Here is a 72089-nt window from a genome sequence, read left to right as displayed (position 1 = left end):
AGGAGGTCTGTTGTCCAAAAATATACATTTTAAAAAAATATACTGAGTTCTAAAAAAGCCTACAGTGCCTTGGCTTAACAGCCACAAAATATAACACATAATCCTACTATAATAGTAAAGATAGAAAACATAAATTTTCATGAGGAGACTAGGAGGTGGAAACCTCCACATCTATGGGTGCTTGATCACCTGGACTGTCTAGATGAGTTGGGCCTTTGCCATGCAGTAAGACTGCTTTTATCCTTGTCAAATGCTTGTCCATGGCTTTAAATTCCAACTGCATCATGTTCATCATCATCAGAATTTGGTTTTTAGTGTCATTTTTGGAAAGGAGTACCCTTCCCTACAGCTGTCTAGTTGTAATGGGACTGGTACATCTACTCTTGATAGATGACCTTTCAGCAATGAAGCAGTGATACCTCTCAAATTTCCATTGCCATTTTCCCACCCTCAAATGCTAGTTCCAACTCACACGGCAATTGATGAGCTTTCGGGGTTATGTATGCCCTGAGGAGGCCCTGATGCAGATAGAATCCACCTCAGAAGTGCGTGCCCCGGCCAACTGAGGAGTAAGGACTTGACGAGAGGAAGAAAATAAAGAGACCTGAGTAGGAGCTGATCCCAAGAGGAGGGTAGCCCAAGATGGTCTGGTCCCTCTCTCACACCACACCTCGACAAAGCCTCACACCACCATAAACAAAACCAAAAAAACCATAAAGCAGCAAGGAATAACAGAGGATGCCCTGGATTCAGCATAATCAGATAGAAATTGCCATTCATGAATAACATTTACCATCATGAAACAACACAATGTGCCTTTGCAAAGCTTCCCAAATCTAAACTGAGACCTTGCAAAGATTGCTTTTCTCATGCGAGGAGTTTGGTGGAGAGTAAAAGCATCATCTGAGATAATGAAGGGAGGTACAACTGTGTACACATTCTCATGAAGTGGTGTGGTGGGCACATCTACCTTGCTAGGGTTAGATGAAGTTAATTTGATGTAAAGCATCAAAGAGGAAACATGACATCAATGACTAGTTAAATGTGTTGTTTAGAAATTAGACAAGGTTAAAGAAGGTTATATTGAAATTTCACATTGGGTTGGCCTATACTTCTACCCCTTTTTTGGTTTCTTCTCTTTTTTCAACTTTTATTTGTTTACGCAGAGGAGAATTTGCATGTTTGCAAAATGATGCTTTCATAAACATCTTCATCCATCTGACAAATCTATAATTTCTCCATAAGTATACAAAAATGGTGAGGAGTGCAGAGTTCCTAAACTACTGGTCTGTCTGATCTTCTGCTGTTAAAACTTAAAGTTAGCTCTAAGAGTCTAAACAAAAAAATTTGATAGTTAATTTTGTATGAATTGAAACTTCTGTGTCTACCTTAGATAAAATTTTACTTTGAAGCACATCGTTGTAGATTATACAACCTTTAGGCATACATATTTTCTTGATTATCTCTTCTATTTTTTTGCCTCACACCAGATACTTCTAATTGATTTATTCCAAAGTGTGTTTCCATCAATAGTATCAATAGATTTTCGTATGGGGGACCTTGCTAAAAAGATCTTGCATTCTGTCCCTCGTACCTTATTTAAGAAATGCCACCCATTTCCAATGGAGTAGAGGCCACTTGTTTTCATTTTTATCTCTCCAAAGGATGTTTCTAATGATGCTCTCTAGATATTGTATAATTGTAGCAGGGGCCATTAGAATGTTGCTTTGATAGAGGGATATCTGATAGGATTGGCCAGTGTCCAGTCTCTTGCTGTATGTTTCAAACTTGACAGGTAAATAGGATAGGCCAATGGGATTGCTAACTTCATCAGTGTTGATGAGGTAGGGATGTAAAGATTGCCCTATCTCTTCTATTTAAGAAAAGCCCCATCTCTTGTCCGTCATGCCCATGGGGGAAGTTCAATTTAGGTTTCAGCTTATTGTATAATACCAGTGTCCAGTCACTTGCCTTATGCTTCAAACTTGACAGATAAATAGGATGGGCCAATGGGATTGCTAACTTCGTCAGTGTTGATATAAGGTAGAGGCGTGAAGGTTGCCCCTGATAGAGGATATTACAAGTAGAGGAAGGTTCTCAACATGGCATTACTAAGTGATTGCATCCATCTAGAATTTGAAGAATTATATATTTTTGCTTGTCTCTACATTAGATATGTCTACTAAATGCTTCCAGTTAATGGCGCATTGATTTGAGCATTCAATATATTTTTATTCTTTATCAAAGTATTCTTTTGTTGTATTTGTATTTTTCAATTTATGCCTTACGGCGTTTCCTTTGCAACATCTGGTGCAAATGCTAGTATATCTTACCTCATTTTATGGTTAACATTGTATAACAAAAACATGCGTTGTGTTATGTAATTAATACTAACATGTAATATTGATTTTTTTTGTCAGAATGCTATAGGTAATGATTGCCAAGACGATGATCCAAATTATGTTCAACATATATCAGGAGATGATGAGGATGAGGATGAGGATGATGGTGGTGAAGGAGGAGATGATGATGATAGTTGCGGTGTTGGTGATGATGTGGATCAGAGTAATGAGGATGGTCAAGATGATCATGAGGATGATCTTGGTGGTGGTAGCTAGGCATGCACATGCATTGTTTTTTATGAAGAAATTATTGTGTAGAATGATATTGTTATGTTTAGATGGGTGTTGTGAATTTACCCTATATCAATGAGACATTTTGATTTTGTAATCATACGATGAGTTTGATTTATGTATGTTGTTAATTTATGGTAGAATAACGATATTCATGAAATATTTTGATTTGTTAATCATATTTGAATTTTACTTGTTTTGATTAAAAATAATACTGATTTTATAGTATTATGTTGCTATTTTATACATGTTTTGAAAATTGTTAATGACACATTGTTATTTTTTTGGATGGATGTTGTCAATTTCTCTTAAACTTCTTTACAAATGATTTTGAATTGTGATATCTGCTTTAATGATATTTAGAAACTATCATATATTTCACTATGAATCTATAAAGGGGGTCATATATGTAAAGAAAAATATACTCTATATAAGAAGTCAAATGTGGATGTAACCATGGATGCAAAATTGAAAGTAAAATTGGATGTTAAACTAGGAATTAATACAAAATGCAAACAATTGACATACAAAGTGTTTTAAATTAGAAGTGAAAAATTGTGCAATAGTTGACACAAAGAAGGGAACAAAACATGGCATACAAAAGGATATCAAATTGGGCAATAACAAGGACACATAAATGGGCACCAAATTAGATGCAAAAAAAGACAACAACTAGATGTAAAATAAGATGCAAAGTTGAGCGTTAAAAAGAAGAAAAAAACGTTACAAATTAATATGCCAAATGATGATGCAAATAATGGTGTAAATTTGGGATGCAAACTTGGGTGCAAAAAAGGAAAAAAAAAAAGATGTAAGAAAGACATAAAACAAGATGCAAAATGGGGCTGAAAAAAGGTGAAACCAAGGATGCCATATTGGATGTAAAAAATGATTCCTAATCACATGCAAATTTAGGCTCGAACTCAGACACAAAATTATATGCAAATGTGGACACAAAATGAGGCAAAAAAAGATGCAAATTTGGATGGTGAAAACGATGTAAAACTAGACACCAAAAAAATGCAAAATTGGATGAAAAGGTCGGTGTAAATAATGGTGCAACATTGGACACAAGTAGACACAAAAAATGGTGCAAAAAGGGGCATAAAATAGCTTAAAATTGGATGCAAAACTTGGTGCAAAAACAAATACAAAAGTAGACGTAAAAAATGGCTCTAAATTGAATGTACCATTAGACACAAAATAAGATGCAAAGGTGGACACAACACATGACTCGACATAAGATGCAAATATAAATGCAAATTTGGATGCTCAAAATGATGTAACATTAGATGCAAGAGATGGTGTTAAAAATGATGCAAAATTGGATGAAACAAATGACGCAAAATATGGTGCAAAATGAGATGGGAAAAATGGAGACAAATCAAACATAAATGTGGATGTAAAAAATGGTCCAAAAAAAGATGCAAAAATGGGCACAAAAATGGATGCAAAATTTGGTGCTAAATCAAATTCAACACATGGTGCAAAGATAGGCACCAAAGCTGGTGCAAAAATAGAAGCAAAAACTAGTGTAAGACTAGATACAAAACCTGGCGTAAGACTAGATGCAAAAACTGACACAAAATGGATGCATAAAAAGACGTTAAATTGGATTCAAAATACAGTGTAAACTTGATGCAAATGATGGTGCAAAAATGGAAGCAAAGAATGACACAAAATAGGAAGCAAAAGAGAATGAAAAATAGATGCAAAAAATGACACAAAACTAGAAGCAAAACCTGTCATAAAATAAGATGCAAATCTTGGTTCAAAATTTGACGCAAAAAATGATGCATAGTTTGGTGTAAAAAATGATGCAAAATCTAGCGTGAAAAAGGATGCAAAATCAGGTGCAAAAAAGGACGCTTTAAAAATTGTACAATAGAGCCAGATTTAGCGCCGGGTTGCTCATCACAATTACAAAAAAAATGCACTAAAATCTGGCGCTAAATTTGGCGCAAATCGCTGGTTTTGTTGTAGTGTCATATGTATGCATTGAATATCCATCTCACACACAGATCACACTTCCTCCACTTGAATTGCATGATCCCATTGCTCATGCATTGGAGGAGTCTTACATTGCAAGCACTCGTGCACGATGCAAGTTATCTCTGTTTCTTTCATTTTATTGCATGTCTCAGTTAAGAGTGTTCTTTTTCTTCAAAGTTGCACGTCATGTCACACAACACCATGACAAGTCCACAGACTGTCCATCATGCACATGCACTCACTTATGTCCTGTGGGCACTTTTAAACACAAAGTGTGGCTATCTTCACTATCATATATTTCTTGTATGCTGGTTTGCATAACTCAGTTACTCGCAGACCAAGCCTTCACTCACATGGGTCTACCAATGTGCCAGTGGCTACATTGGAAGTATCACTTCACGTGATCAGGCCCATCCATAGTTAGTGTAGGAGTAGGAGTAGAGTTTGCTTTCAGTTGTTTGCTTGCATGCTTGTTTTCTTACATGCTTTGTTTGCTTGTTTATTTGCTTGTTTGTTTGTTTGCTTGTTTTTTAGTTGTTTCACTTTCATTTTCATTTCTACTCTTGATTTCCTTTGTTGATTGTTAGTTCGTTCACATGTTTCGTTCATAGCTTAGTTCGCATGAAACCATGTATGACTCATGAAACGAGCTGGGTAAATTACAAGAGGGTTTGTATAGCTATCACTACTTGGTTATCTGTCGTCTTGCCTCTGTAAGACGAACTTTTTACTCTTAGTCCATGATACGTCTAAGGAAAATACATACTCTTCGAAGTGAACCTTGGCCTACACACAATGCTTGCACGCTAACTAGTGTTGGAAACTCAGTCAAGTAACTCTGAAACATATGAGGTGGTAACTCTAAAACATATGTTGGAAACACATACTAAAAATACTGCAAAACAATATATCTATTAAAAATTTTATCATTCTCAACATCCTTCCATTTGTTAACTATTTCATGGGATATTAGAAAAATATTTCTTCATTTGTTGGTTGTAATGAGCATCACATTCGCTGTAGACTATTCTGCAAGATGTTAGATGGACCCTTCTGGTTCATTTGTGTCTCTTCCTGGGTGGTACTATTACCTCTCAATTAGAGGCTCACTTTTCTCCCCTCTCCATAGTAGAAGAACCTTGACACAGTTGCAACTGAACACTCACCAAGCACAACCCCTTTCTTTTCAAGGACACCATTGCACTCCTCTCTCTTGTCGATAGCTAGAGGCAAGGAAAATCTTTAATAATTTGGAAACCGAGCCTTTATATCATATGAGACTCCTACACCAAATGGTGTGAGGTCTAATTGGGACTTCACATCGGGGAGATCCCATGAATATTGATGAGTCCAACACCATCAACAAAACCATATCCTTCCACCAAAGAGTTATCTGTGTGGCATTGTAAACTATTGCCATATTTTAAGAAGGAGACAATTATTAGCTATTCTATTTATACACTTGAGAACTACAATTATTTGTAAACTATTATCTTGTTCCCAAGTTTTCATAATGCTCGTAAGTGTCAAGTAGCATATCTCTTAGTCACTTGGAGATTATTCTTGATTTCTTAGAGTTTCCATGACTTTGCATATGCTTTAGTTAATGGATTATTCTCCCTACCAATTTATGCTTAAATATTGTTTCATGTAAAAAGTTTTTTTTGCTTCTTTATTTAGGATTCGGTGAGCTACATCTTACAACTTGCATTGATTTCATTTTAGTATTTTGCAATGATTCCAAATTCATTCATATTTCTTTTCTTACATTAAATTAGTTTGCATTAGTATAGGTAAAGAGAATTTGGAGGATAAGATGCTTAGATTATGGTAGTTGGGTCATTAGAAGAGGAATTTTCATTTCAATTAAGAAAGGCATCATTGGAACCTTTCATTGAGCTAGTCAATGAAGTTGAGAAAGCCCATTTCCCATGTAAATACCTCTATCAATTCCTAAATAATATATAAAAAAAAAATTACGAAAGAAATCACATTGAAGATTTTAGTTGACGCGTTTCAAACCTAAATGATATTTATAATTTTATTTTATTGTGCAAAATGATGACCATGGGTATCTACATTGGCGTTGAAGGCGCAACGTTCGCATTCATCCAAAATGGACTACATCATGGGAAAACAACAATAACATACACAATACACAAAGAAGAACATAGTTTTGAGAAGGACTTACAACCATGTTTCCATTAGTCTTCATACATACTTATGTTGGGAATCATGATTGTCGTTATACCAAAACCCACAAGTGTTAGTAAATGATCGTATTGCCAAAGATAAGGAACCATGAGAGGTGGTCAGTCCATTTCACAAAACACACAGGGAGTGTTAGTTTATCTAATTTCTAGCAATCTCCTCCCCAACACGAGCTAGGTATGTATTGAACTCGTGACCTATGCTTTGATACCATTTGTTGGGAATCACAGTTGTCATTAGACCAAAACTCGCAAGTCTTAGTCAATGATCGTATCGCTAGAGATAAAGATCCACCAGAGGTGGTTAGTCCATGTCATGAAACACACAGGGAGTGTTGGTTTATCCAATGCCCAACAACGTATACATAAGTGATGTGGCTGGAGTGGTTGTACCTACTTGAACTAATCCTTCATTTACTTTATTTTACATATTTAGCAAGTGTTACTCACATTTTCTTAATGTATTACGTATGGTGACACACATAGGCCTAAGAGCCCCCTACAACATCTCCCCACCCACAATTTCTTGCTCCTCTTTGAGAAATGATGTAACAATATCTTTGACCTCTACTTATGGTAGAAGTATCCTTATTGTACAACAACCATGCATACTGGTCATTATAGGTAACTCAACTGCAACAATTTCCAGTTGGATAGGGAGATGCACATGTACAAGGCTTATTATAACTTCTATTTGTTTGGTGGCCACTTATTGTATATCTCAACTCTCAATCATTCATTGTAGTCTCTCTACCATACAAACTGTTACTCCAACTAGGAATCGTGGAGAAGCTCCTCTCCAGCCTGAGGGTCCTCTCTTTCCTCTCTCTATGAATGATTCTAGTGTGTCACTATCATTCTTGGGATTTTTTCATTCATAGATAAAAATAGTAAAATTCATCATCTCAACCATCCTACTTTTTACCATTGTCATAATCCAAGAACCATTTTACAATATTCATACCATGGGGCTCATTCAATATAATCTAATGTTGTCATCATCTTATCCATTTAGCTCTTTGTATCTTTTTCTTGTCTGGTCTATTTCTTGACTGCATCATTTTTCTCCTCACCTATTGCAAGTATTTTTTCAAATATTTATTTCTACTCAGAGTTCTGCTCCAAAATTATGTATGCTTCTCATTAAATTTTCTTCCTAGCTATAATAGATGCTCTAATATCCTTGTCTTATGCTAGCTTTCTTTTTATGACTGCTAATTAATACTGATGTGTTTATGCATTAGCAAATGTGTTTTATAAATAATGGCTAAGATAGTTTCTTGTTGCTTACTACTAAGTCTACAATTAAATTCATGAAGGCAAACTTTAACATGACTAGACAAATTGATTTTTGTTAGTACTAAGTTTTTTTACAATAGTTGTTGATCTAGTATCAACAAATGTCAGCGAGAGGATGATCTCATTAGTGAGAGATTTGTTTTAGTTACAAAGGAAAATAAGATTGGGTGCCTTGATCAAGGCTCACGTTTCACCCTTCCTGACTTATGAATGCAATGAGTGACTGAAAGACTCAGTTTACAGCTCGACTGAACAATCCTTCATAAAATATTCTATATAGACTAATTACATAGTATTTTATTTATTAATTGCAAATTCAACAATTTGACTAGGATATAATACATCAACAGGATCATTGACTAAAATAAAAGCAGAAAACATCAATACGATCAAGTCTATTATGTTTTATACACAACCCTTGACAACACATTGCCTTGAATTTCTTTTCTAATTTGATGTTGCATGGTATTATTTTGGTATATATGCAACACACTCTGTCATTTCTAATTTAAAAACTTGCGAAATGAACAAAAGAATCATATGTGTACACTAAATGAACACCATAAACAAAGAACAACATGTAGACTCCAATCAATAAATATATTTCACCATTACTCAGGACGTTTGGCTAGCAATCAAAATACCATTAATTGATTAGTAGTTGGAACATTTTCTTAGTCGATTTAGCTCTTACAAGTTGTTATGGTCGGGGAAAATATAATGGAAATTGAAGAAGAATTCCATGAGAATCCATGCTAGCCATGCCATACAATGGATTTAAGTTTGGAGATGCCACAAGATTCGAGCATGACGTTAATTATGTTGTTAAATTATTATCAATGTGAGGCATGCATTAAAAATTAAGAGACAAGATAATTAGACTTCCTTTATATTGTCGATGTCAACTAATAGTCGGTTCACTTTCCATGCAAATATGAGTCAAGTCTTACAATTCGATCTGTCCCATGGATCAATTCAACTAACATGTTTGACTCTTATAACAATTGACTAATCAATTTCTCTACTAATTATTCAAGATCAACTCTTCCATGGTCGAAATCAACCTAACTACATTCCATTTAAATTAGTTATATTGGTTATCCAACAAGTTGGTCAAAATGACTAGGAAGACTTGTCCACAAAGTGTATTTTTTTGAGCATGCATCAATCCTCTGGCCGATCTTGCTACAAATCAATGTTCACTTCCCATCCATGTTATCATCGACTGGACCACCACTTCCCATACATGTTATCATCGACTAGACCACCAACATATGAAATAATCTTTGAGTACCTAGTTGAATGGTTTATTAAGTCCACTCATGCAATCATGAATGTCTCCCATGTCTTGAAATGATTTGATTAATGTCAAAACCTTAATTGGAATGGTGTTGTTCGCGTTGATAGCCATCCCTCCTAGTTTGTATGCCATTTGAATTTCCTCATCGACTGTCCTGCTTAGCATATCACGTGAAAAACACAATACAACATGTTGACCACCATCACGCCTAGGCAGAAAACACCCTACTGAATTTTCTCAAACTTTCTTGGAAGTGATTGGTAGTCTAATCGACTAAGTCAACTCGGTTCTTCGACTAGGTTGACCAGTGCTTCATAAATGCTATAGTCTATGCTCAAAGAAATAAATCATGTTCATCTAATCGACTAAGTCAACTCGGTTCTTCAACTAGGCTGACCAGTGCTTCATAAATGCTCTAGTCTATGCTCAAAGAAAGAAATCCTACTCCTCCACCTTTTATACCCTCAACCCTAAGAGAAGAAATTTAAAATTAAACATATATAACTTAACTAATTAATTAAGTACTAGTTATCTTTGCAGAAGGAATTTTAAAGGTTGATAACTACAATAACATTAATGATATTCCCATGTCTAAGGTTATCTTAATGAGATTGTCGGTTCCTCTGATAATCCAGAAAACAACATCATTTTCACCATTCCTCAAGCATTGTCCTAGTGATCAAATACAAAAGAATCAATATAACTCAATACTTATCTCATGCAAGCCACTTCAACATCAATCCTCTTCACTTGAAACTTTTCCTTAGGTAGAATTTGCAGATTTCTTGTTTCATAATTTTTCGCTTGATTTCTTTATGTAGATTTTATTATGAAAATTTAATATAACAACATCAACATACATGTAACATATATATTTATGCACAACATCCACAAACAATGATTAAAAAGTAATGATTCCAACTTACATATTTTCATTTCTCATATTTTGCAAGTTCGTAACATGCATGGTCGAAATTAAAATGGGCTCCAATACATAATTGGTGTTTTATGCACAACATCCATGTTCCATGAGCATGTTCTTAAAAAATTTGCACATTTTGATTACCTTCCATAACTCTTAATGTGCACAAGAAACATCTTATAAAACAGATCTTTACTTGCAGCCTAATAATCTTCATTTTTCTTTCTTCTTGTAATGTTCTCACCATCTTCATTTAATATTGATACAATCTTAGACTTAGTATCAATGGAAACAAAACTAGATGTTGAAGGCAAAGCCTTCACATGTAGCCATAATGGGCTACATCACGTGAATGTAGAAAAAAAATACACAGTACACAAACAAGATCAAAGTTTGAGGAAGGAATTCCAACAAAGTTTCCATTAGGATTCATGCATACTAATACATAGGTCATGTGGTTAGAGCAGTGGTACCCACTCCAATTAATCCTTCATTTATTTTACTTTACATATTTACCAGGTGTTAGTTACTTTACTTAGTGTATTATGAATGATGAACACATAGGACTAAGAGGCCCCTACAATAATTGGGTTGTTGACATCTTGAAATCAATGGTATGTTGTGATCACGACAATCATTTATGGGGGTAAGCTATGAGGTGTTTTAAGGATCTAACAATGCTTGTCCAAAACCAACTACAAATCAATATGAAATCTTTCTATGAAATTATCCATAACTTGGATGACATTTAACTGTGAAGTAATCCATGAGTGACCCTTCTTAATAATATTTTCCATATGGTGAGTGTTAAATATCTCAGGTGAGCTTGTTTGGATATATTTAAGTGTATGAATGTCCCTCCTTATTGGATTTCATGTGCAACTCCTTCAAATCCATGGTAACAATGCTCGATGTTCACAACCATTCTACTCCCAAAATGATGTCAAAGCCTCCCATTCCACTGGAAAACATATTAGATTTTAGGAAAATACTTCCATTTGAAGTTTCATTTTCTCATACTTACCACCACATTTCATTACCTCTATTGACTATCATGATTTGAAAACTATGCATATCATAGCATTCACATTGTGTTTCTTCTACTAATATATGATATAGAAGTGCAGGTCTACCACTTCATATCAAACAACCACCTTCTTATGCTTGTTATATTTACACCAACTTCAAGGTCTTGCGAGTTTTCTGTTAGGGTCCCACCCTAACCCCCTTATTTATGTCTTGGGATCACGTCATAGTCAAGAGTCAATAAAGCCCATATTAATATTTGTAAGTGGTTAACCCGCAATTAATAACGGGACCACAGCTAGTTGCAAATGGGCGGAAGTATTAGATAGATGGTAAATAGACGGTAGTATTAGATAGATGGTATTAATAAAACCCACGATATTGGCTCGTGGTATTGCATGTATGAGTCATATATAAAGGATAGAGACTCCCTGCGAGGAGCATTGTGTCTTGTTTTGTAATCGAGCTCTGCTCTATTGGAGGTTGCCCCCTCGAAGAGGCTTGTGAACATTTCTCTCTGAATAATAAAATCATTGCTCTGGGTATATTTTCTTCGCATATTTTGTGTTCTCGGTATCTTTTCTTCGCTTGGGTATTGATTTGCAGGTTAAGAGCATAACAAGTGGTATCAGAGCACTTTCCAGGGCTCGGTGGGATCTCCAAATTTTAGCAAAATTTTTTTAGGCTAGAGACGTGTTCCGACGTCTTTAAACCACGGGATCTGTCGTTAAGCGCATAAACCTGCGGATTTGGGGAGGCATGCACGCAGGAAATACAAGAGGTGGTCACGTCTGTTGGACTCCCTTGTAACCCCTGTGGGTACCCCTTCGAGTAGTAGTGCATTAGACAGAACCGCGCACAGACTGTATTCCACGTACCCTCTGGGTATATAGGAAGCCCCCTAGCTCCCTTGAAACCTCGCCATAGATAAACCTTCGGCCATCTTTTTGCTACAGTACACCGAGAATAGCACTCGGAGAGATTACTCGCCCATACGATAGGGTAGTTGGGTTGTACGGCTAAGGGTACAGTCGATCCTCCTTAGTTAGAGCCCTGAAACATTGGGCCGAGTACTACTGTCAGACCCTTATGTATATTGCGATCTGTAGCACCTGACACTCTCCAAGACCATAGTTCCCTTTCTATCGGGGGATCACACATCATCTATTCCAGATCAGCAGCAGTAGTTGTTCCACCAGTCTGAGATCTTCCGAAGTGCTTATTTGTGACCTAGCCCATCAACATCAGGACAACGAGCTGAGCACGGTGGTACCATTCAATTTCTTAGAAAAAAAAATTTGGCGGTCCCAAATTTTCATCAAGTTGGTGTATGGTAGAAACTAGAGCTCAAGCAATGGCCAATGAAAGACTAGACAAACTTGAAACAGATATGAACGAGCTCAAAGATTCGCTTAAAGACCTATCGAGCATGGTACGGCAAGCACTCGCTAAGGGCAAGGAGCCAGCTCTTGAGGTACCATATAATGACCATATACACCTTGAGGGTGAGTCTAGCCACTCTCCTCACATCTGGCACACCCATCCACCACCTCCTAAGTTGGATAGTCAGCGACCTCCCAAGTTGGATATACAGAAATTTGATGGTTCTAACCCGTCCGCATGGCTAGCACAAATGGAACAGTATTTCAAATTGAACCATCTCCAAGATGATTGGACAAAGATTGGAGTGGGGACCATGTACTTGGACAATGAACGATGGCAATGGGCAGAATGGCATCAACGTTGCAATGCACCTTTTTCGAGTTGGGCCCAATTTTCCAAAGCTCTTCAAGATCGCTTTGAACAGGGAGACTCCTTTTTGGGCCGTCTCACTAAGCTCCGACAGACGGGTACAGTGGATGAATATATCATCGCTTTTGAAGCCTTGGCCTTCCGCACTGACCATCTCTCAGATGAGTTCTACACGGAATGTTTTATCAGTGGTCTTAAAGAAGCCATCAAAGCTCAAGTTCTACTCCACCACCCTCCCACATGGACGGAGGCTTGCCAGGTAGCCCGTAAGGTGGAGCGTGCCATAATAGCCCAATACAGCCGCCCCAATTTCCCCCCTAAAGGTCGTCCCCCACAAGCTCATACCACGACTCAGACACTTAAGGTCCAAAAGGTGTCACCTCAGGAAATGGCCGAGAGAAGAAAGCAAGGACTATGTTACTACTGTGATGAAAAATATTCCCCTGGGCATAAATGCAAGGAGCCCAAGTTTTTTCAAATAGATGCCACTGACTACAGCTCCACCGAGGAAGATCCACCTCTTGAGGAACCGGAGGCGATCGAAGAAGAAAACCAAAAGGAGATTGTATCTGATGACCCAGTTATTTCGCTCAATGCGTTGGCAGGAATCTCTTCCCCTCAAACTCTCAAAATCAAGGGTTTTCTTAAACATCGCCCAGTAATAGTCTTGACTGATAGTGGAAGTACCCATAATTTCATCCATCAAAAAATCGCCGAAGCAGCGCATTGTTATGTATGGGCAGTCTCTAACTTCCAGGTCCAAATTGCAGATGGGGGCGCAATGAAATGTGAAGGCCGCTGTGAAAATGTCAAACTTCAAATGGGGGATTATCAGTTGAAAACCCACATGTTTGCCATACACATGGGGGGATGCGACATTGTCCTAGGTGCTGAATGGCTCCGCACCCTTGGGCCAATCACAATGGATTTCCAGGAGTTATATATGAGTTTTAAGCAGAAAAACTCCACACATACCCTCCGTGGACTTCAGGCAAGAGCCCCCTCTATCATCAGCTCGCATAGAATGGAAAAATTGTTAAAAAAGGGCCATCATGGAGTGGTAGCTCAATTTAATGCCATCCAGGTAGTAGACACCATATCTCCGCCAGTTCATCCTGAGATGCAACAGATTTTAAATAAACATCGGACGGTCTTTGACAAGCCTCATGAGCTTCCACCCTCGCGAGGGGAACATGATCATAGCATCACATTGGTTCCAGGGGCCCAACCCCCAAATGTGCGGCCATACAGATATCCGTTCACCCAAAAGAATGAAATAGAAAAAATCATCAAGGAATTGTTGGAAGCAGGTGTCATTCGTCCCAGCATTAGTCCTTATTCATCCCTAGTGGTCATGGTCCTCAAGAAAGATGGGGAGTGGCGGATGTGTCCCGACTTCAGGGCCCTCAATAAGTTAACAGTCAAAGATAAATTTCCCATCCCAGTGGTTGACGATTTGCTGGACGAACTCAATGGGGCTCAATTCTTCACTAAGTTGGATCTTCGCTCAGGCTATCACCAAATTCGCATGAAGGAAGTCGACATTCCCAAGACAGCTTTCAGAACTCATGAAGGCCATTACGAGTTCCTCGTCATGCCATTTGGTCTCTGTAATGCCCCCTCTACTTTTCAGAGCCTTATGAATCACCTCCTCAAACCATATCTCAGAAAATTTGTCCTTGTCTTCTTCGATGACATCCTCATCTATAGTGGCACTTGGGCGGCACATCTTCAGCATGTAGATCTACTCTTGCAACTGCTCCGAACACATAAATTATTTATCAAGATGTCTAAGTGTTCGTTTGGCATGGAAGAAGTTGAGTATTTGGGCCACATTGTGGGGTGCGAAGGTGTCAAGGTGGACCCCAAAAAGATCCAGGCCATGCAAGAATGGCCTCAACCTAAGACCTTAAAAAGCTTGAGAGGATTTTTGGGTCTCACAGGCTATTATCATAAATTTGTCCGCAACTATGGCCGCATAGCGAAGCCCCTAACGCAACTCCTAAAGAAAAATTCCTTCTTCTGGAATGAGGAAGCACAACAGGCATTTACCGCTCTAAAAACCGCCATGTGTTCCACTCCTGTCTTAGCACTACCGGACTTCACCAAATCATTTGTCATTGAATGTGATGCTTCAGGAACAGGTATTGGAGCGGTCTTAATGCAGGAAGGGCGACCATTGGCCTTCACCAACCAAAAACTAAGTGGGAAGAATCTGGGCCAATCTACCTACGAGAAGGAAATGATGGTCATATTACATGCAGTCGAGACCTGGAGACCTTACTTGTTGGGGCGACGTTTCCAAATCCGCACAGATCATCACAGTCTTAAATATTTTTTGGAGCAACGCCTATCTTCCCCTCAACAAAATAAATGGTTAGACAAAATGCTGGGATATGATTATGAGATCATTTACAAGAAAGGGAAAGACAACAGGGTAGCAGATGCAATGTCGCGCCAATTTGAGGAGGAAAGTACTCTGCTCGCAATTTCCCTCCCCATTCCAGACTGGATTGAAGAGACTCGCAAGGAATGGTTTTCACATCCAGGGCTCTCCCAACTCATTTCTCAATTGCAGGCAGATCCTAATTCCAGCAAGGGCTACTCGTGGCAGCATGATATTCTTCGCTACAAGGACAGAGTCGTAATATCACCAACATCAACCCTCAAAAGTCGCATTTTGGGAGAATTGCACTCATCTCCCATTGCAGGACATTCGAGCTTTCAGAAGACGTATGCTCACACCAGAAGATCATTTTTTTGGACCGGCATGAAACAGGACATCCTTACTTTCGTAGCAGAATGTGACGTCTGTCAATGCCACAAAGGGGAAACCGTCAACACACCAGGCACATTACAACCATTGCCCATTCCGGCGTCAATTTGGACAGAGGTTTCCATGGATTTCATTACAGGTCTTCCAAAGTCTGGGAACAAGTCAGTCATCATGGTGGTTGTGGACCGACTATCAAAGTATGCTCATTTCTGTGCCCTACCCCACCCATTTACACCAACCTTGGTTGCTCAAACTTTCATGGATCAGATCTTCAAATTGCATGGCATGCCCACTTCTATTGTATCCGACCGTGACCCAATCTTCACCAGTAATTTTTGGCAGGAGCTCTTCAGAATACAAGGCACTCAACTCAAACTCAGTACTTCATATCATCCGCAAACAGATGGTCAAACCGAAGCCATCAACAAATGTCTAGAAACCTACCTTAGGTGTTTCACTTCAGAAAAGCAACACCTTTGGGTACAGTGGCTACCTCTGGCGGAGTGGTGGTATAACACAAACTATCATGCCACCACCAAAATGACTCCCTATGAAGCAGTCTATGGAAAACTTCCGCCTTCCCCTACTTCTTATCTCACGGGGTGCTCCAAAGTACAAGCCGTGGATCAACTCCTACAACACCGTGCAACCATGCTTGTCCATCTGCGCGAGAATCTTCATCAAGCTCAGAACCGTATGAAGCAACAGGCTGACCAACATCGCTTAGAGCGCCAATTTCAAGAAGGGGATCAGGTCTTTTTGAGGCTGCAACCATATAAGCAAACATCACTCAAAGACAAGGGTTGTCAAAAGCTCTCCCCAAAATTCTATGGACCATACCAAGTACTTTAGCGCATTGGAGAAGTGGCTTACAAGTTGGCTTTGCCACCTACAGCAAAAATCCACCCAGTTTTCCATGTATCGTGCCTCAAGAAAGTGGTTGGGAACAATTGCCGAGTTCAAACCAGTCTACCTGAATTGGACGAAGAAGGGTCAATCTGGCTTCAACCTGAACAGGTTCTAGACACAAGAGACAAGCACCTGCGCGGCCGCATGATTAAGGAGGTCCTCGTCAAATGGAAAGACACCTCTCCGGAAGATGCAACTTGGGAACCAGCCACTATTCTTCAGCAGTTTCCACAGCTTCAGCCTTGAGGACAAGGCTAGTCTTAAGGGGGAGGGCATGTTAGGGTCCCACCCTAACCCCCTTATTTATGTCTTGGGATCACGTCATAGTCAAGAGTCAATAAAGCCCATATTAATATTTGTAAGTGGTTAACCCACAATTAATAACGGGACCACAGTTAGTTGTAAATGGGCGGAAGTATTAGATAGATGGTAAATAGGCGGTAGTATTAGATAGATGGTATTAATAAAACCCACGATATTGGCTCGTGGTATTGCATGTATGAGTCATATATAAAGGATAGAGACTCCCTGCGAGGAGCATTGTGTCTTGTTTTGTAATCGAGCTCTGCTCTATTGGAGGTTTCCCCGTCGAAGAGGCCTGTGAACATTTCTCTCTGAATAATAAAATCATTGCTCTGGGTATATTTTCTTTGCATATTTTGTGTTCTCGATATCTTTTCTTCGCTTGGGTATTGATTTGCAGGTTAAGAGCATAACATTTTCAGTTTGACGAAGCATAGATAGACATTTGGGGTTCCTCATAAGGTTGAGGCTCCTAAGTGGGTGCTTCATGAGGAGAGGGTGTTAATCTAAATTTGTTAGGTATTCATCCAATGGTTCTATATCAATGACAAATAATTCATATTTATAATATTTACAACCTTAGATAAATTTGTCATCACAATTATTGTAAGGACCATGGCATTAACATTTTTTATTTTTTCTAGAGTTAACTTATGCACCTCAAGGGATTGTGGAGGAGGCACAATGGTAGGATATGGTCATTGAACAATTTGGGATGTTTGGGTTGGGAAATTACCACCATGTGTGCCTTTTTTATGTTGTTGGGAGGCCTCCAACTAGGTATCTAGATGATCCATCTCCAATCACTTCCTTGAGGTCACTAATAAAATAATTCTTAAAAAACATATAATTCATACCTTTTGTTTTGATTCTCAGTCTCTTGAAAGAAGCAATAAATTATTCCATTATGCTAGTTTGACACAATTTGGTCTACGTTCCCAAAAAATAGTATTAGTTTCAAATTAATCAGAAATGCCATGCACAAACTAGTTTTAAGAAAGGTACCCTTGACATGCCTTCTTATGTCATTGCTACCATTGTTAATGCTTCATGTCTAGATATAAAACAGCCACTCAAACTTTCATCTAATTATCATCGATATCCTTAAAGGAAAAGTAGGCTTCTATTTGACCTACCCATCTTGTGAGATCAAATCCATTCAACTTATTGAAATCTACCTCAAGGAATCTATGCATCATAGGAATTGAGTGTGATGAAAGGTGACCTAGTGTGGTTATCATCACTTGATGAAGATTTCCAATTATTTTTTTCAACCCTATTTTATCATTCTAAAAGTTCAATTGATTGTTGATGTTGACTTGGAAGGTGGACATGTGGTAGTTGATGTGGATTTGGAAGATGGCCATGCTATTTCAACTTTCCTTCTATGACATAATGAGGACATGTATTGTAGCTTCCACTTGGGTGATCATGACCTCCATTGTAATAGTATTTATACAACTACATGGATCTAGTTATAGGCTTTGCAATGATCTATGCTATTGGGATCAATAATGCATGGTGATAATTTTGAGATAAGTCATCCATAATGGTCTAGTTAATTGTGGGACCACTTATAAACTTCTCTTGTTTTTTGGTTCATTCTTTAGGAAAAAGGTTGAAACTGGTGCAGGGCAATCAGTAAGGTGCAGGTTAGACTCTGACTACACTTTCACTGTACATTCCAGTCTTTTTATATATATTTTCCAGGAGTGGTTTAAGGTGGTTGAGAAATTGCCTTAATTTTTATATATATTTTCCAGGAGTGGTTTAAGGTGGTTGAGAAATTGTCTTAATTGCAAAAAAAATTGTACGAAACAAGATTTGAATCATATTTTTATCAAAAATATCTAGAACACTTAAAATTATAAAGTTAAATAATTTTTACTTATATTTTCTAAAATCTCTACTTAATTTTTTCAAAATATAACCCAAATTTCTATAACTTTCAAAGCAAACAAACATAATTACTAAATTACTGTTATTTTCCATAACAGAAAATGTACTCACCAGAGTTACCCACTACGAGTTACCAAGTTCGGAGTACTGGGCCAACAAACTCGAAAATGAAAATTCGCGCAAACGATTTGATTCGAGTAGTAAATTTATATTAAAAAAATATGAAAACACAATAGTTTTTTATTAAAAAAACTAAAAAAAATTATATTAAAAAAGTTGTAGTTAAAAAATTGGAAGTTTTTTTTATTAATTGGTAATTTATTTTATTAAAAATGTAAGTTTTTCATTAAATAGTTAAATAACTGAAAGTATTTATTAAAAAAGTAAGTTTTTAATTAAAAGTATAGATTTCCCATTATATTTCTTATTAACAATGGAAGTGGTAATTTGTATATGGTTAAAAAATGTTTTTTTTTTTTAATAATTCTTTCGGATTATAGTAGGTTGAATTATAGTTACTATGGTTCACTGTAAAATAAAAGATTATTAGTGTGGAATTCAAGTAAAAAGTTTTTTTGTGGTCTATTACAAAAGATAATTTGCACAAATATTTATAGTTAAATAAATTTGGATCTTGTAGGAAGAGTGATTGAGGTATAGATTCTCTAGTATGTGGCGATCACTCTAAACTTATTTTTAATATCCAATATCTCATTCTTTACATTTAACATCACTTTGAGGTTTTTTTATTCATGTTATTAGATTTTATTTGCAATTTTTCTCACACTGCAATACTAATAAATTTGATTCATGTTGTCTTTTATTATATTTTGATAATAGATAACTAAACATTGTCTTTTATTATATTTTGATAATAGATAACTAAACAGGACTATCTTTGTGACCTGATAGATTAATGTTGGAGGTAACTAAACAAAAATATCCTTGTAAGAGAAAATTTTGATGAATTTTATTTGAAATTTTGAAAATAATCATCATTCTTTTCAATTTTTAGAAATTTTAAATAAATAATATGTTAATTTTTTAAGATATTTATTCTCAAATATTTTGAGTATTGAACTTTAGACAATCAAACTTTTTCTGTATCAAATCTAATTTAAATTTGATAACTATGATACTCACACCATATATTCAAGATATGGTGCAATCAATACAATCTACAAAGATGTCCACAACGATAATTATCAAAAGCAAGGTATTCCTGGAAAGCATTTTTAGCTATCTTTGTTTAGATTTAGAAAATATTCTAAATCTGTGTTTAGATTTAGAAAATATTTAAAATCTGATTAACATGAGATCAAAATTTTAATATCAAAATGTAAAAATTTAGGTAACCAATAATTCCAAAATATTCTGAAAATCTTCCATCATGACTAGCCACTCTAATAATATCTCCCCAACCCATAAACGCTGAATCTGTTTAGCTCCTTGGATTCATCTTTCTCTTTAAAAATTGGGATTCGGATGCTGTATTCGCTCACTTTGGTCTATTTTTCTCTTTAAACATTGAGATTCCGGAAGTTGTTATTTTCACCTTGAGCTTAGTTTAAAAAGTCAACAAATTAGCTGGGAAAATAATGAAACTTTTGATAATTGTTTTTTAAATGTTTGGTTATAACTGTCTAATTCCAGGATTTTGGGTTTGGGTGCCCAAAAACTTTTTGATGAGTTAAATCTATTTTTACCATAAAAATAATAATTCAAACACTCCAACATTCTTATTTTTTTTTGAGGGAAATTCAAAAAAAATTTGTCATCCAAAACAAATTTGTGGTGTCTGTAGACAAAGCCTTGGCCTTAAATCCCTCTTCTTTCACTCTTTAAACATTGAAATTTGGAAGTTGTCCTTGAGAAAGATTGGAATTTGATCCAACCCACATGTGAGAATTTCACAAGTAAAACCAACTTACAATGTTTTAATGAAAGGAAAAGTTGTAATGGTATTTGATGTTTCAATTGATTTGTTTTATTTAATACAATGTCCTAATTATTTTTGTTAATTTCTTGTATACAGAAAAGTATTAGATTTAATATATATGTAGAAGAGCTAAAATTATTTAGAATAATTTTTATTGGCAAATTAAAATTCTTCTATACAATTTTTGTATATTTATTTAAATTTTATGATTATTGGTATTTTTTATTTGTTTTATTTATCTTTTTGCATATATTTAGTCTATAGATTGAGTTTCCCTAATCTTCCCATCAGAAGGATTTGAGATATATTGCTGGAACAACAAGATATGGTATATTCCACTATAAAAGCTAATTTTTGGTTGGATACACTCACAATGGTTTTGTAGGTAGCATGGATAATAAGAAGAGCACTTTAAGGTATGTTTTTCATCTTAGTTTAGGTAGGATTTGATGGGGATGGAATAAGTAGTACATTATGATTATTTCATTAGCATAAGCTAAGTATGTAATAGAAACAACATGACCTTGTCAACCAGTTTGGTTATACAAGATATTGGGTGATCCACAACAAGATCAAGAAACACCAACACCAATGTATTGTGACAACAACTTGATAGTAGCTTGGTCAAAGAACCATCTTTAATCAGAAAGCAAGCATATTGATATAAGATATAAATTTTGGATCTCAAAGGTTATGGAGTGCAACTAAGGGAAATTAAGCAATGCTAGAAATGTTTCCAATTGTTCGGAAGTGGATATGTCAAGGCCCTACTAATGCTATTAATGGTAATATTAAATTCTTAAAACTCAAAAGGATAAAAATGAAAGATAAAATAGAATGTGAGGATGTTTGAATTAATATCTTTGATAGTGGTTTCAACCTTATTGAATTTCATATGGAGAAAGTAGAATTTTAGATCCCACTAAATCTAGTCAACTTAATAGTTTTCAAGATTTTAGGATTGGGGAGATTATGAATGTGTTGTAGCGACTACAACCACCCTCCAAAATTTTGCCTTAGCCTGTTTTGGAGCCTCCCTTCCAACCTTCACAGCAGCTTGCCTTGCTTCGTCAAATCCTCAAGCTTCAATGTCTTTCTTGCTCAAAGGCAGTCTGTTGATCACAGTTTGATATTTTCCTTTCACACGCTACTCATCCGGACTTGGTCCAGCTGTAGGCTGAGCAACTTCCTAGTGAAATTTGCACATTTATGGAGGGAAACCAACAGTTCCCTCCAAGAAATGCACAATTCCTTCTGACAGTCTATTGCTGAGCTCTAGGATTGCGCAATTTTTCCCATCAACAAGCAGTTCAGCCCAAGACGTGCGCAAATCTGGCCAACAATCAGCTGTTGGGCCCAAAAATTGTGCAATTCCATTTGGGTAGACAACCCAACAGACAGTAAGAAATTCACATTTTTCTCCAGCAGTCGACCAATCGCTTGCATGTGCAGCTGAGTTTATCGGTTCCCTCCGGGACTGAGCAAAACAGACTTGCATGCATAGGCTTCTTCTCCCAAGGAAACATGCAAAGGCATCCCTTGTTTCAGGAATCTATGTTTAGCAATTGGGGGATGCATGCAAGGAATAATTCAAAAACCTCCATCCAAGTGTCGCTCCCCCTAGATTTGTGGCATGCGCGTCATAACCTCAATGTTATAAAAAATCATCAACCGGACACTCCAGAGCTCATTCCTCACATCAACCTTGTAGCTCTGACATCCCACATCACATCTAGGAGCAGTTGGCACATTCAGCTTAGCTGTTTTGGGGTTAGCCCACTTCCCATGCCTTGTGCTGCATTTCTGTCGCTTTTTGTGTTTTCCCTTGTGGGAGTGTTGTTTTCTTAATTTCTTCGAATACCTGCTGTCATTTATATATATTCTAGCTTGTCCTGTTTCTATTTCAATTTTCGTTTCTATCTCACTGCTGTCACATGCATGAAACTATTTTTCACGGACGTTCGCCCAACCGGCGAATGGCCTCACCCACATGCATGTTGATCTGTTTGCTCAATCCTCCATTCATGTTTTACATGCATTGTTTATCACTTCTGTTATCACTTATTTTTTCCATGCATTTCATCAGCTTAACTTGCTTCCAGTTTCCCGTTGGTGAGTCAGGTCAACCTTGCCCCGGTCTCTGTCTTCACCAAGGCTGCATTGAACAATTTGGAGAAGGAGGGCTCACCTCCCTATCCAGATTTGTGCATTATGGCCCAACACTAATCTCCTGGATTGAATTGCGCATTTCTGGAGGTCAGTGGTTTCTTGGCCCAAAAATTTGCACAAATCTGTCCCTGGGCCAATAGTGTTTCCCAGCTGGAATCACGCATTCCGCAATCCCAACAACCAACTACTCAACTGGAATGTGCATTTTGCAGTTCTAGCAGTTATTTAGTCTACCAACAGCCCAGACTTTGCCTTGTGCAGTCTTGGCAGTCACTCTGCCGACCTCCTAACCAAAATTATGCAACTTTCACGATCATTCACCTAGGTATGTTGCAAGTTAGTTTTCATGTTCATTTTGGTTTTTGATTGACATATTGCTTGCTATGAGTGTTTCCATGTCTCCAGGTATCACAGGCGTTCATATTCCTCTGAGCAGTACAGGTACAATTGTTTCCAAGAGAGCAGAGATGAAGACACCATTGAGAGCATGCTTGGGGATGCAGTTGATCAAGTGTCCATGGGCTTACCTACTCACGAAGACATCAAGTTGTTCATGGACAAGGACATCACATCGAGCAACATCATGAACAACAGCTAAAGGCAGCGTAACGAATGCAGCGAACGCAGCAGATGCCAGAGGAAGGTTGTTGACAACATAGAGGCGGAGCAAAGTTGCAAGATCAAGCAGATCCACTGATAATGAAAGCAACTTTGGAGACTTAGACTATGAAGTGACGACACGACATGAAGGTTGCATGAAGGCAGAAGATGGAAAAAAGAAGGAGTTGCATGTGTCGAAGCAACAATTCAGGAAGAATATGAAGCTGCATAGACAGACCAATGAGTTGCAGTAGGAACATGAACAACAGTGGGCGCAACATGCATTCATGGATGAAACTGTGCAAGTACAAGTTAAGGATCCATCCCAGCAGTAGACACAGAGCAAACATGGTGAGTAGTTTTGTTGATCGCATACAAAGCATCCAACAGCATGCATGTCATTGAGTGCACACATGCAATCCAACCCATTCAACACACTCACTAAGGCAAAGACAAGAAACAAGTCCAACTGGGGCTGAACATGCACTTTGGCAAGTTGATGTGCATGACCACCAAAACACACTTGAAGATCAGCACGGACACTATGCATCAGTGTGTTTCCAGTTCAACCATAGCCAAGAAGACCATGCACATGTTAGCAGATGAGTTGGATGAAGAGGCTGAACCAATGCACCAGTTGCAACGGAGAGAAGAGTTCGCTTCAACAAGATGTCACCATGAGGTGCATGCACACCTTCATGGATGGCCAAGCTTGGCATTAGCTCACTGACTTCACCATCACAAGCATGTCAAAGAGTTGGTCTCGCCACAGCGCACGAAGTGTCAGTGATGTCTTGCAAAGGCTTGTTGAAGCCATGTTGTCTCACATGAGTACATGTGCATTGTAATGTTGAGTCATGTCAAGTGTAAGTCGAGTGTCAACAGTTGGATGTAATAGTCATAGAGTAGGTGAAGAGTCATGAGGGTAGTTGAACTGTCACAAAGGGGAATGTCAAGGGTCACCCCACCTTTTGCTATAAATAGTCCCTCATAACTCATTATATTGGCTTTTGGTCAGACAAGCTTCTACTAAGACTATCTTGAAGAATACTTGCACAGTATTGTAACGCACCTTGGCTTCTCCACTGCACGGAGCTAGTACATCTCTTTGGAGGAGTAGGCAGATGTGGCTGTAACGTTATATTGATAGGGCTAGCAGGTTTACATGGTGTATTGTATGATTGTGACTTACACTTCTTTATATAATAAAGGAAACACATTTTCATGCATATGTTGTTACTGTAGTTGGACTGCTTCGGTTGCTTTAATGATATATGCTGTTTAACTTACATACTTATGTATGAGTTGATTCACATGCAATTATATGAATCTTCTTGTTCATGTGTTGCATATGTTGTTAATGTTGTCACCGTCCGTGTCGACTACTCTGTCGAACACCAGACATACATTTCTCTCAACCTTGTTATATCAACTGTCACACTCATCTCGGACTGATCCATCAGTGCTGTTTAGGTTATCTTACCTTGTATGTTGGATTGCCGCATCTGTGTCGACTGCTCTACCAAAAGCTGTGCATGTCCTTTGTGTTGTGTGTTCGTAGTCGAGTTGGGACTGATCCATTTCAACCTAGAACTCACCTTCACCTTCCTCTCCCTTTGAAGAGTTGGAACCTCTCATACTCATTCCTTGACTCACTACATTAGTCACACCCTTGCTACTTATAGATTTATCTTACTTGCCTCTGTGTGACATCGTCGTTAAGGAATTACCTTATGACCCACTGCTGGGACTCCTACACCAAACGGTCTGAGGTCTAATTGGGACTTCTTAACGGGGAGATCACCTCGACATGTTGGCGGGTCCAGCACCATCAACATTTCTGGTGCTAGAAGGAGGGCCTGATGACAAGATGTATCCTCTCATCTAGTTTTGAACTTTTTCATATCTTTCATGGAGTCTTGCATTCTTTTTTCCCCAAGGTATTTTTCGAATCGTGAAGATTTCTCCATCTTGGGGAAGCTTTTCAATCTCTTGTCCACTCGCACGTATGATGGTGAAGGTAAAGTGGCCTCGCCTGAGCACTTACATAGCTTCCTTTAAATGATTTATGAGGAAGATGAGTTCAATGATGAACAATCGGTCTGTTGCTTACATTCACACTTCGCGAATCCCCATTTCGTTGGGTGCTCAGCCTATCGGCTGACAACATGCACTCATGTCAGCACTTTTGTGATCTTATTGAAGACATGTTCCATCATTTTGATCCAGACCATCTTGACCGGAAATTATTACAACAATGGAGGGCTCTGCATGAATCCGTTATTGATTTTTGGCAACGCTTCCAAGACTTACATTTTCAAACTCTGACAATCCACATGAAGTTTGCTTATCTCTCGGATCGGTTCGAGTACTGCCTTAAGAAACCTTCTCGTCCCAAGAGAAAGCTTGATGTCAAACCTTGCTCAACTTTCTTTGTTGATGGAACTACACAATCCCATGTGGGAGCATGCAATGTCTCAATGGACTGTCCACCTCCCTTTCATTCAATAGTTCCACCATTGTCCGGTGATGCTAAGGATCATGTCCGTACATCTGTTCATTCTTCACACCCTCCCAACACCACTCCACTCAATTTTCACGCAGAGTTGGTTGTTAGTCCTTCGACTTCTCACATGCATTCTTTTCTTCGACCTCTATCTTCGCACCGAGGTGTTCCTTCGGATAATGTTGTCTTGTGTTCGTCCATTCCAAAATATTCACTTGTTGTGAACAAGGAACAACCCACTGATGGAGTTGGTGTTGCACAACCAACATGCATTGTCATTCATGAAGAGTATGAGTGGGAGCTTGAACATCAACACTTGGAGAAGGATGACTCCCTTCCGTCTGAGCCTCCTCTCTTCCTTCCTAGTTTCTTTGGTGAACCTGCCATCCATGATTTTGTATGTGTGTCTTCATCTATGGATGCACTCGTTGTTGATCACTCGCAGGACTCACCGGATGATAGTCCATCATTCGACAATGGAGAGGATAAGTTATTCATTAAAGATCCATCTGATCCATAATATGTCTTTTTCGGAAACACAGAGGATGAGTTTGTTTGTTTTTCATCTACCCCTCTGTTTGATTCATCTAATCATAACAATGTAAACTTTGAAACGGGAACTGATATTGTTACCTGTTTCGTAGAGATAGCAAAAAAGTGACCTGATTTTGAAAAGGGGTGATGCAGAACGAACATGTTTTTTTTAGAGCATACTTTTTGGCACTTTAATTTTTTTATGTACATTACGTTTTAGAATCGTTTTAGAATGGTAGTGATTTTCATGCTGATTTAAAAAAGCGAGTATTCTACATCACCACCTTTTTTTAAAAGACCTGTGTTTTGGCTTTAAATTTTCTAATGTATAAAATGTAAATAATTATTTTGTAAATTTGATCATTTTTGAAGTGGCCGTTTTCTTCACATTTTCTTGTTTTTTATTTTAATTTTAACTTTTTTTTAGTGAGGTTTTTATTGTTTTGCATTTTTAAATTAGGAGGTCGATATTTAGAATTTTCGATATTCTACATATTTATACATCCTTAATTAATTTTTGAATCCACATGAAATAATTGTTTCTAAAAAACAATATGTTTAACAATGGACATAAAAATAACCATTTTTAACATAAATATAACTAAAAAATTACATGTTTTGATAATTTTTGCTAGAATTGACATGTCAAAATCACAATTTTTATACGATAATTTTAACCAAAAATAGTTAAATAATAGCTTTTTTTATGAATTTGATGTCAAAAAAATAATAATAATCACTTTTTTTTTTTCAAAAAATAATGATTAACTTAAAAATCAATGCGAAAATCACATATTACAAATATTGAACCTATAACAACCCTAATTGAGTGTTTATTATTCTCATAAAATGTCAAAGTCAAAACATTGCAAAGCTTGATTTACAAGCATAACTTAAATTTAATCAACAATGTCACGTAATCCAAACTCTTCGTCCTCTAGAGTTTCATCATTGTCTTCTTCCACAATATTTTCTGTTTCCTTTTGCTCACTTTCCTCTTCTAATGGGTCTTTGATGTCTGCGAATCTCCCAATGTATGTTTTTCCAAACATTCCATGTAATGGTGGTTGGCGTTCCTTCGCCTTTTTTGCCACACGTGATTCACTAAAGTCCCCTTTATTCAACCCAATTTCTTGCATTGCATCTGGAAGAAATTGAAGAACATTAATTCTTTGCTGAATGAAATTGCACTGTACTGGATCTTTTTCAATTGCAATGCAATTTCTTCCTTTTTGAAGGCAACATGCTAGCGTTGTACCTAATTATCAAGTACAAAAGAAATAATGAACTAAATTAGTACAATGACATATTAATTAAAAAATAACATATTGAAATTCAATTCCATATAATAAAACTTACCTGAGCCAGAAAATAAATCCAGAACCTAATCTCCTTCATCTGAAAAATGTCTATAAGATAGTTAATCAATAATTGTCGTTTTTGATAAATGTTAACTATCTCTCCTTTTGCTTTTGATTCGAGGAATCAACCAGCCACCAGTTGGGTGGGCGGCTGGTGTCTGGGTGATTCCCACCAGCCGGACGGGCAGCTAGTGGCTGGGTGATTCCCACCAGTCGAGTGGGCGGCTGGTGGCTGGTTCATTCCTAGAATCACCCAGCCACCAGTAGGGCGGGCGGCTGGTGGCTGGGTGATTCCGGGAATCAACCAGCCACCAGCCGGCCACTGGTTGATTCCGGGAATCAAGCAGCCACCAGCCAGCCGGGAATCAACCACCCACCAGCCGCCCGCCCGGCTGGTGGCTGGTTGATTCCCGGAATCACCCAGCCACCAGCCGGGCAGGCGGCTGGTGGCTGGTCGATTCCCAGGAATCAACCAGCCACCAGCCGCCTGCCCGGCTGGTGGCTGGGTGATTCCGGGAATCAACCAACCACCAGCTGGCCACCCAGCTGGTGGTTGGTTGATTCCCGGAATCAACAAGCCACCAGCCGCCTGGCTGGTGGCTGGGTAATTCCGGGAGTTGGCGGCTGGTGGCTGGGTAATTCCGGGAATCAACCAGCCACCAGCCCGGCGGCCGGCTAGTGGCTGGGTGATTCCATAAATCAACCAGCGACTAGCCGCCCGCCCGGCTGGTAGCTGGGTGATTCCGGGAATCAACCAGCCACCACCACTAGCTGGCCACTCAGCTGCTGGCTGGTTGAATCCCGGAATCAACCAGCCACCAGCCGGTCGCCCGGATGGTGGCTGGGTGATTGCAAGAATCAACCAGCCACCAGCCGGCACCCGCCAGCCCGGCTGGTGGCAGGGTGATTCCGGGAATCAACCAGCCACCAGCCGGGCGGTCGGCTAGTAGCTGGTTAATTCCAGGAATCAACCAGCCGCCAGTCGGCTGCCCGACTGGTGGCTAGGTGATTCCAGGAATCAACCAGCCACCAGTTGGGCGACAAGCTGGTGGCTGCCGCCCAACTAGTGGCTGGTTGATTCCCGGAATCAACCAGCCACCAGCTGGCCGTCCGGATGGTGGCTGGGTGATTCCCGGAATCACCCAGCCACCAGCCGGGCGGGGGAATGACCCAGCCACCAACCGAGCGGTCGGTTGGTGGCTGGTTGATTCCAGGAATCAACCAGCCACCAGCTGGCCGCCCGGATGGTGCCTGGTTGATTTCGGGAATCAACCAGCCACCAGCCGGGCGGGCGGCTGGTGGCTGGTTGATTCTGGGAATAACTCAGCCACCAACCGGGCGGCCAGCTGGTGGCTGGTTGATTCCCAGAATCAACTAGCCACCAACCGACCACCCGGCTGGTGGCTGGTTGATTCTCGGAATCAACCAGCCACCAGCCGCCCACCTGGCTGGTGGCTGGTTGATTCCCGGAATCAACCTGCCACTAGCTGGGCGGCTAGCTGGTGGCTGGTTCAATCCCAGAATCAACCAGCCACCAACCGGGCGATCGGTTGGTGGCTGGTTGATTCCGGGATTCAACCAGCCACGAGCTGGCCACCCGGCTAGTGGCTGGTTGATTCCCGGAATCAACCAGCCACCAGTTGGGTGGGTGGCTGGTGGCTGGTTGATTTCGAAAATCAACCATCCACCAGCTAGCCGCCCGGCTAGTGGTTGGTTGATTCCGGGAGACAACCAGCCACCAGCCACCCACCCGGCTGGTGGCTCCGCCCGGTTGGTGGCTAGTTCATTCCCGGAATCAACCTGCCACTAGCTAGGCGGCCAGCTGGTGGCTGGTTGAATCCCAGAATCAACCAGCCACCAACCGGGAGATTTGGTTGGTGGCTGGTTGATTCCGGGAATCAACGAGCCACTAGCTGGCCGCCCGGCTGGTGGCTGGTTGATTCCGGGAATCAACGAGCCACTAGCTGGCCGCCCGGCTGGTGGCTGGTTGATTCCAGGAATCAACAAGCCACCAGCCACCAGCCGGAGGGGTGGCTGGTTGATCCCTGGAATCAACTAGGCACCAGCCGGGCAACCAGCTGGTGGCTAGTTGATTCCCGAAATCAACCAACCACCAACCGGGCGGCTGATTGACTCCCCCGCCCGGCTAGTGCCTGGATGATTCCGGGAATCAATGAGCCACCGGCCGGGCGGGCAGTTGGTGGCGGGTGGGCGGCTGGTGGCTCGACGATTCCGGGAATTAACCAGCCACCAGCCGGGCGACCATCTGGTGGCTGATTGATTCCCGGAATCAACCAGACACCAGCCGCCCGCTCGGCCGGTGGCTCTGCCCGGCAGGTGGGAATAAACCAGCCACCAACCGACCACTCGGTTGATGGCTGGTTGATTCCAGGAATCAACCAGCCACCAACCGTTCGTCCGGTTGGAGGCTAGTTGATTCTGGGAATTAACCAACCACCAGTTGGTCGCTCGGATAGTCGCAGGTTGATTCCGGGAATTAACCAGCCACCAGCCGGCCTGGCGGCTGGTGGCTGGTTGATTCCCAGAATCAACCAACCACCAGCGGGGCAGCCAGCTGGTGGCTGGTTGATTCCCGGAATCAACCTGCCACTAGCCGGGCAGCCAGTTGTTGGTTGGTCGAATCCCGGAATCAACCAACCACCAATCGGGCGATCGGTTGGTGGCTGGTTGATTTCCGGAATCAACCAGCCATCAACCGGGAGGCCGGTTGGTGGTTGGTTGATTCAGGGATCAACCAGCCACCATCCGGGCGGGTGGTCGGTGGCTGGTAGATTCCGGGAATCAACGAGCCACCAGCTGGCCGCCCGGCTGGTGGCTGGTTGATTCCAGGAATCAACGAGCCACCAACCGCTCGCCCAACCGGTGGCTGGTTGACTCCGAGAATCACCCAGCCACCAACCGGGCAGGCGGTTGGTGGCTGGTTGACTCCGGGAATCACCCAGCCACCAACCGGGCGGGCAGCTGGTGGCTGGTTGATTCCGGGAATCAACGAGCCACCAGCCACCAGCCGGGCGGGTGGCTCGTTGATTCCCAGAATCAACCAGCCATCAGCCGGGCGGCCAGTTGGTGGCTCGTTGATTCCCGAAATCAACAAGCCACCAGCCACCAGCCGCATGCCTGGTTGGTGGCTGGGTGATTCCTGGAATCAACCAGCCACCAGCTGGGCGAGCAGCTGGTGGCTCGTTGATTGCCGGAATCAACCAGCCACCAGCCGGGCAGCCAGGTTGTCGCTTGTTGATTCTGGGAATCATCGAGCCACCATCTGGCTGCCCGGCTGGTGGCTAGTTGATACTAGGAATCAATGAGCCACCAGCCGGGCGGCCAGTTGGTGGCTGGTTGATTCCCGGAATCAACCAGCCACCAGCTAGGCGGCCAGTTGGTGGCTCGTTGATTCCCGGAATCAACAAGCCACCAGCCACTAGCCACCCGCCCGGCTGGTGGCTGGGTGATTCACGGAATCAAACAGCCACCGGCCGGGTGGGCGGCTGGTGGACCAGCTTGCCGGCCAATGGGTGGCTGGTTGATTCCCGGAATCAACCAGCCACCAGCCACCCTCCCGGAAGGTGGCTCCGCCCGGCTGGTGGCTGGTTTATTCCCAGAATCAACCAGGCACCAACCGGGTGGCCAGCTGGTGGTTGGTTGATTCCCGGAATCAACTAGCCACCAACCGCCCACCCGGGTGCTGGCTCCGTCCGGTTGGTGGCTGGTTGATTCCCGGAATCAACCAGCCACCAACTGGGTGGCCACCTGGTGGCTGGTTGATTCCCGGAATCAACCAGCTGGCCGCCTGGCTGGTGGCTGGGTGATTCCGGGATTCAACCAGCCACCAGCTGGCCACCCAGTTGGTGGCTGGTTGATTCCGGGAATCAACCAGCCACCAGCTGACCGCCCGGCTGGTGGCTGGCAGCCACCATCCGGGCGGCTAGCTGGTGGCTCGTTGATTCCCAGAATCAACCAGCCACCAGCCGCCCACCTGGCTGGTGGCTCCGCCCGGCCGGTAGCTGGTTGATTCCCGGAATCAACCTGCCACTAGCCAGGCGGCCAGCTGGTGGCTGGTTGAATCCCGGAATCAACCAGCCACCAACCGAGCAATCGGTTGGTGGCTGGTTGATTCCCGGAATCAACTAGCCACCAGCGGGGTAGGTGGCTGGTTGATTCCGGGAATCAACGAGCCACCAGCTGGGCAGGTGACTGGTGGATGGGTGATTCCGGGAATCAACCAGCCACCTGCCGGGTGGGCAGCTGGTGGCTGGATGATTCCTGGAATCAACCAGCCACGGGTCAGGCGGGCGGTTTGTGGCTGGTTGATTCTCGGAATCAACTAGGCACGAACGGAGCGGCCAGCTAGTGGCTGGTTGATTCCCGGAATCAACTAGCCACCAACCGGGTGGCTGATTGACTCCCCCGCACGGCTGGTGCCTAGATGATTCCGGGAATCAATGAGCCACCGACCGGGCGGGCGGCTGGTGGCTGGTTGATTCCCCGAATCAACCAGCCACTGGTCGGGTGGGCGGCTGGTGGCTCGATGATTCCGGGAATAAACCAGCCACCAGCTGCCCACTCAGCTGGTGGCTCTGCCCGGCTGGTGGGAATCAACCAGCCACCCGGTTGATGGCGATTGATTCCCGGAATCAACCAGCCACCAACCGGTCGTCCGGTTGGAGGCTCGTTGATTCTGGGAATCAAACAACCACCAGTTGGTCGCCCGGCTAGTGGCAGGTTGATTCCGGGAATCAACCAGCCACCAGCCAGGCTGGTGGCTGGTGTCTGGTTCAACCAACCACCAGCGGGGCGGCCAGCTAGATGGCTGGTTGATTCCCAGAATCAACCTGCCACTAGCCGGGCAGCTAGCTGGTGGTTGGTTGAATCCCGGAATCAACCAACCACCAACCGGGCGATCGGTTGGTGGCTGGTTGATTTCAGGAATCTACCAGCCATCAACCGGGTGGCCGGTTGGTGGCTGGTTGATTCCGGGAATCAACCACCCACCAGCCGGGTGGGTGGCTGGTGGTTGGTTGATTTCGGGAATCAACCAGCCTCTAGCTGGCCGCCCGGCTGATGGCTGGTTGATTCCGGGAATCAACGAGCCACCAACCGCTCGCCCAGCCAGTGGCTGGTTGACTCCGTGAATCACCCAGCCACGAGCCGGGCGGGCGGCTGGTGGCTGGTGGTTGGTTGATTCCGGGAATCAACGAGCCACCAGCTGGCCGCCCGGCTGGTGGCTGGTTGATTCCGGGAATCAACGAGCCACCAGCCACCAGCCGGGCAGGTGGCTGGAGGGTCGTTGATTCTCAGAATCAACCAGCCACCAACCGGGCGGCCAGTTGGTGGCTCGTTGATTCCCAGAATCAACAAGCCACCAGCTGCCCGCCCAGCTGGTGGCTGGGTGATTCCGGGAATCAACGAGCCACCGGCCGAGCGGCCAGCTGGTGGCTCGTTGATTCCCGAAATCAACCAGCCACCAGCTGGGCGGCCAGTTGGTGGCTCGTTGATTCCCGGAATCAATAAGCCACCAGCCACCAGCCGCCCGCCCGGCTGGTGGCTGGGTGATTCACGGAATCAACCAGCCAGCGGCCGGGTGGGCGGCTGGTGGACCAGCTTGCCGGCCAGCTGGTGGCTGGTTGATTCCCGGAATCAACCAGCCACCAGCCACCCTCCCGGCTGGTGGCTCCGCCCGGCTGGTGGTTGGTTGATTCCCGGAATCAACCAGGCACCAACTGGGCGGCCAGCTGGTGGCTGGTTGATTCCCAGAATCAATCAGGCACCAACCGGCCACCTGGTTGGTGGCTGGTTGATTCCGGGATTCAACCAGCCACCAACTGGCCGCCCGGCTAGTGGCAGGTTGATTCCGGGAATCAACCAGCCACCAGCCGGGTGGGCGGCTGGTGGCTAGTTGATTCCGGTAATCAACCTCCCACTAGCTGGGCGGCTAGCTGGTGGTTGGTTGATTGCCGGAATCAACCTGCCACCAACCGATCTAACCAGCCACCGACCAGGCGACCGGTTGGTGGCTGGTTGATTCCGTGAATCAACCAGCCGTCAACTAGGTGGCCGGTTGGTGACTGGTTGATTCCGTGAATCAACCAGCCACCAGCCAGGAAGAGCCACGAGCCGGGCGGGCTGCTGGTGGCTGGTTGTTTACGGGAATCAACCAGCCACCAGATGGCCGCCCGGCCGGTGGCTGGATGATTCCAGGAATCAACCAGCCACCGATGGTTGATTCCCTGAATCAACCAGCCGCCCACCCGGCCGGTGGCTGGTTGATTCCTGGAATCATCTAGACACCGGCCGGGCAGGGGAATCAATCAGCCGCTCGGTTGGTGGCTGGTTGATTCCGAGAATCAACCAGGCACCAGCTGGTGGCTGGTGGCTGGTTGAAATCCGGGAATCAACCAACCACCAGCTAGCTGGCCAGCTGTTCCACCAGCCGCCCGCCCGACCGGTGGCTGGTTGATTCCGGGAATCACCCAGCCACCAGCCGCTTGCTGGCCGGTGGCTGGTTGATTACAGGAATCACCCAGCCACCAGCCGGGCAGGCAGCTGGTGGCTTGTTGATTCCGGGAATCAACGAGCCACCAACTAGCCGCCCTGCTGGTGGCTGGTTGATTCCGGGAATCAACGAGCCACCAGCCGCCCTCCCGGCCAATGGCTTTTGGCTCGTTGATTCCCGTATTCGACCAGCCACCAGCCGGGCGGCCAATTGGTTGCTCGTTGATTCCGAGAATCAACGAGCCACCAGCTGGCCGCCCGGCTAGTGGCTGGTTGATTCCGGGAATCAACGAGCCACCAGCCGCTCGCCCAGCTGGTGGCTGGTTGATTCCAGGAATCACCTAGCCACCAGCCGGGCGGGCGGCTGGTGGCTGGTGGCTTGTTGATTCCGGGAATCAACGAGCCACCAACTGGCCGCCCGACTGGTGGCTGGTTGATTCCGAGAATCAATGAGCCACCAGCCACCCGCCCGGCGGTTGGCTGGTTGATTCCAAGAATCAACGAGCCACCAGCCACCCGCCCAGCAAGTGGTTGGTGGCTGGTTGATTCCCGAAATCAACCAGCTACCAGCCGGTGGTTCGTTGATTCCCGGAATCAACCAGCCACCAGCCACCCGCCCTGCTGGTGGCTGGGTGATTCCCGGAATCAACCAGCCACTAGCCGGGCGAGTGGCTGGTTGATTCCGGGAATCAACAAGCCACCTGCTGGCCGCCCGGCTGGTGGCTGGTTCATTCCGGGAATCAACGAGCCACCAGCCGCCCGCCCGGCCGGTGGGTGGTTGATTCCGGGAATCAACCAGCCACCACCCACCTGCCCGGCTGTTGCCTGGTTGATTCCCGGAATCAACAAGTGGTGGCTTGTTGATTCCCAGAATCAACCAGCCACCGGTCGGGTAGGCGGCTGGTGGCTGGTTGATTCCGGGAATCAACCAGCCACCAGCTGGCCGCCTGGTGGTTGGTTGATTTCCGGAATCAACCAACCACCAGCCACCCTCCCGGCTGGTGGCTGGTTGATTCCCGGAATCAACCAGGCACCAACCGGGCTGCTGATTGATTCCTCCGCCCGACTGGTTGCTGGATAATTCCGGGAGTCAACCAGCCAACGGCCGGGCGGGCAGCTGGTGGCTGGATGATTCCGGGAATCAACCAACCACCAGCCGGGTGGTCATCTGGTGGCTGGTTGGTTCCCGGAATCAACCAGTGACCAGTGTTTGGTCAATTTAGTGATGTCTAAATCGTAACTTTTAAATGTCAACCCGGGGCTCGTAAGCTGATGAAGTGATGTGTACTGTATGTACTTAGGCAACTGTTTCTTAAGTTTTTGTCGTTTTTAACTTTTTAAGTTTGTTTTCAAATCTATTTCTCCTACAGTGATGTGATGGAAATGAAATAAAGTGAGTGAAGTGTGTGTGATTGTGATGAGTTCTAGATGATTTCTTAAAACTTAAAAGTAATCTACAAGAAAGCTTTGAACAATAACTGAAATGAAATTAACTCTTAAAGGAAAAATGAAGGCATCAAATAAAAGACCAATGGAATTGGCCCAGTACCTCTACTGCTGATAAAAAATGAGATTGAAAATGACATCTACATTAACTCAATTAAAACAAGAACAACTACTTTAACTCTTCAATTAAATATTAAGCAATGTACAATCTAAATGACAAATCACACTACTTAATTTTCCCTTAACCTTTCTGCCTTCAGCTGGATTGATCATATAAGAAAGAGTTATGAGCAAGTTAGCAATGTGAGTCTTAAAACAAAATAAACCAAGCTGCACTAAGTGATGTTCTGGTTCCACTAAAGGTTAGTTGATTATGATAAAAAGAGCCATCAAAAGGTGAACAACTTGATAAGCTATGAGCAGAAAGTAAAGTGCAAACTAAAGCAATAGTACTAATGAAAATCAATAATAAAGATCAGCAGTTTAGATAAGACGATCACAAATTCCACTAGTTGTAAAAAGAGAAGAAAAGAAATTGTCCCGGGCACACCTAAGCAATCTGCAAAACACACTGATCAGTCATGGAAAAGTGAAAAAATATAAATGAGCAGAATTCAACGTTTATATACAACTATTATACATGATTGAAACACGACAATCAAAGGCATTTTGTACAACTATTATACATAAAATGATAAAAAGAAATGCAAGAAATGAAAAGCACTGTACAGGCCTTAAGTAAACAGGGGCCCTCTGCCTACTCCAGCCAGCTCAAAAAATCAGTTACACGCTTAGAAACAGAACGGTGTTCTCATATATATTATGGAGAAAAATAGAAAGTACAGTGGGAGATCAAAATTACATAACAGCGGCTAACTAATCAGCGTTCAGAGATGCTTTATTTATAGCAGAGAAAACAAAACAAACTTAACACAAACTACGCTATTCTATCAGCTGTGTAAAAACACGTAATCTAGCACAGTCCTCGGATTTAGGCAACGGTCGTGGTGGGCATTAAATCTTCTGTTGGATTCGTGTTTCCCATCATATGCATGGCTGAGGAAGAGGCCAGTTGTTCTTCATGTGCTCTAAAACCGAACACGCAGAGCCGTGCCACCGCCAATGACCTCTATTTGACCGTAGTTGCCCCCTTGTTGACCATGGGATTTTATGACTGGTTTGGCTGAGCTGGAAGGACACACACCATGTCCTTGGTTCCACGAACTTGCCCATGTGGCTCTTCTGCCCGGAGGACACCTGGAACATGCCGTTTAATAAAACAGCTGCGGAATCCAGAGTTGGTTGCAGAAACCGGGATCAGCTGCGGAAACCCTGTGTGAGCTGCGGAAAGTGCAGCACTTGAACCAAAATTCTAAACCAACAACACAGTCATTAGCATAATTAACAAACCATGTAAAAAGTTCTAAAATACAATGATTTGAGCAATTTGATGGGGGAAATGAGTGGCAAAAAGAAGGAAATGAATAGGAAAAGGAGGCTGAGAGGATGTGTAAAGAAGTGCAGGTTTGAGGCTCAACAACCAGCCGCCCGCCCGGTTGGTGGCTCTACCCGGCTGGTGGCTGGTTGATTCCCGGAATCAACCAGCCACCAACCGGCAACACGGTTGATGGCTGGTTGATTCCCGGAATCAACCAGCCACCAACAGGTCACGCCACCCGACTGGTGGCTAGGTGATTCCGGGAATCAACCAGCCTCCAGCCGGGCGGCCGGCCAGTGGCTGGTTGATTTCGAGAATCGACCAGCCACCAGTTGGTCGCCCGGCTTGTGGCTGGTTGATTCCGAGAATCAACTAGCCACTAGATGCCCGGCTGGTGGCTTGTTGATTCTCGAAATCACCCAGGCACCAGCTGGGCGGAGCCACCAACTAGGTAGGTGGCTGGTGGCTGGTTGATTACGGGCGGCTTGTGGCTGGGTGATTCCGGGAATCAACCAGCCACCAGCCGCACAGCCGCCCGCCCGGCTGGTGGCTAGGTGACTCCCAGAATCAACCAGCCATCAGTCACCCGCCCGACTAGTGGCTGAGTGATTCTGGGAATCAACCAGACACCATCCGCCCGCCTTGCTGGTGGCTGGGTGATTCCGGCTGGGTGATTCCTAGAATCAACCAGCCACCAGCCAGATGGGCTGCCGGGGTGGGGCGGCCCAGAATCTCCAAGCCACCAGCCGGGCGGGCGGGCGGGCCACCAGGGTGGTGCCACCCTAAGCTGCGCTACCCCGGCGGCCCGCCCGCCCGCCCGGCTGGTGGCTGGTTGACTTCGGGAATCACCCAACCACCAGTCCCCTGCCCGGCTGGTGTCTTGGTGATTCTGGGAATCACCCGGGCACCAGTCGGGCACACGGAATCTCCCAGCCACCAACCAGGCAGGCGGGCAGGCCGCCAATGTGGCGCGGCCTAGGCTGGTGCCACCCCGTGGCCCGCCCCCCCGCCCAGTTGGTGTCTGGGTGAGTCCTGGAATCACCCAACCACCAACCAGCCGGGCAGGCGGGCAGGCCGCTGGGGTGGCCCGGCCTGGGCTGGCGCCACCCTGGTGGCCTGTCGGCCTGCTCGGCTGGTGGCTGGGTGATTCCAGGAATCACCCAACCACCAGCTGAGCAGGCGAGCAGGCCGCCGGGGTGGCACAGCTTGGGCTGGCGCCACGCCGATGGCCTGCCTGCCCACCTGGTTGGTGGCTTGGCGATTTCGGGAATTGCTCGGCCACCAGCCGCTCGCCCGGCTAGTGGATGGGTGATTCCGGGAATCACACAGCCACTGGGCGAGCGGGCCTCCTAGGTGGTGCGGCCTGGGCTGGCGCCACATCGGCTGCCTGCCAGCTTGCCCGACTGGTGGCTAGGAGATTTCGGGAATCACCCAGTCACGAGCCATGCCACCTCGACGGCCTACCCGCCCACCCAGCTAGTGGTTGGTCGATTCCCGGAATTGCCCAGCCACCAACCGGGTGGGCAGGCTGGCCGCTGGGCTGGCTCGGCTGGGCTGGCGCCAACCCAGCGGCCCGCCCGTCTACCTGGGTGGTGGCTGGGCAATTCGTGGAATCATTTTTCTTTTGTATCTAGCATGTTATGGTTGAAAACATGTTAAATTTATACTTAGGAAAGAAAAATGATATCCTACCAAAAACATTAATGTGTTTTTTTCCTCATAAACAACTTTGTTTTGCACATAAAAATTTGGTTTTACTAGCATTTTTTAAAAATTTTGATAATTGACCCTAAAAAAAAAGTCATTGTTCCAGTATCATCACTTTCATTTTTAAGCTATATTTTGCATGAAAATTTCGTAGTAAATTTCGTAGTCACTGCCATTTTTAAAACATGTTCAAAATTGACCCCTAAAAAATAAAATCATCGTTACAGTATACACACTTTTCAATTTTAGCACTGTTTTTGATGTTTTTTCGGGGTTTTTTGGCCAGAGTTCCCGTTTTGAGTTTATAGTTCCCGTTTCAAAGTTTACATTGTTTCATGAGGATGTCGAAGAATTAATTGATTTTTTTTATTGTGGTCGTCGTGATCCATTTGCTTTCATTTTTTATCACAATCATGAATCTATCACAGTTTATCTTTCAAAGCCACCGGTTTATGATGATCTACCTGATGATGAAGCTGAGACACCCAATATTGTCGAGGCACTGCAGCCCAAGCTGATGGTTATGTTAGGCCCTCGCTTTCTTGGGGTCAGTCTCACTTCCTATCATGAAACTGTTCAATCACCCAAGGCTCCTCATCACTCATATGTATGCATTGAATATCCATCTCACACACAGATCACACTTCCTCCACTTGAATTGCATGATCCCATTGCTCATGCATTGGAGGAGTCTTACATTGCAAGCACTCGTGCACGATGCAAGTTATCTCTGTTTCTTTCATTTTATTGCATGTCTCAGTTAAGAGTGTTCTTTTTCTTCAAAGTTGCACGTCGTGTCACACAACACCATGACAAGTCCACAGACCTTCCATCATGCACATGCACTCACTTATGTCCTGTGGGCACTTTTAAACACAAAGTGTCGCTATCTTCACTATCATATATTTCTTGTATGCTGGTTTGCATAACTCAGTTACTCGCAGACCAAGCCTTCACTCACATGGGTCTACCAATGTGCCAATGGCTACATTGGAAGTATCACTTCACGTGATCAGGCCCATCCATAGTTAGTGTAGGAGTAGGAGTAGAGCTTGCTTTCAGTTGTTTGCTTGCATGCTTGTTTTCTTACATGCTTTGTTTGCTTGTTTGTTTGCTTGTTTGTTTGTTTGCTTGTTATTTAGTTGTTTCACATTCATTTTCATTTCTACTCTTGATTTCGTTTGTTGATTGTTAGTTCGTTCACATGTTTCGTTCATAGCTTAGTTCGCATGAAACCATGTATGCCTCATGAAACGAGCTGGGTAAATTACAAGAGGGTTTGTATAGCTATCACTACTTGGTTATCTGTCGTCTTGCCTCTGTAAGACGAACTTGTTACTCTTAGTCCATGATACGTCTAAGGAAAATACATACTCTTCGAAGTGAACCTTGGCCTAAACACAATGCTTGCACGCTAACTAGTGTTGGAAACTCAGTCAAGTAACTCTGAAACATATGAGGTGGTAACTCTAAAACATATGTTGGAAACACATACTGAAAATACTGCAAAACAATATATCTCTTAAAAATTTCATCATTCTCAACATCCTTCCATTTGTTAACTATTTCATGGGATATTAGAAAAATATTTCTTCATTTGTTGGTTGTAATGACCATCACATTCGTTGTAGACTATTCTGCAAGATGTTAGATGGACCCTTCTAGTTCATGTGTGTCTCTTCCTGGGTGGTACTATTACCTCTCAATTAGAGGCTCACTTTTCTCCCCTCTCCATAGTAGAAGAACCTTGACACAATTGCAACTGAACACTCACCAAGCACAACCCCTTTCTTTTCAAGGACACCATTGCACTCCTCTCTCTTGTCGATAGCTAGAGGCAAGGAAAATCTTTAATAATTTGGAAACCGAGCCTTTATATCAGATGAGACTCCTACACCAAATGGTGTGAGGTCTAATTGGGACTTCACATCGGGGAGATTCCATGAATATTGGTGAGTCCAACACCATCAACAAAACCATCTCCTTCTACCAAAGAGTTATCTTTATGGCATTGTAAACTATTGTCATATTTTAAGAAGGAGACAATTATTAGCTATTCTATTTATACACTTGAGAACTACAATTATTTGTAAACTATTATCTTGTTCCCAAGTTTTCATAATGCTCGTAAGTGTCAAGTAGCATATTTCTTAGTCACTTGGAGATCATTCTTGATTTCTTAGAGTTTCCATGACTTTGCATATGCTTTAGTTAATGGATTATTCTCCCTACCAATTTATGCTTAAATATTGTTTCATGTAAAAAGTTTTTCTTTGCTTCTTTAGTTAGGATTCGGTGAGCTACATCTTACACCTTGCATTGATTTCATTTTAGTATTTTGCAATGATTCCAAATTCATTTATATTTCTTTTCTTACATTAAATTAGTTTGCATTAGTATAGGTAAAGAGAATTTGGAAGATAAGATGCTTAGATTATGGTAGTTGGGTCATAAGAAGAGGAATTTTCATTTCAATTAAGAAAGGCAGCATTGGAACCTTTCATTGAGCTAGTCAATGAAGTTGAGAAAGCCCATTTCCCATGTAAATACCTCTATCAATTCCTAAATAATATATAAAAAAAAATTACGAAAGAAATCACATTGAAGATTTTGGTTGACGCGTTTCAAACCTAAATGATATTTATAATTTTATTTTATTGTGCAAAATGATGACCATGGGTATCTACATTGGCGTTGAAGGCGCAACCTTCGCATTCATCCAAAATGGACTACATCATGGGAAAACAACAATAACATACACAATACACAAAGAAGAACATAGTTTTGAGAAGGACTTACAACCATGTTTCCATTAGTCTTCATACATACTTATGTTGGGAATCATGATTGTCGTTATACCAAAACCCACAAGTGTTAGTCAATGATCGTATTGCCAGAGATAAGGATCCACGAGAGGTGGTTAGTCCATTTTACAAAACACGCAGGAAGTGTTAGTTTATCTAATTTCTAGCAATCTCCTCCCCAACACGAGCTAGGTATGTATTGAACTCGTGACCTATGCTTTGATACCATTTGTTGGGAATCACAGTTGTCATTAGACCAAAACTCGCAAGTCTTAGTCAATGATCGTATCGCTAGAGATAAAGATCCACCAGAGGTGGTTAGTCCATGTCATGAAACACACAGGGAGTGTTGGTTTATTCAATGCCCAACAACATATACATAAGTGATGTGGCTCGAGTGGTTGTAGCTACTTGAACTAATCCTTCATTTACTTTATTTTACATATTTAGCAAGTGTTACTCACATTTTCTTAATGTATTACGTATGGTGACACACATAGGCCTAAGAGCCCCCTACAACATCTCCCCACCCACAATTTCTTGCTCCTCTTGAGAAATGATGTAACAATATCTTTGACCTCTACTTATTGTAGAAGTATCCTTATTGTACAACAACCATGCGTACTGGTCATTATAGGTAACTCAACTGCAACAATTTCCAGTTGGATAGGGAGATGCACATGTACAAGGCTTATTATAACTTCTATTTTTTTGGTGGCCACTTATTGTATATCTCAACTCTCAATCATTCATTGCAGTCTCTCTACGAGACAAACTGTTACTCCAACTAGGAATCATTAGAAGAACCTTGACACAATTGCAACTGAACACTCACCAAGCACAACCCCTTTCTTTTCAAGGACACCATTGCACTCCTCTCTCTTGTCGATAGCTAGAGGCAAGGAAAATCTTTAATAATTTGGAAACCGAGCCTTTATATCAGATGAGACTCCTACACCAAATGGTGTGAGGTCTAATTGGGACTTCACATCGGGGAGATCCCATGAATATTGGTGAGTCCAACACCATCAACAAAACCATCTCCTTCCACCAAAGAGTTATCTTTGTGGCATTGTAAACTATTGTCATATTTTAAGAAGGAGACAATTATTAGCTATTCTATTTATACACTTGAGAACTACAATTATTTGTAAACTATTATCTTGTTCCCAAGTTTTCATAATGCTCGTAAGTGTCAAGTAGCATATCTCTTAGTCACTTGGAGATTATTCTTGATTTCTTAGAGTTTCCATGACTTTGCATATGCTTTAGTTAATGGATTATTCTCCCTACCAATTTATGCTTAAATATTGTTTCATGTAAAAAGTTTTTCTTTGCTTCTTTAGTTAGGATTCGGTGAGCTACATCTTACACCTTGCATTGATTTCATTTTAGTATTTTGCAATGATTCCAAATTCATTCATATTTCTTTTCTTACATTAAATTAGTTTGCATTAGTATAGGTAAAGAGAATTTGGAGGATAAGATGCTTAGATTATGGTAGTTGGGTCATAAGAAGAGGAATTTTCATTTCAATTAAGAAAGGCATCATTGGAACCTTTCATTGAGCTAGTCAATGAAGTTGAGAAAGCCCATTTCCCATGTAAATACCTCTATCAATTCCTAAATAATATATAAAAAAAAATTACGAAAGAAATCACATTGAAGATTTTGGTTGACGCGTTTCAAACCTAAATGATATTTATAATTTTATTTTATTGTGCAAAATGATGACCATGGGTATCTACATTGGCGTTGAAGGCGCAACCTTCGCATTCATCCAAAATGGACTACATCATGGGAAAACAACAATAACATACACAATACACAAAGAAGAACATAGTTTTGAGAAGGACTTACAACCATGTTTCCATTAGTCTTCATACATACTTATGTTGGGAATCATGATTGTCGTTATACCAAAACCCACAAGTGTTAGTCAATGATCGTATTGCCAGAGATAAGGATCCACGAGAGGTGGTTAGTCCATTTCACAAAACACACAGGGAGTGTTAGTTTATCTAATTTCTAGCAATCTCCTCCCCAACACGAGCCAGGTATGTATTGAACTCGTGACCTATGCTTTGATACCATTTGTTGGGAATCACAGTTGTCATTAGACCAAAACTCGCAAGTGTTAGTCAATGATCGTATCGCTAGAGATAAAGATCCACCAGAGGTGGTTAGTCCATGTCATGAAACACACAGGGAGTGTTGGTTTATCCAATGCCCAACAACTTATACATAAGTGATGTGGCTCGAGTGGTTGTACCTACTTGAACTAATCCTTCATTTACTTTATTTTACATATTTAGCAAGTGTTACTCACATTTTCTTAATGTATTACGTATGGTGACACACATAGGCCTAAGAGCCCCCTACAACATCTCCCCACCCACAATTTCTTGCTCCTCTTGAGAAATGATGTAACAATATCTTTGACCTCTACTTATTGTAGAAGTATCCTTATTGTACAACAACCATGCGTACTGGTCATTATAGGTAACTCAACTGCAACAATTTCCAGTTGGATAGGGAGATGCACATGTACAAGGCTTATTATAACTTCTATTTGTTTGGTGGCCACTTATTGTATATCTCAACTCTCAATCATTCATTGCAGTCTCTCTACGAGACAAACTGTTACTCCAACTAGGAATTGTGGAGAAGCTCCTCTCTAGCCTGAGGGTCCTCTCTTTCCTCTCTCTATGAATGATTCTAGTGTGTCACTATCATTCTTGGGATTTTTTCATTAATAGATAAAAATAGTAAAACTCATCATCTCAACCATCCTACTTTTTACCATTGTCATAATCCAAGAACCATTTTACAATATTCATACCATGGGGCTCATTAAATATAATATAATGTTGTCATCATCTTATCCATTTAGCTCTTTGTGTCTTTTTCTTGTCTGGTCTATTTCTTGACTGCATCATTTTTCTCCTCACCTATTGCAAGTATTTTTTCAAATATTTATTTCTACTCAGAGTTCTGCTCCAAAATTATGTATGCTTCTCATTAAATTTTCTTCCTAGCTATAATAGATGCTCTAATATCCTTGTCTTCTGCTAGCTTTCTTTTTATGACTGCTAATTAATACTGATGTGTTGATGCATTAGCAAATGTGTTGTATAAAGAATGGCTAAGATAGTTTCTTGTTGCTTACTACTAAGTCTACAATTAAATTCATGAAGGCAAACTTTAACATGACTAGACAAATTGATTTTTGTTAGTACTAAGCTTTTTTACAATAGTTGTTGATCTAGTATCAACAAATGTCAGCAAGAGGATGATCTCATCAGCGAGAGATTTGTTTTAGTTACAAAGGAAAAGAAGATTGGGTGCCTTGATCAAGGCTCACGTTTCACCCTTCCTGACTTATGAATGCAATGAGTGACTGAAAGACTCAGTTTACAGCTCGACTGAACAATCCTTCATAAAATATTCTATATAGACTAATTACATAGTATTCTATTTATTAATTGCAAATTCAACAATTTGACTAGGATATAATACATCAACAGGATCATTGACTAAAATAAAAGCAGAAAACATCAATACGATCAAGTCTATTATGTTTTATACACAACCCTTGACAACACATTGCCTTGAATTTCTTTTCTAATTTGATGTTGCATGGTATTATTTTGGTATATATGCAACACACTCTGTCATTTCTAATTTAAAAACTTGCGAAATGAACAAAAGAATCATATGTGTACACTAAATGAACACCATAAACAAAGAACAACATGTACACTCCAATCAATAAATATATTTCACCATTACTCAGGACGTTTGGCTAGCAATCAAAATACCATTAATTGATTAGTAGTTGGAACATTTTACTAGTGGATTTAGCTCTTACAAGTTGTTATGGTCGGGGAAAATATAATGGAAATTGAAGAAGAATTCCATCAGAATCCATGCTAGCCATGCCATACAATGGATTTAAGTTTCGAGATGCCAGAAGATTCGAGCATGACGTTAATTATGTTGTTAAATTATTATCAATGTGAGGCATGCATTAAAAATTAAGAGAGAAGATAATTAGACTTCCTTTATATTGTCGATGTCAACTAATAGTCGGTTCACTTTCCATGCAAATATGAGTCAAGTCTTACAATTCGATCTGTCCCATGGATCAATTCAACTAAGATGTTTGACTCTTATAACAATTGACTAATCAATTTCTCTACTAATTATTCAAGATCAACTCTTCCATGGTCGAAATCAACCTAACTACATTCCATTTAAATTAGTTATATTGGTTATCCAACAAGTTGGTCAAAATGACTAGGAAGACTTGTCCACAAAGTGTATTTTTTTGAGCATGCATCAATCCTCTGGTCGATCTTGCTACAAATCAATGTTCACTTCCCATCCATGTTATCATCAACTGGACCACCACTTCCCATCCATGTTATCATCGACTGGACCACCAACATATGAAATAATCTTTGAGTACCTAGTTGAATGGTTGATTAAGTCCACTCATGCAATCATGAATGTCTCCCATGTCTTGAAATGATTTGGTTAATGTCAAAACCTTAATTGGAATGGTGTTGTTCGCGTTGATAGCCATCCCTCCTAGTTTGTATGCCATTTGAATTTCCTCATCGACTGTCCTGCTTAGCATATCACGTGAAAAAACACAATATAACATGTTGACCATCATCACGCCTAGGCAGAAAACACCCTACTGAATTTTCTCAAACTTTCTTGGAAGTGATTGGTAGTTTAATCAACTAAGTCAACTCGGTTCTTCGTCTAGGTTGACCAGTGCTTCATAAATGCTATAGTCTATGCTCAAAGAAATAAATCATGTTCATCTAATCGACTAAGTCAACTCGGTTCTTCAACTAGGCTGACCAGTGCTTCATAAATGCTCTAGTCTATCCTCAAAGAAAGAAATCCTACTCCTCCACCTTTTATACCCTCAACCCTAAGAGAAGAAATTTAAAATTAAACATATATAACTTAACTAATTAATTAAGTACTAGTTATCTTTGCAGAAGGAATTTTAAAGGTTGATAACTACAATAACATTAATGATATTCCCATGTCTAAGGTTATCTTAATGAGATTGTCGGTTCCTCTGATCATCCAGAAAACAACATCATTTTCACCATTCCTCAAGCATTGTCCTAGTGATCAAATACAAAAGAATCAATATAACTCAATACTTATCTCATGCAAGCCACTTCAACATCAATCCTCTTCACTTGAAACTTTTCCTTAGGTAGAATTTGCAGATTTCTTGTTTCATAATTTTTCGCTTGATTTCTTTATGTAGATTTTATTATGCAAATTTAATATAACAACATCAACATACATGTAACATATATATTTATGCACAACATCCACAAACAATGATTAAAAAGTAATGATTCCAACTTACATATTTTCATTTCTCATATTTTGCAAGTTCGTAACATGCATGGTCGAAATTAAAATGGGCTCCAATACATAATTGGTGTTTTATGCACAACATCCATGTTCCATGAGCATGTTCTTAAAAATTTTGCACATTTTGATTACCTTCCATAACTCTTAATGTGCACAAGAAACATCTTATAAAACAGATCTTTACTTGCAGCCTAATAATCTTCATTTTGCTTTCTTCTTGTAATGTTCTCACCGTCTTCATTTAATATTGATACAATCTTAGACTTAGTATCAATGGAAACAAAACTAGATGTTGAAGGCAAAGCCTTCACATGTAGCCATAATGGGCTACATCACGTGAATGTAGCAAGAAAATACACAGTACACAAACAAGATCAAAGTTTGAGGAAGGAATTCCAACAAAGTTTCCATTAGGATTCATGCATACTAATACATAGGTCATGTGGTTAGAGCAGTGGTACCCACTCCAATTAATCCTTCATTTATTTTACTTTACATATTTACCAGGTGTTAGTTACTTTACTTAGTGTATTATGAATGATGAACACATAGGACTAAGAGGCCCCTACAATAATTGGGTTGTTGACATCTTGAAATCAATGGTATGTTGTGATCACGACAATCATTTATGGGGGTAAGCTATGAGGTGTTTTAAGGATCTAACAATGCTTGTCTAAAACCAACTACAAATCAATATGAAATCTTTCTATGAAATTATCCATAACTTGGATGACATTTAACTGAGAAGTAATCCATGAGTGACCCTTCTTAATAATATTTTCCATATGGTGAGCGTTAAATATCTCAGGTGAGCTTGTTTGGATATATTTAAGTGTATGAATGTCCCTCTTTATTGGATTTCATGTGCAACTCCTTCAAATCCATGGTAACAATGCTCGATGTTCACAACCATTCTACTCCCAAAATGATGTCAAAGCCTCCCATTCCACTGGAAAACATATTAGATTTTAGGAAAATACTTCCATTTGAAGTTTCATTTTCTCATACTTACCACCACATTTCATTACCTCTATTGACTATCATGATTTGAAAACTATGCATATCATAGCATTCACATTGTATACTAGTCCATTGCAAAGCAAAATATAACAGGGCCAATACAGGCACTTATGGGTGATCAGCTTTTATAAAGCAATGAATGGAGTGCAAAGCCTCTTCTTCATTATCATGTTTGGCCAACCAGTATCATTTAATCATGGTAAACCTTTCATATATTCATGACGGTTACTCCTTCAAAGCTAATGACATCTATTTTATTAAAAGCCAAAAAGCAGTGCAGACACACAGTAACAGTAGGGAAGGTATCCCAAAACAAGATACAGACGAAATAACGAAAGAGAGCGATGGCTAGCAGATTAACAGAAGAGGCAACCATATATGCAACACGGCTACCTGGAAAAACGAAAAAAAATAACAAAGCAATACTCAAACGTTATATATATGAGTAGCACTCGTAAAGTGTGATGTTCAAACGGAGTCGGAAATAAGCCTCTCCCTCGAACGTATCGGTGAAAAGGGTGGTGATCCCCCTTGCCATCAAAAAATCACCGGTGCCTCCCACCACTGATAAATCCCTGTATTCAACAGTGGTCGGATCAGCCCCAGCCAATGTGATCGTGCCCTTATAATCAGTACAGTTGAGCACAATCGTGAATGCAAACCAGGCGCTATACGTGTTCTTCATGTCATAGAAGTAGAATCCCTGCGCTCTGCCCACAGGAGGCGAGTGCAGATTGCTATCGAGTGTGAGTGGGTCGTCGAAGACTACCATATCTCCGAAGTTGTGATCTTTGCTACTAAAGAGAGCGGTAAGGTTTTTCCCGTGAGGAGCAGCCACAATGGCAGATGTTGCGTTGCGTTCGTTGGAGCCATTGTAAAGGATGTCATGATAATACAAAACCAGATTCAGGCAAGGCTTCAATTGAGGCCTAGTATTCTTATGCCCCCTTACCATTTCCAGCAAAACCGGAGCCCACAGCAGAATCCATAGAAAGCACAAGTTCAAAAGTTTAGTACTTGTCCTGCAGCTTGCCATGCTCAGATTTTATAGACGGGGCTCTGGTGAAATTTATGCTCAGATCATAGGCATAGATGCAACATCTAAAAGAGAAAGGAAGTATGGGACTCAAGCTAGATGTGAGTTCCGTCTCTCTTTCTGATTTATTTATAGAAAATTCTAGGAATGCTGCTAGTCTCGAGTACATGAATAAATTTTTTTGCCTAAGTCACAAATAAAATAATACATACATATTCCTCTAAAACTAAGAGAGCGACCTACGTAAGCTTTAGGAAAAAGGTTGAAACTGGAAAGCCATCTAATAATTTTGCGTCGGGTAATATCTTCAAAGAGGAAATTGAATTGAACTTCATTTTTTCCTGAACTTCCTTATCATTAACCTGGAGATACTTCCTTCGTCCATAGGAAAATATATCTATATCATTACAGATTACATAAAATCAATGCCACCACTTTGAATCAGGGGCAATCATACAGACATGGTGACACTCAATTATTTGAACGCGCTCATGTCTGTCTGATTTGCTGTCAAATCAGCAATCAAGATAAACTGAGGTCAATTATTTGAACGCTATCATGTTTGTCTGATTTGCCTAAGATAAACTGAGGTCAATTATTTGAACGCTATCATGTTTGTCTGATTTGCCTAATATTTGATTTGCTGTCAAATTAGCAATCAAGTCAATTATTTCAACGCTATCATGTTTGTCTGATTTGCCTAATATTTGATAAATCAGCAATCAAGATAAATATAGGGCAGGAAATCAAGATAAACTTAGCGCAGGGAACATGATTGACCCAATATTTGATAAATCAGCAATGAAGATAAATTTAGAGCAAGGCAATCAGGGAACATGATTGACCTGACTACACTTTCACTGTATATTATTGTTTGATTTTTTTTTTTTCAGAGAGAAAATCCACATATGGCGGAAGCCTACATATATTTTTTACAATCAATATGGCCGAAGCCAACAGAATTTACGGCCGAAGCCACCAGAATTAATGGCCGAAGCCAGCAGAATACGGCATAGCCCTTAGAAATCCCCCAGCGAGGGGCCGCAGCAGGACTCAATCACCACTGGGGGGTGCGAAAGCCAACCGCCCCAGCAGTCCTATCATGCACTTCATGTGCACATTATTGTTTGATTTTTACAGATTATTGTTTGATTTTTACAGCATTCTTACCGCAGTAGTTTAAAAATTATGTTTTTTAAATATATTTTTTTTGGCCTGAAAGTTATGGAAATTTTGGTTATATTTTGAAAAAAAATTGTAGTTGTAAATTTAAGTAAAAGTCGTCAAAAAATCATAAGTTTAGTTGTTCTAGACTTTCCACCATCAAAAAAATGATGCAAACATTACCTCTACAAGATTTTTTCAGCATATAAACATGATTCAAGCACTGCATCTACAAGATTTTTTCACCATAAAAACATGATTCAAACACTGCATCTACAAGATTTTTGAAATTTTTACTCTGATTCCAACCACTTTCGACCATCCTGACAATTCCTCAACCTCAGTAAACTACTCCTTTTATATATTTTCCATGAAAAAAGAGATATCACCACAATTACCAAGTTCCACCGTACTGCGCCAACAAATTCGAAAATTCGCATTTACTATTTGATTCGAGTAATAATTCGTTGTTCTTAATAAAATAATGGAATTTTTGGTTTGCCATAAAATTTATACTAGCATTTGCACCAGATGTATGTAGATGTTGCAAAGAAAACGCCGTAAGGCATAAAGTGCGGAAATCCATTATCCATGTAGTGTGTGCATTATTCAATAAGGTGGATCTCTCTAAATTTGTTGCAAACATTTATGTTGTTGCATTGCTAATTTATTTAGAATCTACTACTACCTCCTCTTCTTGGAATATTAAATTTCTTATCACCCCATGATGACAATCCCTCTAATTATTGGCATCACATTTTTTTGCACTTTAGTGGCCTTACCTTCAACCTAAAGAAACATGAATTTGAGTCACTCAATTAAAAAGAAATTGCTAAATTGCTATTTATCAGGTTTTAGTAAAAACAATTAATAACACATATTTAAAACACTTTAAATATTTACAACCTTTTAAGTCTTGTATTAACTCATATTTATAACCCCTTAAAATGAAAGTAACTATCTATATTTTTATTAATAATAAAAAGAATCTTCTTTATAAAACTGACACTCACATGCTACTCCTATATATTTAATATTAAGTGTCCATCAATTGAATGACAAGATGAAACCTCAACTTAATTGCACATTTTTTAACTGCTTTGTGGGAATTCATGTCCCATTAATTTAATGGCAAATTGAATTTTCAAATACAATACACATTTTATACCAGATTCGAAGAGTTCATGAACAAACTTTCAAGGTTTTAATGGATCTAGGAATAAATCTATGCTGAATCAAATTGTTACCCAAATGTAAGTCCCAGAAATCTAGATACTCGAGAGGAAAGATAAGAACGAGAAAACTCCAAAATCTATAGTATAGTCCATTGCAGAGAAAAATACAAGACGAATGCAGATCATCAAAATGCTTACCAGCCAATTTATCCGAAATCTAGAGTATACTAGTCCATTGCAAAGCAAAATATAACAGGGCCAATACAGGCAATCAGAATGCTTACCAGCCATTTTATTACATTTTTTTTTAGCACGTATGGGTGATCAGCTTTTATAAAGCAATGAATGGAGTGCAAAGCCTCTTCTTCATTATCATGTTTGGCCAACCAGTATCATTTAATCATGGTAAACCTTTCATATATTCATGACGGTTACTCCTTCAAAGCTAATGACATCTATTTTATTAAAAGCCAAAAAGCAGTGCAGACACACAGTAACAGTAGGGAAGGTATCCAGATGGCTAGCAGATTAACAGAAGAGAGCGATGGCTAGCAGATTAACAGAAGAGGCAACCATATATGCAACACGGCTACCTGGAAAAACGAAAAAAAATAACAAAGCAATACTCAAACGTTATATATATGAGTAGCACTCATAAAGTGTGATGTTCAAACGGAGTCGGAAATAAGCCTCTCCCTCGAACGTATCGGTGAAAAGGGTGGTGATCCCCCTTGCCATCAAAAAATCACCAGTGCCTCCCACCACTGATAAATCCCTGTATTCAACAGTGGTCGGATCAGCCCCAGCCAATGTGATCGTGCCCTTATAATCAGTACAGTTGAGCACAATCGTGAATGCAAACCAGGCGCTATACGTGTTCTTCATGTCATAAAAGTAGAATCCCTGCGCTCTGCCCACAGGAGGCGAGTGCAGATTGCTATCGAGTGTGAGTGGGTCGTCGAAGACTACCATATCTCCGAAGTTGTGATCTTTGCTACTAAAGAGAGCGGTAAGGTTTTTCCCGTGAGGAGCAGCCACAATGGTGTTGAAATCTAATTTCAACGCAGACCAAGAAAAACCGTGAACCAAGCCAGAAACCGTTCACCGGATTTTCTCGGAGCTATTTGCCGACGAAGGAATATTCCGGGAAGGAGCTCCGAGAAAATATGGAGCTGACGCGTGGTTGACCCCTGACGTAACGCAACGTAAGAATCTCGGAGGTTAACTTTCAGCACTTGTTGGTCTTCCGATATTGTTGTCCACCGTTGGATGTGTTCTCGTGTTTTCCGCCGTTGATTGATTAAAGCTGCACACCTGCATACGACAAACATCAAATTAAAGTTATGCGTGGAGTAAAAGACTTATGGGTTGACCGCCGTATAAAAATTTAATGAATTTATGTGTTGTTCGTAGTTTTTAGGTAGATGCTTTTAATATAAGTATGGGCACGTATAATATATGTTTTTATATATATTCTTATACGGCATGTATTAAAAAAAAAGGTCGTATGTAATAAGTTTATGTTTCGAGTGTGTTGATTTTTTTTATGGATGTATCGCACATGGTTGGAAAGTTTTTTTTTACACACAGCAGTGTAAAAAAAAAAAAATGATGGCACAGTAAAAAGGAGAACACACAGCAGTGTGTAAAAAAGACAAGAACCAGGTGATGTAATTTGTGGAGTAGCAAAAACCATGTGTGGTTTTTTTTGCACAGCAGTGCATAAAGAAAATGGTGGAGCGTGAATTTTTGTAAGTCTGTGTAAGTTTTGTTTTTACAGCAGTATGTAAAATTGTTTTACACCAGTAAATGTGAATGGAGGTTTTACAGCAGTAAATGTTAATGGGAATTTTTCCAGCAGTGTAAATTCTCATATGGAGACACAGTGAATGTTTTTTTTTGGTTTTAATGAATAGAAATATTTTATGGTGAAATCCTCTGTTCTTCAGTGAAATTTTTTTAAGTCTTCTGTGTGCACAAAAGATCCTGGAGCAAAAGAAACAGAGCATTGCCTCTGTGTGTTTGAATATTTGGTTTTTGGTATTTTCCCCGTGTAAAAATACCCAACAGTGGTATCAGAGCAGGCTTAGGCTCTTTGAAGGTGACAAAGAAGCTGAAAGAAGGACCTGTTGCAGCAGTAAAACTTCTCAAGCAAAGTGAAGGCTCAGTCAAGAGAATACTCAGGTATTTCACAAAGTTTTTTTTGTGTTGCTGAAGAAACAGTCAGCTGTTTAAACACACAGTCAAGGATTTAGTGGCATAGATCAGAATACAAGGAATGGCCAGCACAAGCACTGGTATGGGTTTGTTTAACACCCAGCTCCCACAGTTTAATGGGAAGAACTATGATTATTGGTCAATAACTATGACAGCCCTGCTTGCCTCCCAAGACTTATGGGAAATAGTTGAAGATGGCTTTGAAGAACCAGCAGATGAAACTGAGTTCAATGCATTAACTCAGGGAGAGAAAGATCTGCTTAAGAACAATAGGAAGAAGGATTCAAAAGCCCGAGTGTTGTTGTATCTAGCAGTAGACCAGAGTATGTTTCCAAGGTTAGCAGCAGCTAAGACAGCCAATGAAGCATGGCAAACCCTCAAGACAGCCTATCAAGGCATGGAGAGAGTGAAGACAGCAAAGCTACAATTGCTGAGAAAGGATTTTGAGAACTTGAACATGAAGGAGTCAGATAACATTGACTCATTCTTCACTCATGTGATTGGTGTAATCACACAAATGAGAACTCATGGAGAAACCATTGAAGACAGAAGAATTGTGGAGAAAATATTGAGGGTCTTACCCTCAAGGTTTGATGCCATAGTCACCACCATTGAAGAGACAAAGGATCTCTCAAGCTATTCAGTTGATGAGCTGCATGCATCACTGATAACACATGAGCAGAGGTTGAGTAGGAATGAAAACTCATCTCTTGAGCAAGCCTTCAAGACCCAGATGTCCTTTGGAAGAGGAAGAGGTCAAGGAAGAGGAAACAAAAGAGGAAGAGGCAGAAGCCAGAACAGAGGAGGAAGGAACAACCCATCAAATGCACAAGGAAGAGGCAACAATCCAAATCAGAACCAAGGCCAAGGCAGCAGCCAACAAGGAGGACAACATCATGCTCAAGGACAAAGGTATGATAAATCTAATGTTCAATGCTATTATTGCAAAAAGTATGGACATTATGCTAGTGATTGTAGAAAGAAACAGCATGATATGAACAGCAGACAAAATGCAAATGTTACAAGAGAAAACAACAGTCAGGACAATGTTCTGTTAGCTTGTAACATGGCTGAAACACATAGTGAGGACATATGGTTTTTAGACTCAGGTTGCAGCAACCATATGACCGGAAACATTGCCTTCTTTTCTGCCCTAGATAAAAATGTGAAATCAGAGGTCACACTAGGAACTGATAGTAAAGTGTCTGTTATGGGAAAAGGAGAAATAAAAATACTTTCAAAGCAAGGAGAAAGGAAAACCATAGCAGATGTATACTATGTCCCCGGAATGAGATGTAATCTCTTGAGTATTGGACAGCTTGTCCATAAGGGGTACAATGTTTTCTTTAAAAATGATGTGTGCACCATCATGGATATACCACCCAGCAAAAGATGCATTGCTGAAGTGAAGATGACAAGGAACAGGATGTTCCCTCTCCGGATCAGGGCAGACATGAAGAACAAAAGGGAAATGGCAGCAGTCACCCAAGAGGCCTTCCAAAGCGTGCCAAAGGATGAGAACTGGTTATGGCACTTGAGATTCGGGCATCTAAATTTTGGAGGTCTGAATTTGTTGAGCAGAAAAGGAATGGTAAAGGGATTACCATTGATAGAGAAGCCGGACAGCCTTTGTGAAGGTTGTATATTGGGCAAACAACATAGAGAAAGTTTTCCATCAGGGAAAAGCATAAGGGCAAAGACACCCTTAGAGATTATCCACTCAGATTTGTGTGGACCAATGCAAGCCCCATCGTTAGCTGGCAGCCTATATTTCTTGACATTCATTGATGATTTTACAAGAAAGACTTGGATATATTTCCTCAAGAACAAAAGTGAAGTCTTTGAGAAATTCCAAAACTTCAAAGCATTTGTTGAAAACCAAAGCGGGCTGCATATAAAAGTTTTGAGAACTGATAGAGGAGGTGAGTATATCTCCAAGGAATTCCTAAGATTTTGTAGAGAAAATGGAATTCACAAACAGTTTACAGCAAGGTACACTCCGCAGCAAAATGGAGTTGCTGAAAGGAAGAACAGGACCATCATGGATATGGCGAGGAGCATGCTAAAGGCAAAGCATTTGGGAAATGACTATTGGGCTGAAGCTGTACATTGTGCAGTTTATATTTTGAACAGGTGTCCTACAAAGGCAGTCATGAACAAAGTGCCAGAAGAGGCATGGAGTGGGAGAAAGCAAGGAGTCACCCACATGAGAGTTTTTGGGTGTGTGGCCTATGCACACATACCAGATCAGCTAAGGAGGAAGTTGGACAGCAAAGGGGAGAAATGCATCTTCATTGGATACAGTGATGAATCCAAAGCCTACAGGCTGTACATTCCATCTACCAAGAAGTTCTTTGTCAGCAGGGATGTTCAATTCATTGAAGAGGAAGCTTGGGATGGAAGCATAGAGAAAACAGTGAATGTTAAAAACTGTTTGTCTCATGATGAAGATGAAGAGGAGGTGGCTGAAATGCATCCCCAAACAGCAGCGCCAACACAAGGACAGCAAGGGACACCATTGAGGATCAATGAGAGTGCTTCTCCAAGCACACCACAAGGAGGAAATTCAAGTGCATCTTCAAGCACTTGCACACCAAGTGAAAGAGGTAAGAAATTTAGAAATCTAAGTGACATTTATGAAGAAGGAATGAATTCCTTATTTGCCTTGTATTGTCATGTTGATGATCCTATTCATTTTGAAGAAGCAATTAAAGATAGGAAATGGATAGAAGCTATGGATGAGGAGATGAATGCCATAGAGAGAAACAAAACATGGGATTTGGTTGAGTTACCAAAAGGCAAAGAAGTTATTGGTGTGAAATGGGTCTACAAGACCAAGAGCAATGCTGAAGGCAAGATTGAAAGGCACAAGGCAAGGCTGGTTGTCAAAGGCTACAAGCAGCAGTATGGGAGAGATTATGAGGAGACTTTCGCCCCGGTTGCAAGAATGGAAACCGTGAGAGCAGTGTTGTCCATGGCAGCACAAAACAAATGGAAAGTCTACCAAATGGATGTGAAATCAGCATTCCTAAATGGAGTGTTAATAGAAGAGGTTTATGTGGAACAGCCTCTCGGATATGAGAAGAAAGGAGAAGAGCACAAAGTGTGCAGATTGAAGAAAGCTCTTTATGGGCTGAAGCAAGCGCCAAGAGCATGGTACAGTAGGATAGATTCATATCTATTGGATAATGAATTTGACAAATGTGAAGGAGAACCCACAGTCTACATCAAGGAAAAGGATGGTAAGATTTTAATTGTTGTTTTGTACGTTGATGATGTGATTTTCACAGGTAATGATGATCAGCTCATTAAAAATTTTAAATCAGTCATGAAGGATGAATTTGAAATGACTGATATGGGTTTCTTGAGATACTTCTTAGGCATAGAAGTAGAGCAAAATGAAAAAGGAATTTTTATATCTCAAGCAAGATATGTAAATCAAATTTTGAGCAGATTTAAGATGGAAGAATGCAAGGCAGCAATCACTCCCACAGTGATGGGATTAAAACTCAGCAGAGAGGACAGCAGCAAGGATTTTGATCCTAGTTTGTATAAAAGCATTGTGGGCAGTCTTATGTATTTAACAGCAACTAGGCCTGATTTAATGTATGCTGTTAGTTTAATTTCCAGGTTCATGGAGAGGCCAAAGGAGGCACATTGGCAGGCAGCAAAGAGAATTTTGAGGTATGTCAAAGGCACCAAAATGTTTGGAATTTTATATCATGCCTCAGAACATTCAGATTTGGTTGGATACACAGACAGCGATTGGGCTGGAAGTGTAGATGATCGGAAAAGCACTTCCGGTTATGTTTTTAATATGGGTTCAGGAGCCATTTCATGGGCTTCTAAGAAGCAGTCCATTGTAGCATTGTCTACAGCAGAGGCTGAATATGTGGCAGCTACAGCAGCAGCATGTCAAGCAGTGTGGATGAGAAGAATGTTGAGAAGCTTAGGCCAAGAGCAGGCAAAAGCGACAGTGATTTTTTGTGACAATAGCTCAGCTATTGCTTTGTCAAAGAATTCAGTGTTTCATAAGAGAACGAAACACATTGATACAAGGTTTCACTACATCAGAGAATTGGTGAACAATGGAGAAATTGTCTTGGAACATTGCAGGACTCAAGAACAGGTTGCGGACATCTTGACAAAGCCGCTGGATCAGAGAAGCTTTGAATTTTTAAGGAAGTGTCTAGGTATGACTGAATGCCCAGCTGTTGAAATTAAAGGGGAGTGTTGAAATCTAATTTCAACGCAGACCAAGAAAAACCGTGAACCAAGCCAGAAACCGTTCACCGGATTTTCTCGGAGCTATTTGCCGACGAAGGAATATTCCGGGAAGGAGCTCCGAGAAAATATGGAGCTGACGCGTGGTTGACCCCTGACGTAACGCAACGTAAGAATCTCGGAGGTTAACTTTCAGCACTTGTTGGTCTTCCGATATTGTTGTCCACCGTTGGATGTGTTCTCGTGTTTTCCGCCGTTGATTGATTAAAGCTGCACACCTGCATACGACAAACATCAAATTAAAGTTATGCGTGGAGTAAAAGACTTATGGGTTGACCGCCGTATAAAAATTTAATGAATTTATGTGTTGTTCGTAGTTTTTAGGTAGATGCTTTTAATATAAGTATGGGCACGTATAATATATGTTTTTATATATATTCTTATACGGCATGTATTAAAAAAAAAGGTCGTATGTAATAAGTTTATGTTTCGAGTGTGTTGATTTTTTTTATGGATGTATCGCACATGGTTGGAAAGTTTTTTTTTACACACAGCAGTGTAAAAAAAAAAAAATGATGGCACAGTAAAAAGGAGAACACACAGCAGTGTGTAAAAAAGACAAGAACCAGGTGATGTAATTTGTGGAGTAGCAAAAACCATGTGTGGTTTTTTTTGCACAGCAGTGCATAAAGAAAATGGTGGAGCGTGAATTTTTGTAAGTCTGTGTAAGTTTTGTTTTTACAGCAGTATGTAAAATTGTTTTACACCAGTAAATGTGAATGGAGGTTTTACAGCAGTAAATGTTAATGGGAATTTTTCCAGCAGTGTAAATTCTCATATGGAGACACAGTGAATGTTTTTTTTTGGTTTTAATGAATAGAAATATTTTATGGTGAAATCCTCTGTTCTTCAGTGAAATTTTTTTAAGTCTTCTGTGTGCACAAAAGATCCTAGAGCAAAAGAAACAGAGCATTGCCTCTGTGTGTTTGAATATTTGGTTTTTGGTATTTTCCCCGTGTAAAAATACCCAACAAATGGCAGATGTTGCGTTGTGCTCGTTGGAGCCATTGTAAAGGATGTCATGATAATACAAAACCAGATTCAGGCAAGGCTTCAACTGAGGCCTAGTATTCTTATGCCCCCTTACCATTTCCAACAAAACCGGAGCCCACAGCAGAATCCATAGAAAGCACAAGTTCAAGAGTTTAGCACTTGTCCTGCGGCTAGCCATGCTCAGATTTTATGGACGGGGCTCTGGTGAAATTTCTGATCAGATCATAGGCATAGATGCAACATCTAAAAGAGAAAGGAAGTATGGGACTCAAGCTAGATGTGAGTTCCGTCTCTCTTTCTAATTTATTTATAGAAAATTCTAGGAATGCTGCTAGTCTCGAGTACATAAATAAATTATTTTGCCTAAGTCACAAATAAAATAATACATACATATTCCATTAAAACTAAGATAGCGACCTACTTTAGGAATGGGATTAAAAAGGTTGAAACTGGAAAGCCATCTAATAATTTTGCGTCGGGTAATATCTCCACAGAGGAAATTGAATTGAACTTCATTTTTTCCAGAACTTCCTTATCATTAACCTGGAGATACTTTCTTCGTCAATAGGAAAATATATCTATATCATTACAGATTACATAAAATCAATGCCACCACTTTGAATCAGGGGCAATCATACAGACATGGTGACACTCAATTATTTGAACGCGCTCATGTCTGTCTGATTTGCTGTCAAATCAGCAATCAAGATAAACTCAGGTCAATTATTTGAACGCTATCATGTTTGTCTGATTTGCCTAATATCGGATAAATCAGCAATCAAGATAAATATAGGGCAGGGAACATGATTGACCCAATATTTGATAAATCAGCAATGAAGATAAACTTAGAGCAAGGCAATCAGCAGGGTGCAGGTTAGATTCTGACTACACTTTCACTGTACATTATTGTTTGATTTTTACAGATTATTGTTTGATTAGCATTCTGCATCTAGGACGGTTGAGTTTTATATAGCAGTAGTTTAAAAATTGTGTTTTTAAATTATGTTTTTTTGGCTTGAAAGTTATAGAAATTTTGGTTATATTTTGAAAAAAATTGTAATTGTAAATTTAAGTAAAAGTTGTTAAAAATCATAATTTTAGTGGTTCTGGACTTGTTTGATGGTGTTAAATCTATTTCCACTATCAAAAAATGATTCAAACATTACCTCTACAAGATTTTTGCACCATAAAAACATGATTCAAACACTGCATCTACAAGATTTTTTCACCATAAAAACATGATTCAAACACTGCATTTACAAGATTTTTTGAAATTTTTACTCTGATTCCAACCACTTTCGACCATCCTGACAATTCTTCAACCTCTTAAACTACTCCTTTTATATATTTTCCATGACAAAAAAGATACTCACCATAATTACCAAGTTCCACCGTACTGCGCCAACAAATTCGAAAATTCGCATTTACGATTTGATTCGAGTAATAATTCGTTGTTCTTAATAAAATACTGGAATTTTTGGTTTGCCATAAAATTTATATTAAAAAAATAGGAAAACACAATGGTTTTGATTAAAAATACAAGTTTTTCATTAAATAATTGAAATTTTTTAGTTAAAAAGGTAAGTTTTTAATTAGAAATGTAAGTTTTTTCATTATATTTTGTATTAAAAATGGAAATGGTAATTTATATATTGTAAAAAATTGTAAAAAATTTAAATATTTTATTAAATTCGAAAATTCGCATTTACCATTTGCTTCGAGTAATAATTCGTTGTTCTTAATAAAATACTGAAATTTTTGTTTTGCCATACAATTTATATTAAAAAATATGAAAACACAATGGTTTTGATTAAAAATACAAGTTTTTCATTAAATATTTGAATTTTTTTAATTAAAAAGGTAAGTTTTTAATGAGAAATGTAAGGTTTTCATTATATTTTTTTATTAAAAATGGAAATGGTAATTTATATATTGTAAAAAAATGTAAATTTTTTTTTTTTTCATTTTTATGATTGTTTTGGATGATAGTAGGTTAAATTATAGCTATTATGGCTCACTGTAAAATAAAGGATCATTAGTGTGGAATTGAAGTAAAGGTGTTTTTTTTATTTTTTTTAGCGGTCCATTACAAAGGATAATTTGCACAAACATTTATGGTTAAATAATTTGCATCTGATACGAAGAGTAATCGGGGTATAAATTCTTTAGTATGTGGAGATCACTCTCAACTTACTTTTAATATCTAATATCTCATTCTTTACATTGAACATCAATTTGAGTTTTTTTAATTCATGTTATTAGATTTTACTTGCAAGTTTTCTCACACTACAATATTAATAAATTTGATGCATTTTGTCTTTTGTTATATTTGGATAATCTTATATAGATGTGATAGATTAATATTGGAGGTAACTAAACAATAATATTTTTGTAACGTGATATATTAACGTTGGAGGTAACTAAACAAGAATATCCTTGTGAGAAAAATTTTTGATAAATTTTATTTGAAGTTTTGAAGATAATCATCATTCATTTCCATTTTTAGAAATTTTGAATAAATAAATATATAATATGTTAATTTTTTAAGATATATATTCTTAAATATTTTGGATATTGAATTTTAGATAATCAAACTTTTTCCTATCAAATCTAATTTGAATTTGATAACTATGATACTCACACCATAAAATTTTGGTCAAAAATAGTAATGTTTCCATGTACATTGACAAGACTCTAAACAAGAGAATACAATAATATATATTCAAGATATGGTGCAATCAATACAATCCACACTGATGTCCATACAACAATGATAATTATCAAAAGCAAGGTATTCCTGAAAAGCATATTTAGTTATCTTTGTTTAGATTTAGAAAATATTTAAAATCTGATTAACATGAGATCGAAATTTTAATATCAAAACGTCAAAATTTAGGTAACTCATAATTCCTCCACTTGAACTGCACGATCCCATTTCTCATGCATTGGAGGAGTCTTACATTGCAAGCACTCATGCGCGATGCAAGTTATCTTTGTTTCTTTCGTTTGCTTGCATGTCTCAGTCAAGAGTGTGATTTTGCTTCAAAGTTGCATGTAGTGTCACACAACACCATGATAAGTCCATGGATTGTCTCACAGGCACATGCACTCACATATGTCCCATTGGCACTTTGAAACATGAAGTGTGGATGTCTTCACTGTCATGTCTTTCTTGTATGATGGTCCACATAACTAGGTTACTTGCGGACCAAGCCTTCACTCACATGGGTCTACCAATGCGCTGGTGGCTGCATTGGAAGAATCACTTCATGTGATCAGGCCCATGCATAATTAGTGTAGGAGTAGGAGTAGTGTTTGATTTCAATTGTTTGCTTGCATGCTTGTTTGCTTACATGCTTTGTTTACTTGTTTGTTTGCTTTCTTGTGTGTTTACTTGTTTCACTTTCATTTTCACTTCTACTCTTGCATTTCTTTGTTGATTGTTAGTTTGTTCACTTGTTTCATTCATAAGTTAGCTCAAATGAAACCATGTGTGACTCATGAAACGAGTTGGGTAAAGTACAAGAGGGTTTGTACAACTATCACTACTTGGTTTTCTGTCATCTTGCCACTGTATGATGAACTTGTTACTCTTAGTCCATGATATGTCTAAGAAAAATACGTACTCTTCGAAGTGAACCTTGGTGTAAACACAACATTGTGCGCTAACTAGTGTCACCCTTTCTAGTCGATTGTTTCTGCGTTAACCCTTGTCAGCTCAGTCAAGTAGAGTAAAGTGAGGGGGAAAACCTTAACAGGAACGTCAAAGATACAATAAACTACTTCTCTGTTGGAACAACCTCCTCTGCTCTCAATAAGTTGGGATCCCTCTTCTGACTCTGAAATGAATAAGTGCTATGCACAGTGAAAATGAAAAAGATAAAAAAAATTGAAAAGTAAAAAAAAAAAATGAAAAAAATGAATAAGGCAAAAGAAGAGAAAGGCTTGCTGCATAGGGAGGTGATGCAAATAACTCTGCGGAGGTACTGACCAGGATCACTGGGAGTGGAGCCATGCTTGTGTTCCTATGTGACTCCATCGGGGTACTGTCCAGGCCTTCTAGCAGTGGAGCAACACTAGAGATGAAACTAAGACTCTGATGACTATACTGCTTGTGCAACTATATACCCCTCAACCCCAATCAAAATAATTGTGTTGCCTTGGCTTGGAATTTGTGTCAATCGACCAAGAGTCTGGTAGATGCTACATCTTAAAATAAAGTTAGTGTGAAACCAAGAGGAGCTAAGAACTGAACACTACTTCCGCAAGTGTTAGACTTGATTTTCACGAACAAGGTCCATTCAGAGAGCTGGATTTCTACCAGTGTGTCACCAAGTGTTGTAGCAGTTACAACCACCCTCAAAAATTTTGCCTTATCCTATTTTGGAGCCTCCCTACCAACCTTCACATCAGTTTGCCTTGCTTCGTCAAGTCCTCAAGCTTCAGTGTCTTTCTTGCTCAAAGGCAGCCTCTCGATCATAGTTTGATCTTTTCCTTTGACAGGCTGCTCATCCAGACTTGGTCTAGCTACAGGTTGAGCAGCTTCCTAGTGAAATTTGCGCATTTATGGAGGGAACCCAGTAGTCCCCTCCAAGAATTTTGCAATTCCTTCTGACAGTCTACTACTAGGCTCCAGGATTGCGCAATCCTCTCTGCCCTTCCAGCAGGCATTATGCAATTTTTCCCATCAACAAGGAGTTCAGCCCAAGATTTGTGCAAATCTGGCCAGCAGTCAGCTATTCAGCCCATTAATTACACAATCCCCTTTTGGCAGTCAGCCCATATGATAGTCATAAATGTGCGTTTTTCTCCATGAGTCGAGTAGTCACTTACATGTGCAGTTGAGTTCACCGGTTCCCTCCTGGGCCGAGAAAAACAAACTTGCATGTGTAGGCTGCTTCTCCCAAGGTAGCATGCAAAGGCATCCCTTGTTTTAGGGATCTATGTTTATAAGTTAGAGGTTACATGCAAGGAACATTTTAGAAACCTCCCTCCAAGTGTCGTTGAACACCTAGATTTATGCCACAAGCGTCATAACCTCAATGTTTTCAAAACTCATCAACCGGATGTTGTAGTTCTCATTCCTCACATCAACCTTATAGCTTTGACATACCACATCACATCTAGGAGTAGTTGGCACATTCAACTTAGCTATTTTTGGGTTAGTTCACTTCCCAAGCCTTGTGCTGCATTTCTGTCGCTTTTTGTGTTTTCACTTGTTGGATTGTTGTTTGCTGGATTTCTTCGAACGTCTACTATCATTTACATATATTCTAGCTTGTCCTAGCTATGTTTCAATTTCCGTTGCTATCTCACTGCTGTCGCATGCATGAAACTATTTGGCATGGATGTTTTCCCAACCAGCGAACAACCTCACCCACATGCATGTTGATATGTTTGCTCAATCCTCCATTCATGTTTTGCATGCACTATTTATCACTTCTTCTATCACTTAGTTTCGCCATCCATTTCATCGACTTAACTTTCTTTTAGTTGCCCGTCGACGAGTTGGGCCAACCTTGGCCCGATCTCTACCTTCACCAAGGCCACATTGCACAATCTCAAGAAGGAAGGCTCACCTTCCTCTCCAGATTTGCGCATTATGTCCTAGCATTGACCTCCTAGACTGAATTGCACATTTCTGGAGGTCAATGGCTACCTGGAAAAAAAAATTGCGCAAATTTGTCCTTGGGCCAACAGTGTTTCCCAGCTGGAATCATGCATTCTGCAATCCCAACAGCCAACTACCCTATTGGATTGCACATTTTGTAGTTCCAGTAGTTAGTTAGTCTCCTAATAGCCCGGATTGTTCCTTATGTAGTCTTGGCAGTCGGTCTCCCGACCTCCCAGCTGAAATTGCGCAACCTTCACGATCATTCACCCATGTATGTTGCAAGTTATTTCTCATGTTCATTTTGGTTTTCGACTAACAGATTGCTTGTTATGAGTGTTTTCATGCATGCAGGTATCACAAGTGTTCATTTGCCTCTCATAAGTACAGGTACAATGGTTTCCAAGAGAACAGAGACAAAGATATCGTGCAGACCACGCTTGGGGATGAAGTCAATCAAGTGTGCATGGGCTTACCCACTCATGAAGACATCAAGTTGTTCATGGACAAGGACATTACATAGAGCAGCATCATGAACAACAGTTGAAGGAAGCATACTGAATGCAACGAACACACAAATGCGAGAGGAAGGTTGTTGACAACATAGAGGCAGAGAAAAGTTGCAAGATCAAGCAGATCCACTGATAATGAAAGCAACTTTGGGGACTCATACTATGAAGTGACGGTGCGACATGAAGATCTCGCAAAGGTAGAATATGGAAGAAAGAAGGAGTTTCATGTGCCGAAGCAGCAATTTAGGAAGAACATGAAGCTACATAGACAAACCAATGAGTTGCAGCATGAAGATGAACAACAGTGGGAACAACATGCATTCATGGATGAAACTGCACCAATACAAGTTGATGATCCATCTGAGCAGTGGACATAGAGAAAACATGGTGAGAAGCGTTGTTGATCGCATGCAAAGGATCAAACAGCATGCATGTGGTTGAGCACATGCATGAAATCTAACCCATTCAACACACTCACTAAGGCGAAGACAAGAAACAAGTCCAATTGGGGCTGAACATGCACTTCGACAAGTTGATGCGCATGACCACCAACACACACTTGAAGATCAACAGAGACACTATGCATCAGTGTGTTGCCAGTTCAACCATACCCAAGAAGACCATGCGCATGTTAGTAGACAAGATGGATGAAGAGGTCAAAACAATGCACTGGCCGCAACGGAGACAAGAGTGCGCTTTAGCAAAATGTCACCATGAGGTGCATGCATACCATCACGAACAACCAAGCTTGGCATCAACTCACCGACTTCACCATCACAAGAATGTAAAAGAGTTGGTCTCACCTCTCGGGACTAAGAGTCAGTGATGTCTTGCAAAGGCTTTCACAAGCCATGTTGTCTGACATGAGTACATGTTCATTGTAATGTTAAGTCATGTCAAGTGTAGGTCGAGTGTCAACATTTGCATGTAACAGTCATAGAGTAAGTGAAGAGTCATGAGGGTAGTTGAACTGTCACAAAGGGGAATGCGAAGGGTCACCCCACCCTTTGCTATAAATAGTCCCTCATAACTCATTGTATAGGCTTTTGGTCAGCGAAGCTTTTACTAAGACTATCTTGAAGAAGATTTGCATAGTATTGTAACGTGCCTTGGCTTCTCCACTGCACAGAGCTAGTACATCTCTTTGGAGGAGCAGGAAGATGTAGCTGTAATGTTCTACTGATAGGGCTAGCAGGTTTACATGGTGTATTGTATGATTGTGACTTACACTTCTTTATATAATAAAGCCAACACATTTTCATACATATGTTGTTATTGTAGTTGGACTACTCCGGTTGCTTTAATGATATATGTTGTTTAACTTACGTACTTGTGTATGAACTGATTCACGTGAAATTATATGAATATTGTTGTTAATGTGTTGCATATGTTGTTAATGTTGTCATTGTCCGTGTCGACTAGTCTGCCGGACACCAGACATGCCTTTCTCTCAACCTTGTTATATCAATCATCACACTCGTCTCAGACTGATCCATGAGTGTTGTTCAAGTTATCTTACCTTGTATGTTGGACTATCGCATCCGTGTTGATTGCTCTGCCGGAAGCTATGCATGTCCTTTGTGTTGTGTGTTCCTAGCCAAGTTGGGACTTATCCCTTTCAACCTGGAACTCACCTTCACCTTCCTCTCCCTTTGAAGTGTTGGAACCTCTCATACTGATTCCTTGACTCACTCCATCAGTCACACCCTTTCTATTGACAGAGTTATCTTACTTGCCTTTGTGAGACATCACGGTCAAGGCTTTAACTTATGACCCACTGCTCGGACTCCTACACCAAATGATCGTCTAATTGGGACTTCTTACTGGGGAGATCCCCTTGACATGTTAGCGGGTCCAACACCGTCAACAAAATGTTTTCATTAGAGTTTGTCATGTATGACGGTATAGAAGTAGCATTTAATTAAGAGGACCAAACCCACTATATACCTCCATGTTGCTGACATTGATTATTTAACTATGTCATGGCACTAGTAAAAATGCACCCATCACTCAAACACAATCTCAATTTGACATGTAAGGATTTTCTATCTTAGTTTAATGCTTAGAGGGTGATATTGATGATGAGGGTCCACTATAGGCAATGATTTTGATGATATGTAGTACTAGTTATTTGTTGTAACTTGATTTATTTTGGACTATATAGATCATTTAGGGCCTTTTTGTTGATGTATTTTTGGTTCTTAGATGGATTGTACTCAATTTTATTTTGGTAATATGCATTAGTTGTGTGATTGAATTTGTATCATCATCATGTAAATGTTTTATATATTTCATATTTTAAATGTAATACACTATTTTGTATATTTTTTTAATATATATATTATATTTAATTAATATAAGTTATGACGTGTGTTCTATGTCATGTTCCAGGGGTTGTGTTAGGATACTAGTTTTCTTGTCCTCTTCTCATGTAACTTAACTATATATATATATATATATTTTTTTTTGTTAAGTAGTGTGGTTCATTATACTTGACATTGATACTAGCGACATCCATGGAAATCCCACCCTATCTAGGTGAGCCACTTATATTTCAAGTAGAAATGACTACCAAGGAGCACCCATGTCTAGGTGAGCCATTTATCTTTCAAGTAAAAAACGAGAAAGCATGTAAATACCAATGGGACTAGAACTAGGGTGGGGAGGATAATAATGACTCCCTCCTACTAGATGAGCTACACCCACTTCACCAGAGTGACTATTACTAACAAAATAATACCCTTTTATAAAATCGCTTCATACACTTTTATGTATACTTATATTTTTATTGTGAAACACATTGAATTTCATGAGAAATAGTTATGATTATTGATATAGTTTATTTATTCGTTTATAACAAATTGAGTTTCCTTCTTATGCGCATCACAATTTAGTCATTCATGTTTTTGTCCCTACTCTTTTATGTTTTGTTATTAACATTATTTTCTCTGGTTGTACTCTATTTCTTTATGTCCGTGTTTTCTTTAAATATTTTATTGCTAAGACCATAAACAAATGGAAAGGTGACGATTTCTACAGTCTTGCAAGTTTGAAGAGGATCATTTAGCTTGCTAATATTAGATTTAAATAATTTGAGAAATTCGTACTGAGAGGAGGGCACGCTTAACCTTCATGGTTCCCACCCCAAAGTAAATTGCCTTGAAAATATAATTCTCTAAATAGATACTATTTTTCAAAATAACAACAAAAAGAGAATCACAGGGTGACAACAATGCACTGTTAACAATAGTACAGGGTGATGTTATTGAGGACCATTTCAAAGAAGTTAGGAAATATATACCGAGAGGAGAGCCTGTTGAACCTTTCCACGATGAGGTTTTCCTTTAACATTGAATTTAATAATACAAAATATGGTCATTGCCCATCAACAATTCAGTTACCTCCAATAAATCACCCATTCAAAGTGATATGATTTAAGCATTAATAACAGAAGGAATAATAGGAAACATGAATTACTAAGAGAATAAAGATTTACTGGCCAACATGGATGAGGTTATTTAGTTAAAGTCTCATGTTGTCTCACTTACAACATTCTTTCTCATAGAATGTAAAGGCTTACACACAAACACTTGAAAATAATAACAACATAAAGAAACACAAAACTACACTTTCAAATACACACCCATGCATGCACAAAAGCCCTGTTAAGAATAGAAGCAATTATGAGAGAAAATAGAACCTTGTGGATGTAATCTTAGACAAAATAGAACATTCTTGATTCTTTATCTTAACATGCACATCAAGAGGAGGTGAGGTTATTTTTTGTTTTCCTAGGAAAGAAACCAGTGTCTCTTTTAACCAAAGAGCTAAAGCCCTGTATCACACAAATCCACAAGTATACTAAAAAATTCACAAATAATAATCTATAATGAAAGAAACACTTAAATGTTATATAATCGTATGAGCTATATATCAGTAGCACTCATAAAGTGTGATGTTAAAGCGGAGTGAGAAATAATCCTTTCCCTCGAACGTATCGATAAATAAGTTGATGATACCTCTTGCCATGAAAAAATCATCGGTGCCTCCCACCATTGATAAACCCCTACATTTAACTATGGTGGGATAAACCCTAGCCAATGTTATCATGCCCTTATAATTAACACAGTTTATCATAATCATGAATGAAAACCAAGAACTATAAGTGTTCTTCATGTTATAGAAGTATAATACCTGAGCTCTGCCCATAGGAGGGAAGTGGAGATTGTTGTCGAGTGTGAGAGGATCGTTGATGACTACTATATCTCTGAAGTTGTGATCATTGCTATTAAAGAGAGTAGTAAGGTTTTTCCCCTAGGGAGCCCCGACAAGTGCAGATGTTGTGTTGCGCTCGTTCGAGCCATTATAAAGTATGTCATGATAATACAATACCAAATTCATACAAGGCTTCAATTGAGGCCTAATATTCTTATGCACCCTTCTATTATTGGTTGCATATACCATTTTCAGAAAATTTGGAGCCCACAACAAAATCCATAGAATATTGCACAAGTTGAAGAGTATAGCACTTTCCCTACAACTTTCCATGCTCATATTTTATAGACGAGACTTTGGTGAAATTTATGCTCAGATCAAAGGAATAGATGCAACATCTAAAATAAAAAGAAAGTATGGCACTCAATCTAATGAGTTCCATCTCTCTTTCTAATTTATTTATAGAAAATTTTAGTGACAAGAAATGAAAATTATGGAGTAGAGGATTTTTCCTCTCAATATTACGAATCAGTTAAATAAGACTACATTGGATACATCAACAATCAATGACTGTAGTGAGACTGAACTGAACTGGACTAAGAAAAACTAAACTAGGACACTTGGATGAACAATTTTGACACCTAGCAGGTGGTTGGAATTAGATTCTTGAACACTCCCCCTTAATTATAACCACACAATAATTTAATTAATATGCTTGTTGGTTTATGTCTCAGCAAGGCTTATAATAAAAAAAAATGACTTCAACTAGATTTACTTTTCTTCTTCTTTTCTTCTAGATCCTGTAGCCTCTAAATTGTTTAAGAATTTTCTTCTTATTGTATTCTTCAAGCCTTATTTTCTTCATTTGCTAGAGCATGTCTTCTTTTGTTCCATGTTGTCTAAGCATGTCCTAGACTTCTTCAAAAATCGACTTGTATGTGGATTGCTACCAATATTATCTTCTGTAGTGTGTTTTCCATCATCTATCTACTGCAACATAAGATGAGAATAAATTTTTGTCTCTTTAAAACTCCAATACCTGAAAATTTCATTGATGTGTTCATCATGCATGTTGTCTTCAATATTCCTATCTACAACTTCTATGTAGACCTCATCTAGACATGGTGTTGCAAGCCATGCTTCAAGGAAATTTAACTCTTCTTCATAATCATTTTGTGTACGTTCACATTGGAAATCAATGGTAATCTTAAAAACATCTGCAGAACCACATTGGTTCTATTCCTTTTGCTCTGCAATGAGAGCTTTGTCCTTCTCTACCTCTACCTCGGTTTTTGTTTTCTCTTTGTGGGCTTCCTTCTTTGGCTCTACCTTTATCCCTGGTTTTGGCTCTTCCATTTATTTACTAGCTTCTGCTTTTGCAGACATGTTGTCTTCCACTTGGTTTTCAAATTCAAGTGGGCTTTTCTCACAGAATATCGTCATGTCGATATCATGTTTTTCTTGTATCATATGCAACCATACATCATGAAGTAACAAGTCTTCATCAAATTTAACATCAACAAATTGAATTGTTGGATTGACCATAATATTGGCTAGAATTGCCAAATTGTGATCAATAAGCATTGTTGTTGGACTTACCAACTTTTCATCCACTTGTAGCTGTGCATTGTGGGATTTACGAGCATCTGTGTGCTCCTTCTCTACTCCTTCTGCAATTTATTCACACACATCATTCACTTGTGGCTGAGCACAAGCGGGATTCAACAAACTTTTCATCTTGATATAGGTCTGCTACTATAGATCCACTTTAATATTCAACTTCAATGCACCCCCTTACACCAAAACGCCTCTCAAGGGCATCCCAGACCTCCTTGGCTATCTTGGCATCTGAAATGAGGGGAAGAATGATATTCTTTTTCCTTTTCACCTCCAAATCTAAAAATATCTCAAACATCTCCTGCTATTGCTTTGACCTCCTCAGCTTGTTGGCTTTTCCCATTTGTTGAGTGTTGGCTCACTACGACTCAACAAGAAAATTGTCTTGATGGAATAACAATATTATACAATAAAAATGCCTCTATGGTGACTTCTCTACTGCTTTTCTTCCACAAAAGAGATAAATTTAGCAATTCTCTACAAAAAATAATGCTTTCATAAAAGCTTTCACATTGTTTTTTTTTTAAATATTATAATGTCAACCATCAATTAGAACAATGGCCATGTATTTTTTTAATAGACCACTCTAATGGAAATACGAATGGCATGAGAATGCTCTCCTTTCCCTCAAGACTGTTCCATAAACAATTTTATCTTCCCAAGGAGAAAAACTCTCTCTGGGAACAATTCCAATTTAGATGTTTCCCATCTATCAATTTTCTCCAATTCTTTCTCAGGAAATTGTTAAGCAAACTCTGGCTCAAGAATTAAGATTATTTCTCTTGTAAAGAGGGAAAT

The 72089-nt window shown here is 40.2% G+C and overlaps 2 protein-coding genes and 1 pseudogene across 2 annotated transcripts; all 3 read right to left on the bottom strand.

Moving 5' to 3' along the window:
• Positions 1–48735: 48735 nt before the first annotated feature.
• On the bottom strand, positions 48736–49567 carry LOC149197986 (disease resistance response protein 206-like). The gene has a single exon (XM_089404038.1). It carries the CDS (start codon positions 49501–49503, stop codon positions 48901–48903), a length of 603 nt encoding a protein of 200 aa, XP_089260164.1. The 5' UTR covers positions 49504–49567; the 3' UTR covers positions 48736–48900.
• A 2822-nt stretch (positions 49568–52389) lies between these two features.
• Positions 52390–59541, bottom strand: LOC149197985 (disease resistance response protein 206-like). The gene is made up of 2 exons (XM_089404037.1): positions 59316–59541; positions 52390–52894 (listed from the first exon to the last, which is right to left on the bottom strand). Exons 1-2 carry the CDS (start codon positions 59512–59514, stop codon positions 52476–52478), a joined length of 618 nt encoding a protein of 205 aa, XP_089260163.1. The 5' UTR covers positions 59515–59541; the 3' UTR covers positions 52390–52475.
• Positions 59542–69392: 9851 nt separating this feature from the next.
• LOC149197984 (dirigent protein-like) lies at positions 69393–69923 on the bottom strand (annotated as a pseudogene).
• Between the last annotated feature and the right edge of the window lie 2166 nt (positions 69924–72089).

Source organism: Pinus tabuliformis, chromosome 2_2 (genome assembly GCF_031772625.1).
Source record: "Pinus tabuliformis cultivar Carrire ecotype Pingquan chromosome 2_2, CPIR1, whole genome shotgun sequence".
Taxonomy (NCBI): Eukaryota; Viridiplantae; Streptophyta; class Pinopsida; order Pinales; family Pinaceae; genus Pinus; species Pinus tabuliformis.
Note: the sequence above shows the minus strand (reverse complement) of the source record. Positions and strands in the feature narration are given on the sequence as shown.

Excerpts from the sequence above, each read along its gene's own strand:
- LOC149197986 (XM_089404038.1), bottom strand. The coding sequence starts at position 49,503 with ATGGCAAGCTGCAGGACAAGTACTAAACTTTTGAACTTGTGCTTTCTA.
- LOC149197985 (XM_089404037.1), bottom strand. The coding sequence starts at position 59,514 with ATGGCTAGCCGCAGGACAAGTGCTAAACTCTTGAACTTGTGCTTTCTA. Across the intron at positions 52,895-59,315 it reads CAACGCAACATCTGCCATTT|ATTTCAACACCATTGTGGCT; the intron begins GTTGGGTATTTT and ends CGTTGAAATTAG.